The sequence below is a fragment of the Salmo salar genome, chromosome ssa13 (genome assembly GCF_905237065.1).
Source record: "Salmo salar chromosome ssa13, Ssal_v3.1, whole genome shotgun sequence".
NCBI classification, from domain to species: Eukaryota; Metazoa; Chordata; class Actinopteri; order Salmoniformes; family Salmonidae; genus Salmo; species Salmo salar.
The window spans coordinates 54,370,484-54,442,108 of NC_059454.1; the positions used below are offsets into that span (position 1 = coordinate 54,370,484).

Below are 71,625 nucleotides of genomic sequence, written 5' to 3' on the forward strand. Positions count from 1 at the left end.
CTGGTATTGCTGTGTGTGCTAAAGCCCCACTCTGCTAGATGTCTGTGGTGTGCATAGCCCCAGTCGCTGCAGATCAGCTGGGATCAACTGTAACACTATGGTGTTAACTTATGTGTTTGTATAAGGCTGTACCCTGTCTGGGGTGATTGAGGGGGTCTGTATGTGGGAATGGCCCTACAGTGATGGACAGGGTATGATTACTCCTGCATTCTTCACGCATTATTAGTTTGCATGCACTCTTCTAAACAAATACAAATTTGAACAAATTTCATCAAATTATGCAGACCTGGTCAAATGGGAAATGCCTGATACATAACTCTACAGATCATACATGTTTAGGCTTTAATAGTCACATTCTGTTAAAGGTCCCCAAAGCACACACATTAACTGGGTCGCTCCTCTTTTCAGTTCGCTGCAGCTAGCAACTGGAACGAGCTGCAACAAACACTCAAACTGGACAGTTTTATCTCAGTCTCTTCATTCAAAGAATCAATCATGGACACTTACTGACAGTTGTGGCTGCTTTGTGTGATATATTGTTGTCTCTACCTTCTTGCCCTTTGAGCTGTTGTCTGTGCCCAATAATGTTTGTACCATGTTTTGTGCTGCTACCATGTTGTTGTCATGTTGTGTTGCTACCATGCTGTGTTGTCATTTGTTGCCGCCTTGCTATGTTGTTGTCTTAGGTCTCTCTTGTCGTGATTTGTCCTATATTTATGTCTATTTTATTTATTTTTTTATAATCCCAGCCTCCGTCCCAGCAGGACGTATTTTGCCTTTTGGTAGACCGTCATTGTAAATAAGAATTTGTCCTTAACTGACTTGCCTAGTTAAATAAAATATAAATATGGAAACAGACTGTGCAATCATGGAAAATATGTATGTTGTTGCTGTAGAAATCCAAACAAATCATCCCCCCCCCCCATACACACACACACACACACACGAACATTTACTCAGCAATATCATGAAAGTATCTCTCTAAAAACGCGATAAAGTTTGTCCAGGATGATGAAAATGGATCCATGGAAAACATCGATTAGTTCATGTGCCACCTGTTGGTCAAACAGAGAAATGGCATAAGAATCATAATGTGGAATCATAATGAATTATAATACCATTGTCCTACATGCATGGTCTGATTGCACTGACACACTGGTACAGGTTTTGGTGTAATTCCTCTAGTCCACAAAAAATAGGATATAGATTATTATTATTGAAACATATAATAAAATTGTCCAGACGTAGGCCTACGACCTGTACCACCATCATTCAATAGCTTAATGTCTTTTCAAATAGGCTTGATCTCCCCAGACTATAAAACACGAAGTTCAAATCCTGTAACAATGTAGCCTATAAGTATGGATGTTACATAGAATATCCAACCCCGATATTATTTTAGTTGAGGGCGCTTTCTTTACATGCAGAGACCATTCCAGTTGTTCTCCATACTAAGAGGGAGAGCGGCGTGCGGTTAGTTGTCTGACCGAGTTCCATTGAGAGCGAGGATCACATCACAGGGGGCGAATGAAGAGGGGCGTCAATAAAAACAAACATAATTCAACCACAATATCCCGGTCTTTAGGTTTGAGTTCATGGGTTTGTGACGATTAAACTAAGGGTTGGTTATTTTGCTGATAATTTCCTGTTGGGAAACTGTCGGCGAAGGATTTAATCTCAGATTGCGGCTGGTCTGAAACAAAGGGGTCGGGGACTTCGGAGTGTTGCAGTGGTAAAAGCAGGTTGAAAGGTAACGTTTTAATAGATATTAGCCTACAAATCCAGCATATAACTAGTTTTGCACGTTGTAGACTAACCTTTCCAACAGTTACCATTGTACAGTCATGTTGCGTTGAACAATTCTCAGAAATATCCGATTGGTAGTTCATAACTTTCTAGCGGTTAGGTGAATTGCCACGCGTGGTAAATTAAGCCTAGCAACAATTTATGTGAACGAAGCCGACAATTTACATGTATCTTAACATTAGCATACCTTTTGCAATACCGATTGTGAGTGAGGTGCTCGCTTTTTAGATTGGCTAATGTTGTAGGGTAGCTTACATATTCATTTAATTACCCAAGTGTAATAAACTGCAATCCGCTAGAACACCTGGTGGTCTCTGAACTCTTTAACTCGATGACTGCACACGTCCAACATACTACTTATGACAGTTTGAGTGCATTCTTTTTCTGCAAAATCCAAATGATTTGGCTACCACTGAAATAACGCATTAATTCATACAATTTGTCAGTTTTCCTACATTTGCCATGATGATACCAGTGATGTAGAATCGTGTGGACAGGGGTCTAATCAGTTTCTGGGCACTACTTGATGTTTTCCTCAGGGTGGACCGTGGGCAAGATGGAACGGGAGGGGCAGTGGTGGAAGAGCCAGCTCGCTGCAGACATCCACCAGTCTTTACGAATAAAGGTGAACATCTCATTCTTATTCTTTGATGGTTCTTGAAATCTTTTTTCATCCGCAGCAAACATGGTGCTTAGTTGACTTACACAAATACCGTAAAATTTTTACAAAAAAACACTTTCCAGTAGTGAGCTCATCTATTCCTTGCTGTCTTCGATGCTAAAGTGTGAAATGTCACCTCCCCCTGTAACGATTGAGGTGGTTATCCCTGTCTGGTTATCAGAACCTCTACCACAGCATGGGACAGGTCTCATGTTAACGGTACACATAGATGCACTTATCGGACTCATTGTGTTATTCTATTTTGTAGATCAGGATTTCCACCATCCAACAGGGATTGACACTTAATCTGTGAACAATAATCAACTCCAAAACGTCTTGAAATAGAGATTATATTGATCGGTCATCCTAAATGGTAATTTGTCAAATTGACAATGCTTATTTTGAGCAAATGCTGGGCATATGAGCTGATGCCTCCAGCTAAACTAAGAGGAGATCTGTGTTATGTGCAGATGGGTGGAAGAGGTTTGTTCTAGGCAAACGCTGGGTTGTTGTTTGTCTGTGTTGACTGGATTAGGGAGCACAGAGGACCTGACTACTCCACTCTGCTGCTTTTTGACTGTGACACCAGTGTGTTACACTTAAGCAATAAGGCCCGAGGGGGTGTGGTATATGTCCAGTATACCACTGCGAAGGGCTGTTCTTATGCATGATGCAACACGGAGTGCCTGAATACAGCCCTGGTTTATTGGCCATATACCACAAACCCCTGAGGTTCCTTATTGCTATTATAAACTGGTTACCAATGTAATTAGAGCAGTCAAAATAAATGTTTTGTCACACCTGTGGAATACACTTGGGAAATTGTGTTTCCATAGCTAGGGCTGACAGTGAGGACTTTTGAAGTGCAGAATCAACAACCTCAGCATAATTAAAACAGTTTCTTTGTGAGAAGGTGTAACCTCAGTTAGCCAATGTTATGTAAATGCCAGCTGAAAAGTACCAGTGGCCTTGCCTTGGCCCCAATTTAAAGCAGTTCCGCCGGAGCTATGGCTCAGTGAGACACGGGTGCCGGCCCGCGTAGATCCTCAGTGGAAATGTGCCAACGTGGCTCGCTCTGTCTGTTTGTGGTTGTTTAAAGCCCGGCTGTATATCATGCCCACTTCCTGTAGGAACTGCTAAGTGGAAGCTCTTTGGCTGTATGTGGAGCGTTTTGCTTTTATCCTGATTTCAGCTCTCTTGCCAAAGACTCAACATTATTATACTGAACAAAAATATAATCGCAACATGTAAAGTGTTGGTGCCATGTTTCATGAGTTGAAATAAAAGATCCCAGAAAGCTGATCAAACAGCATGATCGTTACACAAGTGCACCTTGATCTGGGGACAATAAAAGGCCACAACACAATGCCACAGATGTCTCAAGTTTTGAAGGAACATGGAGTGTCCACCAGAGCTGTCGCCAGAGAATTGAATGTTCATTTCTCTACTATAAGCTGCCTCCAACGTTGTTTTAGAGAATTTGGCAGTATATCCAAGCAGCCTCACAACCGTGTAACCTTGCCAGTCCAGGACCTCCACATCCGGCTTCTTCACCTCTGAGACCAGCCATCCCGACAGCTGATGAAACTGAGTAGTATTTCTGTCTGTAATAAAGCCCTTTTTGGGGGGAAAAACTCAGTTTGATTGTGGGCCTGGCTCCCAAGTGGGTGGGCCTATGCCCACCCATGGCTGCGCCATTGCTCAGTAATGTGAAATCCATAGATTAGGGCCAAATGAATTTATTTCAATTGACCGATTTCCTCATATGAAGTGTAACTCAGTAAATTCGTTGAAATTGTTGCATGTTGTTTTTATATTTTTGTTCAGTAGAGATATGAAGTCCCTCTCGTCCTGCCTGTTATCCAATAGCTAACCTTAAACACATTGATCTAAAACAGCGACAGATAACGGGGCTGAAGGGATGCATGACTTTATGCTGACGTTCCTTGTTCATCGTGAAGGAATGCAATCTCCAGAGCTTTGATGTTGACACATACACCACCCTAGTTTGAAATAATGTACATGCTGGCCAGATCTGATTTTATCACCAGCTATTCAGAAATAGAATGTGACAGGCGAAACCTCACATAGTATTTTCTTCACTGAATAAATACTTCAGCAAATGGATGCATAAGAGCTAAACCAGGTGATTTTTTTTTTTCTTCACAGGGACAGTGTAAAGTAACGCATTACAACTGCTTTTGTTACTGAAATTGACTCGTTTTTCCGAGTACTTGTACATTTTTGAGGAATTTTGAAAGTCAGTCATTTTACTTGAGTAAAATTGTATATAAATAACAGTACTTCTACTTGAGTAGGATATCTCAGTACTCTTTCCACCCCTTATTTTAATTGCTTTGAATGTTTAAACCCTGTCAAACTGCAGCAACCTCGTACTTGTTCATATGAATTCTATTTTAAAACTAAACTAATTGGGGAGGGGTGGGGTCCTTTTACACGTACAAAGAGACAAGAACTGCGATTGAACAATAGAACTAACAGGTCTGAGCTTGCTTTACGCAGGCTTGCATCTTGTAGGCTTTTGCATCTGTAATTGAAAAGTTACTCACACAGTATGTCATCACTATGGTGTTGATTGATTAATTCCAGTCAACTAGTCCAGTCTAGTTTGGGATTGAAAAGGCCTAGGTAGCCTAGCCACCCAAAGTTTGAATATAAACCAAATTTCATCACATTCACGTTTTCTATTAGCACAAATAAATGGGCCTGTTTTAGGCTATAATTACAGTACATAGCTTAGGCTATAAATACATTACGTTGCTGCTTCGTCTCCCCTGGCCAGAGGGGATCAGATCACATAGGCTTCTCTAGGCTACCTGCAGCTGTGGTTTGTTATCAGTAATCTACAGTTGATCAGACTGAAGCACAGATTAATTGTGCACGAGTTGACAAATCATGAGGAAAATTTGCACAAGACATCGCTCTACTGCTGTATATGTACAATTATAAACTGGCTGGTTCGAGCCCTGAATGCTGATTGGCTGACAGCTGTGTTATATCAGGCCATATATCACGGTTATGACACATTTATTTTTACATTGGAAACCAGTTTATAATAGCAATAAGACACCTTGGGGGTTTGTGGTTTATGGCCAATATACCATGGCTAAGGGCTGTATCCAGGCAGTCCTCGTTGTGTTTTACGTAAGAACAGCCCATGGCCGTAGTATATTGGCCATATACCACACCCCCTCGGGCTTTATTGCTAAGGTATATCAGTCACCAGTGACTTCATCAGCTGCTAGCTCGCTTCGCTGGCAAACACAGGGATCAAATTTTTGCTAGCTATCTGATGTTGGGCGCTGCACTGATAAACAGCGTGTAGCTTCAGCTTGTAACTTATTTACGATAGTTTGACAGCTTGCTGATGAAGTTGTAGACATGTTCCCAGCAGTCAGTCCGTACTTCAGCATGTTTCCAAAGCACCAATCGCTACGTCCTAACGTTGGTCGGCTAAAAGCGCAGCCGCAGACTCGATGGGAGCAGAGCATTTTTCCAACTTAATGACGATGACGTGCAGAGTGCTTATTTATATCCATGGCAAATAATTTTAAAGGTGCACATCTCCTACTAACGTAATAGCATTGTTGCGTAAAGTATTGGTCAAATTTTTATGTTTCCCTTTATTATGATGTTCGAGGCCTGTTGGTGGTAGTTCTGTGATAACTGCACAGTGATTTACATTTTGTGGAAGAAAAAACAACTTTGTTTTTCGGTTAGGGGATTTTTTTTCTAAAAGTGAATGTCCCAATTTTGTTAAAACGTTCACACCCGTAGTCTAAACGATAGTACTTTCTCCCTCTTTTCAATGCTTTTATGTCTATTTTTTATTAAACCAAATCAAGTGCTGGGGCAGAAGCCAGTTCGCCACACGTTTGCCGGCGGCCCTGCTGTGCTGATCTCTGCAACATGGATAGATGGAAATCGCCACACGATTCTACAAATTAAAAAACGTATATGTATGATCTTTTGAGACAGAATCTTGACATTTTTAGATATTACGACATATGGGTAGGATATTTCAATACTCGTTCCACACCTGCACAAGGGCATGGTGTTTTATGAGAGCTTGACGCACAAACCATTCTTTCCCACTGACTGTTGCTATGGAGGCCTTTACCTCTGTCATCTACTCACTGAAGGATGTTCAATGTATTAATAGCACTTCTCTGCAAGAAGACAGTTGTTTTCTGCTGGGTTGTACACTACATGACCAAAAGTATGTGGATACCTGCTCTTCGAACATCTCATGCTAAAATCATGGGCATTAATATGGAGTTGGTCCCCCCCTTTGCTGCTATAACAGCCTCCACTCTTCTGGGAAGGCTTTCCACTAGATGTTCGAACATTGCTGCAGGGACTTGCATTCAGCCACAAGGTGATTCCTCCTCAACCAAGCTTTTCAGTTGGCACCATGCATACTGACAGGTAGCGTTCTCCTGGCATCCGCCACACCCAGAGAACGTGTTTCCACTGCTCCAGAGTCCAATGGCAGCAAGCTTTACACCACTCCAGCAGATGCTTAGCAATGGGCATGGTGAGCTTAGGCTTGTGTGTGTGTGTGTGTGGCTGCTCAGCCATGGAAGCCAATTTCATTTTTTTTATGCGCTACAGCACTTGGCAGTCCTGTTCTGTGAGCTTATGTGGCCTGCCACCTTGCGGTTGATCCGTTGTTGCTCCTAGACTTTTCCACTTCACAATAACAGCATTTGCAGTTAACCAGGGCAGCTCTAGCAGGGCAGAAATTTGACAAACTGACTCTGGGGTAGTGGGTGCTAAGATTCTGATGAGTTTAATAACATCATCATACTTACACAAAATGATTGTTGAATTTGGAATGGAATTTATTAATGAATTGGAAATTCAAAATCACTAACATTATTGTTCCACTTGTGAACTGCATTATCAAAATCAAATCAAATGTATTTATATAGCCCTTCTTACATCAGCTGATATCTCAAAGTGCTGTACAGAAACCCAGCCTAAAACCCCAAACAGCAAGCAATGCAGGTGTAGAAGCACGTGGAATCTGGAGCAGTGGAAACGCGTTCTCTGGAGTGATAAACCATCTGGCAGTCCGGCGGACAAATCTGGGTTTGGTGGATGCCAGGAGAACGCTACCTGCCCCAATGCCAACAGTAAAGTTTGGTGGAGGAGGAATAATGGTCTGGGGCTGTTTTTCATGGTTCGGACTAGGCCCCTTAGTTCCAGTGAAGGGAAATCTTAAAGCTACAGCATACAATGACATACTAGACGATTCTGTGCTTCCATATATGTAGCAACAGTTTGGGGAAGACCCTTTCCTGTTTCAGCTTGACAATGCCCCTGTGCACAAAGCGAGGTCCATACAGAAATGGTTTGTCAAGATCGGTGTGGAAGAGCTTGACTGGCCTGCACAGAGCCCTGACCTCAACCCCGTTGATCACCTTTGGGAGGAATTGGAACGCAGACTGCGAGCCAGGCCTAATTGCCCTACATCAGTGCCCGACCTCACTAATATTCTTGTGGCTGAATGGAAGCAAGTCCCCGCAGCAATGTTCCAACATCTAGTGGAAATCCTTCCCAGAAGAGTGGAGACTGTTATAGCAGCAAAGGGGGGACCATCTCCATATTAATGCCAATGATTTCAGAATGAGATATTTGACGAGCATGTGTCCACATGCCTTTGGTCATGTAGTGTATTTCACAGTGTTTATTGAGCAATATTTTAGGCCCATGGTCAAGAATGGGCTGCAGTTTCTTGGCTGTGATTGACATTTGAAAGTGGAGTCTTTGCACATGCTCTCACATGCCTCCTGACACAGTGCTGTATTTTTTTATGTATACGCAATTCAACTCTGCAGTCTGCAATATCCTTACTCCCTCTCATCCTGTCTCCTCTCCTTACCTCCTTTCCTCAGGAGCTGAAGTTGCCCACCTACAAGTCCCACTCTCCTCAGATCGGGATGCGGCGTTACTTTGCTGACCTGCTGGCTGTCCTCAGTAACCGCTACCAATTGTGCCCAGCGGCTCGCCACCTGGCCGTCTACCTCCTGGATTTGTTCATGGACCACTACGACGTGGCAGTCCGCCAGCTCTACGTCATTGCCCTCTCCTGCCTCCTCCTAGCCAGTAAGTCAGCTACTGAACTGCTAACAACAGATCTGGTAAAGATGGAACAGCAGTAGGAGTACCTCTAGCACGCATCAAATTATAGTGAAAAGTTTCAGATACTTCAGTTATAATGTCCTTCCTTTTTGAGTAGATTCTGGTTGTTTATCCCACTCCTTTACAGAAAGTTACATTTAAATGTTTTCCACTACATGTTTATTTAAAAAAATATATTTTTTGAGGTGAAAAGGAAAGCAGGGAGAGTGAGCAGTGCTACAGCCTGTAGTGGGCTTTAAGTGGCTGTAGCTGCGTGGTTTGTCTGAGACATGTTTGGTGACAGCTGTGTGTTTAAGAGGCCATGCCCTCCCCTGGTCACCCAGACCTCTGTCAGTCACCAAGGGAACTTATCACATGTACAAACCATGAGGCCTGCGTTACCCACAACCCTTGCCGGCATAGTAATTATAGCTGTTGGAGAGAAGAATCAAATCAAATATTATGTCACATGCGCCGAATATGGTAAAATGCTTACTTACAAGCCCTTAACCAAAACTAGGTTTTCTTAAAACTGCATTGAAGAAAATATTTACTAAATAAACTAAAGTAAAAAGTAACTCAATAATGAGGCTATATACAGGAGGTACCAGTACCGAGTCAATGTGTGGGGGTACAGGTTAGTCGAGGTAATTTGTACATGGAGGTAGGGGTAAAGTGACTATGGATAGGTAATATACAGCAAGTAGCAGAAGTGTTAAAACAAAGGGGGGGTCAATGCAAATTGTTAGGGTGGCCATTTTAATAATTGTCCAACAGTCTTATGGCTTGGGGGTAGAAGCTGTTAAGGAGATTTTTGGACCTAGGCTTGGTGCTCCGGTTACCGCTTGAAGTGGGATAGCAGAGTGAACACTGACTTGGGTGACTGAAGTCTTTGACAGTTGTTGGGGCCTTCCTCAGACACCGCCTAGTATATAGGTCCTGGATGGTAGGAAGCTTGGCCCCAGTGATGTCCTGGGCTGTACACACTACCCTCTGTAGCGCCTTAAGGTCGGATGCCGAGCAATTGCCATACCAGGCGGTGATGCAACCGGTCAGGATGCTCTCAATGGTGCAGCTGTAGAACTTTTTGAGGATCTGGGGACCCATGCCAAATCTTTTCAGTCTCCTGAGGGGAAATGGGTGTTGTCGTGCCCTCTTCATGATTTTCTTGGTGTGTTTGGACCATGATAGTTTGTTGGTGATGTGGACACCAAGGAACTTGAAATTCTCGACCCGTTCCAGTATAGCCCCGTCGATGTGAATGGGGGCTGTTCGGCCCTCCTTTTCCTGTAGTCCATGATCATCTCCTTTGTCTTGTTCAGGTTGAGGGAGAGGTTGTTGTCCTGGCACCACACTGCCAGGTCACTGACCTCCCTATCGGATGTCTCATCGTTTTTTGAGGTCAGGCCGTTGTCGTCAACGAACTTAATGATGGTGTTGGAGGCGTGCTTGGCAACGCAGTCGTGAGTGAACACGGAGTATAGGAGGGGACTAAGCATGCACCCCTGACGGGTCCCCGTGTTGAGCATCAGCATGGCAGATGTGTTGTTGCCTACCCTTACCACCTGGGGGCAGCCCGTCGGGAAGTCCAGGATCCAGTTGCAGAGGGAGGTGTTGAGTCCCAGGGTCCTTAGCTTAGTGACGAGCTTTGTGGAGACTTCTAGAGAACAGATGGAGATGTAGACATTATGACTGTCTATATCGGGGAATAATTGCCGTTGCAGTGAAACAACTATTTTTGTTGACCAAGTTATTATTATTTATTTATTTTTTGTTGGGGGTGGTACAGGTACATCTTTTTTTTGAACGTTTATAAAACATGTACCCATGCTGCCACTCAAAAGAAGAAGAAAAAACTGTAAGAAATGCATACAGAGTTGAAGTAATAATACATTCAGTATAAACAGGAAAGGAAAAGAAAACATAAGTGGGCCTCTACCCCCCCCAACCTCCTCCTTCTTCCATTCCCCCAACCCCACCCACCCAACATTTTTCAATCCAACCTCACCCCCCAACCCACCCCCGGAAACCATGTTTCCCACCCCACCTAGCAACTAGGGTTGCTCGTCAGTCACTCCCCAGACCAGCCACCCCCTCCCGGCGACCAGAGAGAACCCTCCCCATACCACCCCTTCCCTGTGGTCCTGAAAGCAAAGAAAGTAAAAAAGATTAAAATAGGCAGTGGGGGAAAAAAGTACCAAATTGTCATACTTATAAAGATACCTTAATAGAAAATGACTCATGCAAAAGTGAAAGTCACCCAGTAAAATGCGACTTGAGTAAAAGTCTAAAAGTATTTGGTTTTAAATATACTTAAGTATCAAAAGTAAAATAATACATCTTTACAAAGTGCTAATATTAAGGAAACCAGACAGCACAATGTTTTTGTTTTTTATGGATAGCCAGGGGCACACTACAACACATAATTTACAAATGAAGCATTTGTGTTTAATGAGTCCGCCAGATCAGAGGGAGTAGGGATGACCAGGGATGTTTTCTTGATAAGTGTGTGAATTGGGTCATTTTCTGTCCTGCTAAGCATTCAAAATGTAAAGAGTACTTTTGAGTGTCAGGGAAAATGTATGGAGTATAAAGTACATTATTTTCTTTAGGAATGTAGTGAAGTAAAAATTGTCAAAAACCCCAGAAAACTACTTAAGTACTTTACACCACTGAAAATAGGTACAGTGGCAAGAAAAATTATGTGAACCCTTTGGAATTACCTGGATTTCTGCATAAATTGGTCATAGAAATTGATCTGATCTTCGTCTAAGTCACAACAATAGACACACACTGTCTGCTTAAACTAATAACGCACAAACAATTAAACATTTTCATGTCTTTATTGAACACACCATGTACACGTTCATAGTACAGGGTGGAAAAAGTATGTGAACCCTTGCATTTAATAACTGCTTCACCCTCCTTTGGCAGCAATAAACTCAACCTAATGTTTTCTGTAGTTGAGGATCAGACCTGCACAACGGTCAGGAGGCATTTTGGATCATTCCTCTTTACAAAACTGTTTCAGTTCCACAATATTCTTAAGCTGTCTGGTGTGAACCACTCTCGGGGTCATGCCACAGCATTTTCAATCGGGTTGAGGTCAGGACTCTGACTGGGCCACTCCAGAAGGTGTATTTTCTTCTGTTGAAGCCATTCTGTTGTTGATTTACTTCTGTGTTTTGGATCATTGTCCTGTTGCATCATCCATCTTCTGTTGAGCTTCAATTGGTGCACAGATAGCCTAACATTCTCCTGCAAAATGTTTTGATAAACTTGGGAATTCATTTTTCCGTCGATGATAGCAAGCTGTCCAGGCACTGAGGCAGCAAAGCAGCCCCAAACCATGATGCTCCCTCTACCATAATTTACAGTTTGGATGAGGTTTTGATGTTGGTGTGCTGTGCCTTTTTTTCTCCACACATAGTGTTGTGTGTTCCTTCCAAACAACTCAACTGTAGTTTCATCTGTCCACAGAATATTTTGCCAGAAGCACTGTGGAACAACCAGGTGCTCTTTTGCTAACTTCAGACGTGCAGCAATGTTTTTTTTGGACAGCAGTGGCTTCTTCCGTGGTGTCCTCCCATGAACACTTGTTTAGTGTTTTGCATATCGTAGACTTGTCAACAGAGATGTTAGCATGTTCCAGAGATTTCTGTAAGGCTTTAGCTGACACTCTAGGATTCTTCTTAACCTCATTGAGCATTCTGCACTGTGCTCGTGCAGTCATCTTTGCAGGACAGCCACTCCTTGGGAGAGTAGCAACAGTTATGACATTTCTCCATTTATAGACAATTTGTCTTACTTTGGACTGATGAACATCAAGGCTTTTAGAGATGCTTTTGTAACCCTTTCCAGATTTATGCAAGTCAACAGTTCTTAATCTTATGTCTTCTGAGATATCTTTTGTTCAAGGCATGGTTCACATTAGGCAATGCTTCTTGTGAATAGCAAACTCAAATTTTGTAAGGTTTTTTTAATAGGGCAAGGCAGCTCTAACCGACATCTCTAATCTTGTCTCATTGATTGGACTACAGGTCAGCTGACTCCTGACTCCAATTAGCTTTTTCATTAGCCTAGGGGCTCACATACTTTTTCCAACCTACACTGGAAATGTTTAAATTATGTATTCAATATAGACAAGAAAAATATAATTTGTGTGTTATTAGTTTAAGCACACTGTGTTCATCTATTGTTGTGACTAAGATGAAGGTCAGATAAAATTTGACTAATTTATGCAGAAATCCAGGTCATTCCAAAAGGTTCACATACTTTTTCTTGCCACTGTATGTATGTGTTGGGCTTTAATAAATGGTTTATTTGTATGTGTTAGGCTTTAGCTGAGATTATTCTTTACAGAGTCAAGTATATTTGTCCAGGCCTCAATTGTTCTTTGACTAGGACCATTCATCCTCGCTGTCGATAATTTGAAAGTTATAACTTCTAATAATAAAGCTGTTTTCACTGGCAAATTGGGATAGAGGGAGGTTATTGGCATCTAAAAGCTCAGACACACCGGTAGGATTGTCAAATGTTTCACTGCCGACAGTCAATCTCTTTTGTGTTCACACAGCTAGCTAGCTAAGGACACTGTGTTAATTTGGTAGGTAACACAGGCAGCTGTTTCTTGGAAACTAGCTAATCCATTGTGATTTAATTATGTCAATACTAGTGGTTAACTAGTTTGGATGAATCATTTAGTGTTGTGTGCATTGTCTGTGCACTTCGCTAGATACCATCCTGTAGCCTACACTAAATAATCATTGTGGAATCGGAAAAGACGCATATCCCGAAAGCATGATGGTGTACTTACTACGTGCACATGCTGAAAGGAAGGAACGAGGTAGGTAGCTAATTGTGTCATTGTAGAAAAGTATTTATAAACAAAAAAATCTGATTTCTTAAGTTTCCTTCATTTTTGTTCTATTATCTTGGCCTTGCATATTCCAACTTTCAAGGAGTTTTCTGTTTTTATTGGGTTATTTTTCCTAAAAACCTTTAAGCCTACCTATAATGGTGTTTACCTCCACTGTAATCACATCCTACAATACCCTTGTCTGTACATTATGCCCTGAATCTATTCTACCACGCCCAGAAATCTGCTCCTTTAATTCTCTGTTCCCAACGCACTAGACAACCAGTTCTTATAGCCTATAACATCAAATCAAAGTTTATTTGTCACGTGCGCCAAATACAACCTTACAGTGAAATGCTTACTTACAGGCTCTAACCAATAGTGCAAAAAAAAAAAGGTGTGTGTGTGTAGGTAAGTAAAGAAATAAAACAACAGTAAAAAGACATTTGAAAATAAGAGTAGCAAGGCTATATACAGACACCGGTTAGACAGGCTTATTGTGGTAGTATGTACATGTGGGTATGGTTAAAGTGACTATGCATATATGATGAACAGAGAGTAGCAGTAGCGTAAAAAGAGGGGTATGAGGTGGTGGGACACAATGCAGACAGCCCGGTTAGCCAATGTGCGGGAGACCTGGTTGGTCGGGCCAATCGAGGTAGTATGTACATGAATGTATAGTTAAAGTGACTATGCATATAAGATAAACAGAGAGTAGTGGGGGGGGGGGGGGTTGGCAGGGGGAGGGCACACAATGCAAATAGTCCAGGTAGCCATTTGGTTACCTGTTCAGGAGTCTTATGGCTTGGGGGTAAAAACTGTTGAAGCCTTTTTGTCCTAGACTTGGCACTCAGGTACCGCTTGCCATGAAGTAGTACAGAGAACAGTCTATGACTGGGGTGGCTGGAGTCTTTGACAATTTTCAGGGCCTTCCTCTGACACCGCCTGGTGTAGAGGTCCTGGATGGCAGGCAGCTTTGCCCCAGTGATATACTGGGCCGTACGCACTACCCTCTGAAGTGCCTTGCGGTCAGAGGCCGAGCAATTGCCGTACCAGGCAGTGATGCATCCGGTCAGGATGCTCTCGATGTTGCAGCTATAGAACCTTTTGAGGATCTCAGGACCCATGCCAAATCTTTTTAGTTTCCTGAGGGGGAATAGGCTTTGTCGTGCCCTCTTCACGACTGTCTTGGTGTGTTTGGACCATTCTAATTTGTTGTTGATGTGGACACCAAGGAATTTGAAGCTCTCAACCTGCTCCACTACAGCCCCGTCAATGAGAATGGGGACGTGCTTGGTGCTCCTTTTCCTGTAGTCCACAATCATCTCCTTAGTCTTGGTTACGTTGAGGGATAGGTTGTTATTCTGGCACCACCCGGTCAGGTCTCTGACTTCCTCCCTATAGGCTGTCTCATCGTTGTCGGTGATCAGGCCTACCACGTTGTGTCGTCAGCAAACTTAATGATGGTGTTGGAGTCGTGCCTGGCCGTGCAGTCATGGGTGAACAGGGAGTTTCACAGCGATCTCAGCGATCACTGCCTCATTGCCTGCATCCGCAATGGGTCTGCTGTCAAACGACCACCCCTCATCACTGTCAAACGCTCCCTAAAACAGTTCAGCAAGCAGGCCTTTCTAATCGACCTGGCCCGGGTATCCTGGAAGGATATTGACCTCATCCCGTCAGTAGAGGATGTCTGGTTATTCTTTAAAAGTGCTTTCCTCACCATCTTAAATAAGCATGCCCCATTCAAAAAATGTAGGTCTAAGGACAGATATACAGTTGAAATCGGAAGTTTACATACACCTTAGCCAAATACATTTAAACTCAGTTTTTGACAATTCCTGACATTTAATCCTAGTACAAATTCCCTGTTTTAGGTCAGTTAGGATCACCTCTTTATTTACATTTACATTACATTTAAGTCATTTAGCAGACGCTCTTATCCAGAGCGACTTACAAATTAGTGCATTCACCTTATGATATCCAGTGGAACAACCACTTTACAATAGTGCATCTAAATCTTTTAAGGGGGGGGGGGGGTTAGAAGGATTACTTTATCCTATCCTAGGTATTCCTTAAAGAGGTGGGGTTTCAGGTGTCTCCGGAAGGTGGTGATTGACTCCGCTGTCCTGGCGTCGTGAGGGAGCTTGTTCCACCATTGGGGTGCCAGAGCAGCGAACAGTTTTGACTGGGCTGAGCAGGAACTGTGCTTCCTCAGAGGTAGGGGGGCCAGCAGGCCAGAGGTGGATGAACGCAGTGCCCTTGTTTGGGTGTAGGGCCTGATCAGAGCCTGAAGGTATGGTATTTTAAGAATATGAAATGTCAGAGTAATAGTAGAGTGATTTATTTCAGCTTTTATTTCTTTCATCACATTCCCAGTGGGTCAGAAGTTTAAATACACTCAATTAGTATTTGGTAGCATTGCCTTTAAATTGTTTAACTTGGGTCAAATGTTTTGGGTAGCCTTCTACAAGCTTCCCACAATAAGTTGGGTGAATTTTGGCCCAATCCTCCTGACAGAGCTGGTGTAACTGAGTCAGGTTTGTAGGCCTCCTTGCTCGCACAGGGTTTTTCAGTTCTGCCCACAAATCTTCTATAGGATTGAGGTCAGGGCTTTGTGATGGCCACTCTAATACCTTGACTTTGTTCTACTTAAGCCATTTTGCCACAACTTTGGAAGTATGCTTGGGGTCATTCTCCATTTGGAAGACCCATTTGCGACCAAGCTTTAACTTCCTGACTGATGTCTTGAGATGTTGCTTCAATATATCCACTTAAATTTTCCTACCTCATGATGCCATCTATTTTGTGAAGTGCACCAGTCCCTCCTGCAGCAAAGCACCCCCACAACATGATGCTGCCACCTCCGTGCTTCACGGTTGGGATGGTGTTCTTCGGCTTGCAAGCCTCCCCTTTTTTCCTCCAAACATAACGATGGTCATTATGGCCAAACAGTTCTATTTTTGTTTCATCAGACCAGAGGACATTTCTCCAAAAGGTACAATCTTTGTCCCCATGTGCAGTTGCAAACCGTAGTCTGGCTTTTTATGGCGGTTTTGGAGCAGTGGCTACTTCCTTGCTGAGCGGCCTTTCAGGTTATGTCGATATGGGACTCGTTTTACTGTGGATATAGATACTTTTGTACCTGTTTCCTCCAGCATCACAAGGTCCTTTACTGTTTTTCTTTGATTTACAATTTCCGCACCAAAGTACGTTCATCTCTAGGAGACAGAACGCGTCTCCTTCCTGAGCGGTATGACAGCTGCGTGGTCCCATAGTGTTTATACTTGCATACTATTGTTTGTACAGATGTACGTGGTACCTTCAGGCGTTTGGAAATTGCTCCCAAGGATGAACCAGACTTGTGGAGGTCTCCACATTTTTTTCTGAGGTAGGTAGGCCTTGAAAAACATCCACAGGTACACCTCCAATTGACTCAAATTTTGTCAATTAGCCTATCAGAAGCTTCTAAAAGCCATGACATAATTTTCTGGATTTTTCCAAGCTGTTTAAAGGCACAGTCAACTTAGTGTATGTAAACTTCTGACCCACTGGAATTGTGATACAGTGAAATAATTTGTCTGTAAATAATTGTTGGAAAAATGACTTGTCATTTACAAAGTAGATGTCCTAACCGACTTGCCCAAACTATAGTTTGTTAACAAGAAATTTGTTGAGTGGTTGAAAAATGAGTTTTAATGCCTCCAACCTAAGTGTATGTAAACTTCCGACTTCAAATGTAGCCCTTGGTTCACTCCAGACTTGACAAAACATCCAGTGGCGTACTGCATTAGCATCGAATATCCCCCGCGATATGCAACTTTTCAGGGAAGTTAGGAGCCAATATACACAGTCAGTTAGGAAAGCAAAGGCTAGCTTTTTCAAACAGAGATTTGCATCCTGTAGCACATTTTCCAAAAGGTTTTGGGACACTAAAGTCAATGGAGAATAACAGCACCTCCTCCCAGCTGCCCACTGCACTGAGGCTAGGAAACACTGTCGCCACCAATAGACTGTTAGCTCACCTTCCAGACTCACATTAAGCATCTCCAACCCAAAATTAAAACTAGAATCTGCTTCCTATTTCGCAACAAAGCCTCCTTCACTCATGCTGCCAAACATACCCTCGTAAAACAGACTATCCTACCGATCCTTGACTTCGGCGATGTCATTTACAAAATAGCCTCCAACACTCTACTCAGCACTCTACTCAGCAAATCACAGTGCCGTCCGTTTTGTCACCAAAGACCCATATACTACTCACAACTGCGACCTGTATGCTCTCGTTGGCTGGCCCTCACTTCATTTTCGTCGCCAAACCCACTGGCTCCAGGTCATCTATAAGTCTTTGCTAGGTAAAGCCCCGCCTTATCTCAGCTCACTGGTCACCATAGCAACACTCTGCCATGGCACGCGCTCCAGCAGGTATATTTTACTGGTCATCCCCAAAGCCAGCTCCTTCTTTGGCCGCCTTTCCTTCCAGTTCTCTGCTGCCAATGACAGGAACGAATTGCAAAAATCACTGAAGCTGGAGACTCATATCTCCCTCTCTAACTTTAACCGTCAGCTGTCAGAGCAGCTTACCGATCACTGCACCTGTACACAGCCCATCTGTAAATAGCCCACCCAACTACCTCATCCCTATATTGTTATTTATTTTTGCTCTTTTGCACCCCAGTATCTCTACTTGCACATCATCATCTGCACATCTATCACTCCAGTGTTTATGCTAAATTGTAATTTTTTTGCCTCTATGGCCTATTTATTGCCTTACCTCCCTAATCTTACTACATTTGCACACACTGTATATAGACTTTTCTATTGTGTTAGTGACGGACATTTGTTTATCCCATGTGTAACTCTGTTGTTTTTGTCGCACTGCTTTGCTTTATTTAGGCCAGGTCACAGTTGCAAATGAGAACTTGTTCTCAACTGGCCTACCTGGTTAAATAAAGGTGAAATGAAATAAATAACAAGTTTAGCATCCCCGGTGGCTCTGCAAGCGCGGAGAGGATATTCTCCGCTGCTGGCCTGCTCTCCAGACACCATCACATGAGCCTGAATTCATTTCTAAAAATGAATTCAAAGGCACCGTAGACGGAGTTTAGTAAGGCATTTTTCATTAATCACAGCCTATATACACAATTTATAGACTAATGATATAATACAACAAAATGTTGTTTAAATGCTGAGCGCTTAATGTCCCTGACTTCCTACCAGCCTAGTGTGTCACACTCGCAAATGCTTCACAATATATTTCTTTGTAGGCTATAGCCTTGAAATAATGTAAATAATGTAGCCTAAATAATTCATTTCCGTTCCTTCTTAGTCTCCCTCTCTGGCTCCTGACCTATTTAGAGTGTTTATATGCTGTTTAATGTGACGTGTAGCCTATTTTAAATGATGAGCGCTTCTTACATTCACCTTCTCATGTTTATTAAAATGATTTTCATTCATATTGTTTGGTTTGAATATTTAAAAACCAAATGGTAGGTCCAGGTAGTTACAAAAATAGATGGTTGTTTGTTAAATTGTGATTTTTAATGAATGGAGCGTCAATATTTCCTCCTGTGAGCGTGGAGCGGTTGAATAGGATGTGGAGCGCCGGCCCACCGCTTGATGAGCAGGATTTCCAAACGCTCAACTGCTCACATAATCTAACGGGGATATTATTCCATCTAATGAGATTGGATTTAATTGATTTGAGCGTTCTGTTAAAGTTTGTGCCAATGTTTTTTTTTCTAAGGGAGGAAATATATCTATCTACTCAAGTATTTAAAATGGGAACAATTGGGATTTCATAAGTAGAGATGGAGTCCTCACTCAGGGTCTTGAAGCAGTAGGGCTGATTTGGTTAGATTCATTTTATAACTTGAGATGAAGCTGAATTTTTCTATGATCATCAATGTGTTTTAGATGTAGTAAAATATTGTCTGCATATAATGAGATGAAGTGATCGGTCGATCTCTTCCCCCAAATTAACCTTTGTGAATGGCTCTGTTAATCATTTCGAGCAATTCCAAATGTTTAAATAGGAGGAATACCAAACCCCATCCCATTTTATTTATGCTAACCAATGCTCTTTTGAGTTCATTGAGAGAGATTTGTGCTCCCAGCGAGGTGGCTTCTGTTGAGAGACGAAGTTCTTAGTCTGGTTTGATGTTGATTTACTATCAGAGGTGTACAGTTCTTTATAGAAGCAGGAGAATCTGATTAATTTGGGTTCTGATAGTAACTCCCCTCTTTCAGATGTAATATTTGCTAAATCAGCTAATTGATCATTACTGTGTAGCTTGTTGGCCAGTAAACGACAAAGACGATTACCATGGAAGTCTAACTCGATGGTCAGAAAATTCTGCTCTCTGTCTTATAAATAAATTAACTTCTGTCTTGACTTTGGAAAGAATAATAGCTACCTGGTCTGAAAAGTGTTTGTTGAAAACAATCTAATGCAGTGAACAACATTTCCAATTCTGACATCTTCTTTAATTGTGATTTATTCCACCCAGATGAAAATGCAGTTGCATTATTTTTAATCAAACCTTTGGTGCCATCCCATAGAATCCGGGGGTCATCGACTGAATTTTTATTGATCATTATGAATTAATTTAGTTTAAATTTCAAATTGATCACAGAATGTATGATTTTGTAGTAATGAAACGTCGAAACACCATATGTCGAATTTCTATTTTCTTGATTAAGGAAAGTAGAGTTGTAGATAATAGTATGAAATCGATTCAGGAGAATGTTTTCTGCTTGTTTGAGTAGAAAGTGTACTCTATTGCTTTCGGATTATGTGCTTGCCAGGCATCAATGAGTTTGTAATCAGAGAGTAGGTTATATGCTGGAGAGCCTTGGTTGCGTGTGGCTTGTTGGTCTTATTAGATTTGTCTTGCATGTCCAAAATGGCATTCATGTCTGTCTCAAAAAAACGATGGAATTCAGTTCATTTTAACAATATGCTGTTCAGTGAATCAAAAAAGCGTACATATTAATAAAGGAAATTTCCCTTCCATTATGGATACATTTAAGGAAAGTGATTCTGCCTTCTTGGTCTTCGCCTTCACCCAAGTTAGTGGTTTTGAGTCTCTCTTGTATCATTATGAGTTCACCTTTTTAGTTTTGTTTGGGGCTGATGAAAAATAAGCCACTTTTTGTTCACATGGTTCTATGTGCCTCCTTATAGAGCAGGTGTGTTTCATGGAGCATTGCTACATCAATATGGTTTCTTGCTAGGATATCAAGACAGGTGGAATGTTTGATAGGACAATTTATGCTTTTCAAATTCCAAGAGAGAATAGCTAGCATTGCCAATGTTTTTCAGAAAGGAATGTTTCAGAAAGTATTCACACCCCTTGACCTTTTCCACATTTTGTTGTGTTACAGCCTGAATAATAATAATAATAATAATAATAATAATAATAATAATAAAAAAATGAAAATCTGAAATGTCTACAGTCAATAAGGTTCAACCCCTTTGTTATGGGAAGCCTAAATAAATGAATGAGTGAAAATGTGCTTAACAAGTCACATAATAAATTCTATTGACTCACTCTGTGTTCAATAATAGTGTTTAACATGATTTTTGAATGACTACCTCATCCCTGTACCCCACACATACAGATAATTGTAAGGTCCCTCAGTTGAGCAGTGAATTTTAAACAGATTCAACCAAAAAGACCAGGGAGGTTTTCCAATGCCTCGCAAATAAGGCACCTATTGGTAGAAGGGTAAAAATATAAAAATGCAGACATTGAAAATCCCTTTGAGCATGGTGACGTTATTAATTACGTTTTGGGTGGTTTATCAATAAACACAGTAACTACAAAGATACAAGTGTTCTTCCTAACTCAGTTGCCGGAGAGGATGGAAACCGCTCAGGGATTTCACCATGAGGCCAATGGTGACTTTTTAAAACAGTTACAGAGTTTAATGGTTGTGATAACTGAGGATGGATCAACGACATTGTAGTAACTCCACAATACTAACCTAATTGACAGAGTGGAGAGAAGGAAGCCTGTACAGAATAAAAATGTTCCAAACCCTGTTTGCAAAAAGGCACGGAAGTAATACTGCAAAGAAATTAACTTTATGTCCTGAAAACAAAGTGTTATGTTTGTGGCAAATGCAACACATCACTGAGTACCACTCTTTATATTTTCAAGCATTGTGGTGGGTGCATCATGTTATGGGTATGCTTTTCATCAGCAAGGACTAGGGAGGTTTTTTGGGGGGGATAAAAATAAATGGAATAGAGCTGAGCACTGCCTAAATCTTAGAGGAAAACCTGGTTCAGTCTGCTTTCCAACAGACACTGGGAGACAAATTCACCTTTCAGCAGGACAATAACCTTAAACACAAGGCCAAATATACACTGGAGTTGCTAAACAAGATGACATTGAATGTTTCTGAGTGGCCGAGTTACAGTTTTGACTTAAATCAATCTTAAATTTATGGCAAGACTTGAAAATGGCTGTCTAGTAATGATCAACAACCAACTTGACAGAGCTTGAAGAATATATATTTTTTATTGGGAGCTTTGCACAATCCAGGTGTGCAAAGCTCCCAGAAAGACTCACAGCTGCAATCACTGCCAAATGAGATTCTAACATGTGTAGACTCAATGGTGTGAATACTTATGTAAATGAAATATTTCTGTATATAATTTGCAATAGATGTCTAAAAACATATGTTCACTTTGTCATTATGGGGTATTGTGTGTAGTGAGGAAGAAAAAATAGAAGATTTAATCCATTATGAATTGAGGCTGCAACACAACAAAAATGTGGAATAAGTCAAGGGGTATGAATACTTTCTGAAGGTACTGATAAGCCCATTGATGTGTAACAAAAAGCAGGACCCACAGGGAAACTCATCCATTGGTCGTTCCCTACCCAGAAGACCCTACTTGTAAACCATTCCCCCCCCTCCCTAGCTCCCAGACCCCTCCCTGGTTCCCCCGCCCTGTACTGTCATTACAGAGTTGCAGCATAATGGCGAATGGCAGCCTTACACATTGAGTCTCTAAGCAGCATATTTTTTAGGTCTCAAGGTATTCAAAAATAAATCAAGTAAAACACAGGGGGTCGGTTGAAATACTCCGTAAGGTTCCTGATATTTAGTTTAGCGAGACAGAAATCCCCTTGAGGTTTGTTGATGTTCTGAAGGAATTAATATGCCCACAGATCATTTTCAAAATGATGTGTACATTGGGGATTTGTGACAACTCTGCAATTTAGGATTTATTGAAATGTTACACAAGTCCCAGTTTGAGATGTTCCAAATGTTAGAGCGTTAGAAAGACCCCTCTTGTAAAAAAGACAAATAAAGAAAGGACGTACTGTTGGGCCTTTTCAGTGAATGTTTCTGGGTTGAAATATTTGCATTACAATGGAGTGTTTAATGACTAAATAAGGAAAAGTGGGGCAATTTATTTTACCCCTTTTTGAAAACACACACACACACACACACACACCCTCCACTGATCTGAGGAGGGGGCCGCCTCTGCCTGAGTGCCCAGGACTGATCTCCAGAGGTCAGGGGCCAGGGGTTCTGCATTGTTGGAGCATCTGGCTCCAGGGGGAGATGCATGAGGATTTAGCTGTGACCAGTTTCACACCCAGTGAAAGGGAAATGTTATATATATATATATATATATATATATATAACATTTTTAATCAAGTAAGTTGACTGAGAACATATTCTCATTTACAGCAACGACCTGGGGAATAGTGGCAAGGGAGAGGGGGATGAATGAGACAATTGTAAACTGGGGATGATTAGGTGGCCATGATGGTATGAGGGCCAGATTGGGAATTTAGCCAGGACATCCGTTTAACATCCCATCCAAAAGACGGCGCCCTACACAGGGCAATGTCCCCAATCACTGCCTTGGAGCATTGGGATATTTATTTTAGACCAGAGGAAAGGGTGCCTCCTACTGGTCCTCCAACACCATTTCCAGCAGCATCTGGTCTCCATCCAGGGACCAACCAGGACCAACCCTGCTTAGCTTCAGAAGCAAACCAGCAGTGGGATGCAGGGTGGTATGCTGCTGAAGTAGAGTCCTCAGTTGTTAATTACATATTTTTTTGCATCATGATTCCTGTAATAAAGGTGTCTTTCCTGACGCTTTACCTGACTTTTTCTTTTGCTAGGCCGGGCTGATGTAATGAGCGTGCCTTTTACTCTCTCCCCCCTTGTGTCCCCCTCATGTATAATATTTCAAAATGCAATTGCGGGGAAAAAACTACTTTGGAAGCAACTCGTTTTCCATATTAAAGAGAAGAGGTCTCAGCTTAGGTATAATTTGTATTTCTCAATTATTATTTTTATTGAGTTCAAAGCACACTGTTTTACAATGAAGGTATATGATATGGCTTTGAAATACGGAGTGCGCGAAATTGCGCATTAGCCATCGCAAGTGCCCAGGCCTGATCTCCAGAGGTCAGGAGCCAGGGGTCCTGCATTGTTGGAGCATCTGACTCCAGAGGGAGATGCTTGAGGATTTAGCTGTGACCAGTTTCACACCAAGTGAAGGGGGGAGTAGAATCATCAGTTGTTAATTGCATCTCTTTAAGGATAATTTGTCGCTAGACCATATAGGAATGTCTTGTTTGCACATATACAAAATGTACAAATCGTTTTAAAAAAGAAATAAATAAATATTTCACCTTTTATTTAACCAGGTAGGCCAGTTGAGGACAAGTTCGCATTTACAACTGCAACCTGGCCAAGATAAAGCAAAGCATTGCGACCAACAACAACAAGACAGAGTTGCACATAAACAAACGTACAGTCAATAAGACAAAAGAAAAATCTATGTACAGTGTGTGCAAATGTAGGGAGGTAAGGCAATAAATAGGTCTAGAGGCGAAATAATTACAATTGAACATTTACACTGGCGTGATAGATGTACAGATGATGATATGCGAGTAGAGATACTGGGGTGCAAAAGAGCAAGAGGATAAATATGTGGATGAGGTAGTTGGGTGTGCTATTTACAGATTGGCTGTGTACAGGTACAGTGATCGATAAGCTGCTCTGACAGCTGATGCTTAAATTTAGAGGGAGATATAAGACTCCAGCTAAAGTGATTTTTGCAATTCGTTCCAGTCATTGGCAGCAGAGAACTGGAAGGAAAGGCAGCCAAAGGAAGTGTTGGCTTTGGGGGTGACCAGTCAAATATACCTGTGCATGCTATGGGTGGGTGTTGCTATGGTGACCAGTGAGCCGAGATAAGGCGGGGCTTTACCTAGCAAAGACTTATAGTTGACCTGGAGCCAGTGGGTTTGGCGACTAATATGTAGCGAGGGCCAGCCAACGAGAGCATACAGGTCGCAGTAGTGGGTGGTATATGGGGCTTTGGTGACAAAATGGATGGCACTGTGATAGACTACATCCAGTTTGCTGAGTAGAGTGTTGGAGGCTATTTTGTAAATGACATCACCGAAGTCAAGGATTGGTAGGATAGTCCGTTTTACGAGGGTATGTTTGGCAGCATGAGTGAAGGAGGCTTTGTTGCGAAATAGGAAGCCGATTCTAGATTTAATTTTGGATTGGAGATGCTTAATGTGAGTCGGGAAGGAGAGTTTACAGTCTAACCAGACACCTAGGTATTTGTAGTTGTCCACATATTCTAAGTCAACCGTCCAGAGTAGTGATGCTAGTCAGGCAGGCGGGTGCAGGCAACAATCGGTTGAAGAGCATGCATTTCGTTTTATTAGCATTTAAAAGCAGTTGGAGGCCACCGAAGGAGTGTTGTATGGCATTGAAGCTCGTTTGGAGGTTTGTTAACAGTGTCCAAAGAAGGTCCAGATGTATACAGAATGGTGTCGTCTGCGTAGAGGTGTTTCAGAGAATCACCAGCAGCAAGAGCGACATCATTGATATATATACAGAGAAAAGAGTCGGCCCGAGAATTGAACCCTGTGGCACCCCCATAGAGACTGCCAGAGGTTCCGGACAACAGGCCCTCCGATTTAACATACTGAACTCTATCTGAGAAGTAGTTGGTGAACCAGGCGAGGCAGTCATTTGAGAAACTAAGGCTATTGAGTCTGCGGATAAGAATGTGGTGATTGACAGAGTCGAAAGCCTTGGCCAGGTCGATGAAGACGGCTGCACAGTACTGTCTTTTATCGATGGCGCTTATGATATCGTTTTGGACCTTGAGCGTGGCTGAGGTGCACCCATGACCAGCTCAGAAACCAGATTGCATAGTGGAGATGGTACGGTGGGATTCGAAATGGTCGGTGATCTGTTTGTTAACTTGGCTTTCGAAGATTTTAGAAAGGCAGGGCAGGATGGATATAGGTCTATAACAGTTTGGGTCTAGAGTGTCTCCCCCTTTGAAGAGGGGGATGACCGCGGCAGCTTTCCAATCTTTGGTGATCTCAGACGATACGAAAGAGAGGTTTAACAGGCTAGTAATAGGGGTTGCAACAATTTCGGTGGATAATTTTAGAAAGAGAGGGTCCAGATTGTCTAGCCCAGCTGATTTGTAGGAATCCAGATTTTGCAGCTCTTTCTTCACCGAAATCCAGCTGTCTGGATTTCGGTGAAGGAGAAGCGGGGGGGGCTTGGGCAAGTTGCTGCAGGGGGTCCTGAGCTGTTGGCCGGGGTAGGGGTAGCCAGGTGGAAAGCATGGCCTGCCGTAGAAAAATGCTTATTGAAATGATCGATTATCATAGATTTATCGGTGGAGACAGTGTTTCCTAGCCTCAGTGCAGTGGGCAGCTGGGAGGAGGTGCTCTTATTCTCCATGGACTTTAGTGTCTCAACTCTTTGGAATTAGTGCTACAGGATGCACATTTCTGTTTGAAAAAGCTAGTCTTAGCTTTCATAACTGACTGAGTATATTGGTTACTGACTTCCCTGAAAAGTTGCATATCGCGGGAGCTATTCGATGCTAATGCAGAACGCCACAGGATGTTTTTGTGCTGGTCAAGGGTAGTCAAGTCTGGAGTGAACCATGGCTATATCTGTTCTTAGTTCTTAATTTTTTGAATGGGGCATGCTTATTTTGTTTGCGAATAGAATGTGTGTTATTTAAGCAATAAGGCTCAAGGGGGATGTGGTATATGTCCAATATACCACGGCTAAGGGCTGTTCTTATGTACGACGCAACGCAGAGTGCCTGGATACAGCCCTTAGCCGGTGTATGTTGACAATATACCGCAAATCCCGGAGGTGCCTTATTGCTATTGTAAACTGGTTACCAATGTAGTTAGAGCAGTAAAAATACCCATGGTATACGGTCTGATTATACTACGGCTTTCAGCCAATCAACATTCAGGCCTCGAAAAACCCAGTTTATATCTATAAGCACTCTTAACAAACAAAATCACACCATCTACAAAATGTGTTCAATTTTCACTCACCGTAACATCATCTCCCCTCCAGGTAAGTTTGAAGAGAAGGAGGACTGTGTCCCAAAGCTGGAGCAGCTAAACTCTCTGGGCTTCATGTGCAGCCTGAACCTGTCACTGAGCAGGAAGGACCTGGTAAAGATGGAGCTGCTCCTCTTAGAGACGTTTGGCTGGAACCTGTGTATGCCCACACCAGCACACTTCATAGACTACTACCTCCATGCGGCTGTACAGGAGGGAGAACTGCACAACGGCTGGCCCCTCTCCTCCCTCAATAAGACCAAAGCCTTCATGGACAAGTATACACACTACTTCCTGGAAGTCTCACTGCAAGGTGAGGATGAGATTGGGAGTAGGGCTGTGGCAGTCATGACATTTTGTCAGCTGGTTATTGTCATGCAAAAGACTGCCGGTCTCACGGTTATTGACCGTTAATTAACAAACACGTTTAGCATTGTATAATGGCACAATCATTATTTTAATTCTGTTTTTTTGTTCGGGCTTGGGCTCATGTATAGGCCTATGCATAAGCTTTAATATGCAAGTGGCTCGGAGCATCAGCGTAGCCTAGTGGTTAGAGTGTTGGACTAGTAACCGAAAGGTTGCAAGTTGAAATCCCTGAGCTGTCGTTCTGCCCCTGAACAAGGCAGTTAACCCACTGTTCCTAGGCCGTCATTGAAAATAAGAATTTGTTCTTAACTGACTTGCCTAGTTAAATAAAGGTAAAATAAATAAATAAAAAATATACATCTGGGTGTTTGAATGAATCATCACCTTAGAAAGCGCTGTCCATTTCATTGTGTTAGGCTTTGAAACAACATCCACATCGACCATGTTTTTCCACTCAGTTTCAACCTGTTGTTGAACTTCATTCTTCAAATTGATCATCACAATACGGTCACTGCAACAGCCCTGATTAGGAGTGCCCAAGAATGGAAGTCCATAAAGTGACTGCAGTGGGTGGTCTAATGGGCAAGACAATTGCTCTCTCTGGTGGGGCCATTCGTTATTGAGTAAATGAGTGAGACTGATGATCTCTGTGTTTGTGTGTCTCAGACCATGCCTTCCTGGGCTTCCGACCATCCCAGGTGGCAGCAGCCTGCATTGCGGCGTCCCGCATCTGTCTCCAGATCACCCCAAGCTGGACCACCGTTCTCCACCTGCTCACCGGATACTCCTGGGAACCCCTCACCCCGTGCATCGAGCTCATGCTGCTGTAAGACTCCACTACTGCTTTACATAATGTGCTGTACACACACATTAATCTGGTCATTAGTCGGATTCCGACTCATCTGTTTTGAGTTTACACTTCATCAGGTAGTGAAAAAGCACCAATTGAATTAGGGCTATGTATAATATTTGTGCACATAAAGAGGAAGGCCAATTCATCTCTATTAAACAAAACAATCTGAAAGTTCTGGAGCCCTATTTTGACATGCTATATGTCATCTATTGTGAATGACTTTATAATGACTTTATATGATGATAACTCAAATATATTCTGTTGTGTGACGCTGCTCAAACTTTTTGTTGTTGGGTGCCACCAAATCATGAGCTTGTGCCACCAACTGCAGAAGTTGGGAAAATGTTAGTCTGGAGGCCTGAACAGACAAAACATTTTGCTACGGAATCTGACTAATGAATACACCCCATGTTTACTGACATCTGCTTACACTTAGTTTATCCTCTGCCATTTCTAAACTGTGTAGTTGTATGCTTCCCATGTATGCACTTTTCCTCCATTTTAATGCAATTTGAGGCTTGAGGTTCTACAGCTTTTTCATATTGTCAATACCATTGACCCTTAGTTATTACTAAGTATGTATGTTGATGTTTATGTCCATCAGCTAAACGTCATTAAGTAATGATTTTCACTGTTTTTCTCCCTCTAGTGCCCATGACAACGATGTGAAACAAGCCAACAAATCCAAGTCCAACTCTCCGTCTGTCCAGAGTCCTCTCCAACCCCAGGCCCTTCCCTCAACCTCCACAGTCTCTGTCTCCACCATGAAACAACCCTTGTCTACCTCTCAGCAGCTGCTCTTCCAGACAGGTGGATACCAGCAGCAGCTCACCCAGCACTCTACTCCCATTTCCCAGCTGCACATGCTAGGTGAGTCCCAGACTCTGGGCCCTGTCGGGTCTCGCGACTACCTCCAGGCCCACCAGAGAGGGCTCCTCTCAGGGTCGGTTTCTCAGGGAGTCTTCCCCTCCTACCCCAGCTTAGCCTCAGGGCTGCGCTCCTCCCTGCCCCTGCAGGGACCCATCTCCATGCAAGTGGCTCTTGCTGCAGAGCCCCGTCACTGCCTCCCCCTTTCATACGGGGGAGGCTACCTGGGCTCCCATCACACCTACACAGCAGGCTGCTTCGACAGGTGACGCCAGGAGAGGGAGGACAAACAGAACCTGGGGCAGTCAGTGTCCTCCTCCATCCATTCTGACCTCATCCACTGGGGACAAAGGAAACCAAAACAAAGAAGCAATGTCAATGCAGATGTTGCTGAGGTCATAGTATTGACCTAACAAAAGCCCTACCTATTTGAAATGAGAGACTATTTGTGATGAGCTGATTACATACAGTACATACTGTTCCCTTCACGTGACTGCTTGCTCTATACTGAGACTGAGAGGCTGGTTTAGCCACTGTGATTCTGCTATCAACTGTGTTTGTGTGGAGCCCCTGCTTCCAAATCAGTTCTCTCAATGTGGGACTGCTGTTTTTTTATACTATTATCTTTCAATGCTGCTGCTTTAAACAAAATTATGACTTTATGATCAGTGGAAAGTGGTCTGTCCTTGGTATTATTTACATGAACTATACCATTTCAGGGGTTGAAGTATTACTTTAAAGAATATGTATTTAAACAGCTGTGTAAATGAATTCCTTTTTTGATGTTGTGTTTTTAATTTCTACTGGGTAAAAACAGTGTGTATTGTAATGTAGGAGATGCCTTGCTAGGATTTCTGGTCCATCTTTGGCCTTGGCTGGTGTAGAGTAGTCTCAATCTTGTTTTGCCTTTCTGGTGCCCCTGGAAGCAGATGGAGCCATGGTTCCCAGGGGAACAGCCACATCCATCCTCTCAGCACATCAAACCACAGGGGAAGAAGTGATGCTTTACTAGCTAGTCCCCAGGGGGGCAAAGCCACGCTTTCTGCTCAGTTAATGTAAATTCTCCTGACTGGTACCATTTCATCTGTATGTCTGACTGAAACCCAGGAAAGTCACACAACCCTCACTGGCACAGCTACTGTTGCTGTCCTTGTCACAAGGACCTTGAGCAGTTAATGACACCATGATCACGTTCGGAAGGCTTTCTGCACAGGATAGCTTGTAGTTCAGTACCGCTGACATTCTCATCTGGTTATACTACTACTGATGTCCTACCTCACTCTCCAGGGGAGTTGCAATTTGTGTAGTTTTACTGTAATTTACTGTACCTGTAAAATGGACCATGCTTGATCAGATGGAAAGAGTGTCACCAAACATATATCCTATAAAATTAGCAACAGTATAGTTGAACTTTAATGCTGGAATCCTTAAGGATGAAACTGCCACGTCTGTTTTGTGAAATTACAACAAAGTTACTGCAAACAACCCCCCCCCACCGACACCATTGCACGCGCGATAAAACAGCAGCATAAAGTGCATTCGGAAAGTATTCACACCCCTTGACTTTGTCCACATTTTGTTACGTTGTGGTCTTATTCTAAAATGTATTGAAAAGAAATCGATTTACACACAATACCCCATAATGACAAAGCAAAACCAAAATCAAATAAAAAGCTGAAATACTTTATTTGCACAAGTATTCGTACCCTTTCCTATGAGACTCGAAATTGAGCTCAGGTGCATCCTGTTTCCATTGATCATCCTTGATGTTTCTACAACTTGATTGGACATGATTTGGTAAGGCACACATCTGGCACACATCTGGCACACATCTTTGCCATGCAAATGAACTGAATCCCCAAAAAACATTTCAATTTCCAACATTGCCTTTCAGCCCTGCCACAAAAGGACCAGCTGACATGTCAGTGATTCTCTCGTTAACACAGGTGTGAGTGTTGACGAGGACAAGGCTGGAGATCACTCTGTCATGCTGATTGAGTTCGAATAACAGACTGGAAGGTTCAAAAGGAGGGTGGTGCCTGGGATCATTGTTCTTCCTCTGTCAATCATGGTTACCTGCAAGGAAACACGTGCCGTCATCATTGCTTTGCACAAAAAGGGCTTCACAGGCAAGGATATTGCTGCCAGTAAGATTGCACCTAAATCAACCGTTTATCAGATCATCAAGAACTTCAAGGAGAGCGGTTCAATTGTTGTGAAGAAGGCTTCAGGGCACCCAAGAAAGTCCAGCAAGCGCCAGGACCGTCTCCCAAAGTTGATTCAGCTGCGGGATCGGGGCACTACCAGTAGAGAGCTTGCTCAGGAATGGCAGCAGGCAGGTGTGAGTGCATCTGCACACACAGTGAGGCGAAGACTTTTGGAGGATGGCCTGGTGTCAAGAAGGGCAGCAAAGAAGCCACTTCTCTCCAGGAAAAACATCAGGGACAGACTGATATTCTGCAAAAGGTACAGGGATTGGACTGCTGAGGACGGGGGTAAAGTCATTTTCTCTGAATCCCCTTTCCGATTGTTTGGGGCACCCGGAAAAACGCTTGTCCGGAGAAGACAAGGTGAGCGCTACCAACAGCCCTGTGTCATGCCAACAGTAAAGCATCCTGAGACCATTCATGTGTGGGGTTGCTTCTCAGCCAAGGGAGTGGGCTCACTCAGAATTTTGCAGAAGAACACAGCCATGAATAAAGAATGGTACCAACACATCCTCCGAGAGCAACTTCTCCCAACCATCCATGAACAGTTTGGTGACGAACAATGCCTTTTCCAGCATGATGGAGCACCTTGCCATAAGGCAAAAGTGATAACTAAGTGGCTTGGGGAACAAAACATCGATATTTTGGGTCCATGGCCAGGAAACTCCCCAGACCTTAATCCCATTAAGAACTTGTGGTCAATCTTCAAGAGGAGGGTGGACAAACAAAAACCCACAAATTCTGACAAACTCCAAGCATTTATTATGCAAGAATGGGCTGCCATCAGTCAGGATGTGGCCCAGAAGTTAATTGACAGCATGCCAGGGCAGATTGCAGAGGTCTTGAAAAAGAAGGGTCAACACTGCAAATATTGACTCTGCATCAACTTCATGTAATTGTCAATAAAAGCCTTTGACACGTATGAAATGCTTGTAATTATACTTCAGTATTCCATAGTAACATCTGACAAAAATATCTAAAGACACTGAAGCAGCAAACTTTGTGAATATTAATATTTGTGTCATTCTCAAAACTTTTGGCCACGACTGTATGACTCGGGCTTATATGGAATGTGAGCTTGATGTCTGTCATGAGTCATGATGCTGCCTTGACGTCTAAATCCAGGCTGGCCAGACATGCTGTTATCGATGGCCAAGTACATGTGGGTCCAGTACCCGGAATAGCTCAGGTTTGATGGAGTAATTAAATATTTTCCACTGATCACATCCTAACCACGATGTCTGTCTGCTTCCCCTACTGCTGACAGATGGCATGAAGAGGCCATGGCCCTATAGTCTACTGGGTCTCCGATAACAAAACCATCCTCTTGCTTACCTTAACTTTTACCTACCTCAATATGTAGTGATACCTATGTTTATTATTTGCAACTTTTTTCATTATATCAAATGTATGTACATTTAGTTGACTTTATATTTGATGTACATTTTTTTTCTTCCCCCGAACTTTTTTTTCTTCCCCCCTCACAGTATCTGCACATGTGCACGGGTTTGCTTCACACTGTTACAGCGTGGTAGCTACGGGACCAAAACAGCAGAGAAGTTGAGCCTTGCGCTTCAATGCTCTTAGTAGTTGCGGAAATGTATCCACTATGCTGTTTACGTCATATCACTGACTCTACCTGTAACTTTTTTTTGTTTTATGTTGGAATATATGAAGAGCTCAATCCACCATCAAAGACCAATCTAACTTGTGTGATATGTAGGCTAATGATTGGTCACTTTAGTTAAGACTACTTTCAATCACACCGCCATCTTATTGTGTTGTTTTAAAGCACACTTTCTTTTTTTTGCAAATGCTTTGTAGGTCTTGTGTTAACTGCTTGGAAAGGCAGTGGATTTCTTTACCTGAATGAAAATGTTGCACATTGCAACCACCTAGAAGCATCAACTCTTGAAATCCAAATGGACCAACTATATCTACCCTGATGGATCAATAACAGCTATGTACATTTGTGCAGGAGAAGCACATATTGGGGAAGGGGAATCAGTGTTAACTATGTCAAATGAGTTGCAAATAAAACAGTTTACAAAAGCCAGACTGACATTATCGTTTCTCCACCCTTTGTTTTTCATGTTTGTAGAGAATATCCTGTAGATGAGTATGGCAAGCCTTTGAAGTCGATTAGCATACCCCAGGGGGAATAGTTTAATATGAATGTCTCAATTCATTGCACATGAAAAGCTATTCAACGGGGGAAGAGGAGCTCCACTCTCTACCACTAACCCCCTCCCCAGCCTCCCCTGATGCTCCCTTCCTCTACAGACCTCAGGACAATGGAGGAGATCCCTATCCCTCATTTCTACCCTCCCTTTGCCACTAAACAAATAGTTAAGAAACTGGAGACTATTGATACTGTAGGCCTTACAAAGTGTAAAGAAACTGTAAATAATCATTGCAAATGAAAAATGTAAAACATTTTAGTCTCTCCAAAATACAAGCCACGGCTGAGAGACAAAATAAGGAAGTACAAGCAATGCGTAGTAAAAAAGATAACATTTGCCTTTAGAAAACTAACACTCACACTTGACCCCCCTCCTTTTCTTTTTCAGAAATTGACATCTTAATTTTCAGAGGATTTCTGAGATGTAACATCCTTTGTGTCCTGTGTTCATTCACTTCACAGATCATAAAGTTGTGCAACATTTGTCATTAGTGAAAAACTGGGAGAGGAAAATATATTTATAATCCAAGTTGATTACCAATGATAGGAAAGGGAGGTTATAGTAGCCCCTCCTTATTTGGACGGATTGGTAGGGGGTACTGAAGGCAGTCGTGGGAAGTGGGGACTCTGGCGTAGGCAAGGGGGGGGTTGGGTAATGGATCATTCTCGCTAGCTTTGTTTACAAAGCAGAGAGGGGAGGGGCTGGCTGGTTACACAGAGAGGGGTGCACTCATTCACCCCGAGACATCCCCCTCATCTGTCTATTGTTTTGTAACTATCCCAGAGAGCTTAATTGCTCTTAACTCAGTATGCATGCACATCCTAAGAGAGTGTGGCACAAACCTGTTGTTTCCTTGTTAATGTTTAATACTAAAACCTAACAATGTACATCTATCATGGTGGAAATGGAAAATCCAACTGGTTTCTAGATTCTATTCTACACACTGCTTAATATTGATGTTATAGGGTATGAATCTTTCTAGCAAACTCTTGAAAACTATTCTTTCAACCTTTTATTAAAGTTGCTACTGAATTGTATTGTGTTTAAAGATAGATTGCCCCCCCAATGGTTGTCCCATAATAAATGTAGTGACATTTGTCAAGAGGTTTTACTTTACCATTATGTGGCAAATGTCATCAAGCATAGGAGAGACACAAAGACCAAGGCAGCAGGTTGGCTAAGCAGTCTTTATTTACTCATTATTCTGTTCGTTCTTTTTTGCTAATAGCACGGTCACAATGTGTTTAGATCTTCTTGCTGGTTCTTTTCAGCATGACTGAGCCTGCGATTGAGGTCTAAACAGGGGAAAAAATACATAAAACATTACTTGAACTGCCTAAATGTCTTTTTTCTTCTCCCCTCTAATATACACCATCTTCTGCAAAGTGCCACTTTTACTTACCTCAATCAGCTTTCCTCCGCTGATTTCAGATGTGTGGCGGTAGTTGGGGAATTTCGTGCTCAGCTTGCCCCCCTCCATTGTAACTGTGGCCTGAAATGGATGGACACAAATGCTATTTATTCATACTATAATTTGTTAAACCAACAATCTGTTCATTTCATCTAGATTACAATACATGCATCTGAGTTCCCCTATTTTAAATTTTAGTTGAACCTATATTTAACCAGGTAGGCAAGTTGAGAACAAGTTCTCATTTACAATTGCGACCTGGCCCAAGATAAAGCAAAGCAGTTTGACACATACAACAACACAGAGTTACACATGGAGTAAAACAAACATGCAGTCAATAATACTGTAGAAAAATAAGTCTATATACAATGTGAGCAAATGAGGTGAGATAAGCGAGGTAAAGGCAAAAAAGGCCATGGTGGCAAAGTAAATACAATATAGCAAGTAAAACACTGGAATGGTAGATTTGCAGTGGAAGAAAGTGCAAAGTAGAAATAGAAATAATGGGGTGCAAAGGAGCAAAATAAATACAGTAGGGGAAGAGGTAGTTGTTTGGGCTAAATTATAGATGGGCTATGTACAGGTGCAGTGATCTGTGAGCTGCTCTGACAGCTGGTGCTTAAAGCTAGTGAGGGAGATAAGTGTTTCCAGTTTCAGAGATTTTTGTAGTTCGTTCCAGTCATTGGCAGCAGAGAAATGGAAGGAGAGACGGCCAAAGGAGGAATTGGCTGATTGGCTGAGATGCAGTGCCTTAGACCACTGCGCCACTCGGGTGCCCCCTAGACAATTTTTTACTATAGTGACTATATGAGACTTTTGTCTGAAATACTATATTACAGAAGCTTACACAACAGACACCAGGATAAAAAAAAGAAGGAATTCCTGATCTAAACTGACTGAAAGTTGTATGACACATCATAGAGATTCTTACCTTGAACTTTTTTCCTCCGATAGTCTCCATGTCACATTCCTGGTCAATGACAAACTTGTTGCTGATGGTCTTGTTTGTGGGATAGAGCTGGGACCATGAGAACTCATTGCCGTTCTGCACCACCTCAGTAATGAGCTTGTAGTCACGACCCTTCTCAATGATATCATCAGGGATGCCTTGGATTACAAGAGAATATGTAGTTAGACTAGGGGTAATGAGGCAATTTTTAATCATATTCTCATGTCTGAGCACAGTTTGAGCACCATAGTTTTTCTATAGTAATACTGCTAATCCCCATTGAATGTGCAGTGATGTGAATACATCCATTTCAATATATTGCATAAACCAATTGAATTCAAGATGTCAAGACAAAGACTAAGGCTTTCATAGGTTTACTATTACTTTATACAGGTGGTTATTAAACTTGAATAAATGTCTTACCAAGGAGCTTGCAGAATTCATCGTATCCTTCCTGGGACTCAGTTTCCCACTTTCCAGCGAAGGCCATGGTGTACAGAAAGCAAGGGAGAGGTAAAGGAGAGGGAGAAGCAGTTCCAAGACCAGCAGGGAAGAATCAGGTACTGAGTGACAACCTGTCCCTCTTTAAATAGACACGGCAACCATCTCCACCCTTCTTTCATTACAATGGGTACATCACTACGCCATAAACGTTTATGGTGCCATCGGGTATTATGGCGAGTCAGAGAGTTGTGACAATGGGGTCACTCACCTTTTGCACATAATCTACTACTGTATATGGGGGAAAAAACACCTGATTATTAACAGTATTTCAATACTACATCAATGGCAACATAGAGGTCCAAAATGCCTTCAGAACAGAGGACATGATTGGACCATACAACCCCTCCTTTAATGTGTTAGTCAACAGTGAATTACATGGTGAGTTTACAGTCTGCCTCAGTCTGGGACCTAAGGCTGCCATACATGACACAGGTTCTGAATCAACAACAGCTTCTCCTTGTCTGTTTAGTTATCCATTAGGAGTGTTGTCATGATCTCTATGACAGCTACAGAACATTACTCTACATTTTCCACCCTTGACCAAAGATCCTATGATGAGACCAGACATAGAACTTGGCAGCACACAATATCAGCTCATGGAGGACAGTAAGCTCGTTACACCACCGCCAAAACACCAGGGATAATTGTCAGGTCTGTTCGAGCACATCGGAAACACACATACACACAACTAGCCTCTGAGACCTTTCCAAAAAATGCACGCCCACAAATTCAGTGTTCCACTTGTACATCAAACTTCCTACGACTCCTATTTTTAGATGCTACTCAGTGCAAGTCTCAGCACTTGCCAAAAACTATGCAGAAATACACACAACACATTTTTATATCAGTGCGTTTTGAAATTCAAAAGGCGTTGGTGAGGAAGCAACACATGCAGGTCAATACCCTTAAAGCCATAAGGGTAAAACCCCACTGCTCGTCCAAGAACCTCTACTAAAGAGTATGCCTTTTCAAAATGCAAGCCACATGTCTGAATACATCTCACACTTTCGCATTTCTTGTAGCTCCAAATCTCGATGTGATTAACTATGAAATTACACTGTGTGTACAAAACATTATGAACACCTGTTCTTTCCATGACAGACTGACCAGGTGATTGCTATGATCCCTTATTGATGTCACTTGTTAAATCCACTTCAATCAGTGTAGAAGAAGGGAAGGATATAGGTTAAATAAGGATTGAGACAATTGAGATATGGATTGTGTACGTGTGCCATTCAGAGGTTGAATGGGAAAGACAAAATATTGAAGTGCCTTTGAACATGGTATGGTAGTAGGTACCAGGCACACTGGTTTGTGTCAAGAACTGCAACGCTGATGGGTTTTTCACAGTCAACAGTTTCCACGTGTATCAAGAATGGTCCACCACCCAAAGGACATCCAGCCAACTTGACACAAATCTGGGAAGCATTGGAGTCAACGTGGGTGCAACTCAATAGCGTCCAACTAAATATTAGGAAGGTGTTCTTAATGTTTTGTACACTCAGTGTATTTTCAGCTAAATTATACAATCCAGTGGATGAGCTATGCAGTGCTTATGGCATGGGCAGAAAGTCACAGTAAATATTGTAGACATGCTTGATGAGATGGTGCCATACTTGAATAACTTAAAGTTGAAGTTGGAAGTTTACATACATCTTAGCCAAATACATTTAAACTCAGTTTTTCACAATTCCTGACATTTAATCATAGTAAAGATTTGCTGTCTTAGGTCAGCTAGGATCACCACTTTATTTTAAGAATGTGAAATGTCATAATAATAGTAGAGATAATTATTTATTTCAGCCATCACATTCCCAGTGGGTCAGAAGTTTACATACACTCAATTAGTATTTGCTAGCATTGCCTTTAAATTGTTTAACTTGAGTCAAACATTTTGTGTAGCCTTTCACAAGCTTCCCATAACAAGTTGGGTGAAGTTTGGCCCATTCCTCCTGACAGAGATGGTGTAACTGAGTCAGGTTTGTAGGCCTCCTTGCTCGCACACACTTTTTCAGTTCTGCCCACAAATGTTCGATAGGATTGAGGTCAGGGCTTTGTGATGGCCACTCCAATACCTTGACTTTGTTGTCCTGAAGCCGTTTTGCCACAACTTTGGAAGTATGCTTGGGGTCATTGTCCATTTGGAAGACCCATTTGCGACCAAGCTTTAACTTCCTGACTGATGTCTTGAGATGTTGCTTCAATATATCCACTTAAATTTTCCTACCTCTCATGATGCCATCTATTTTGTGAAGTGCACCAGTCCCTCCTGCAGCAAAGCACCCCCACAACATGATGCTGCCACCCCCGTGCTTCACGGTTGGGATGGTGTTCTTCGGCTTGCAAGCAGCCCCCTTTTTCCTCCAAACATAACGATGGTCATTATGGCCAAACAGTTCTATTTTTGTTTCAACAGACCAGAGGACATTTCTCCAAAAAGTATGATCTTTGTCCCCATGTGCAGTTGCAAACCGTAGTCTGGCTTTTTACGGCGGTTTTGGAGCGGTGGCTTCTTCCTTGATGAGCAGCCTTTCAGGTTATGTCGACATAGGACTCATTTTACTGTGGATATAGATACTTTTGTACCCGTTTCCTCCAGCATCTTCACAAGGTCCTTTGCTGTTGTTCTGGGATTGATTTGCACTTTTTGCACCAAAGTACATTCATCTCTAGGAGACAGAACGCCTCTTCTTCTTGAGCGGTATGACGGCTGCGTGGTCCCATGGTGTTTATACTTGCATACTATTGTTTGTACAGATTAACATGGTACCTTCAGGCATATGGAAATTGCTCCCAAGGATGAACCAGACTTGTGGAGGTCTACAGTTTTTTTTCTGAGGTCTTGGCTGATTTCTTTTGATTTTCCCATGATGTCAAGCAAAGAGGCACTGAGTTTGAAGGTAGGCCTTGAAATACATCCACAGGTACACCTCCAATTGACTCAAATGATGTCAATTAGCCTATCAGAAGCTTCTAAAGCCATGACATAATTTTATGGAATTTTCCAAGCTGTTTAAAGGCACAGTCAACTTAGTGTATGTAAACTTTTGTCCCACTGGAATTGTGATACAGTAAATTAAACGAAATAATCTGTCTAAACAATTGTTGGAAAAATGACTTGTGTCATGCACAAAGTAGATGTCCTAACCGACTTGCCCAAACTATAGTTTGTTAACAAGAAATTTGTGGAATGGTTGAAAAACGAGTTATAATGACTCCAACCTAAGTGTATGTAAACTTCCGACTTCAACTGTATGTAATAAGATCCACATTTCTATATCTAGCCTACAGTAGGCTACTATTTTTGATAGTTCATTGAATTACGTAGTGCTCATCTAAATGTAAGAAAATGCTCATTTGAAATTCTTAAGAAATTGAAATGAATAAGTAAGTAAGTAAGTTTATTCAGGTATTGGTTACTCATTGACTGATACTGTATTACCTTTGATTTCATCACTTGAGTCGTTGATGTACTATGCCAAGAGTACACATAAAACTCTTTCATGATTATTTGCTCAACAGTGTCCTTCAGCACATAGCTAAATCATTTTATTCTCCCCGAGGGTGGAATCAGTTTGAAGAGTGTAAAACACACTGAAACATCAACTTTTATAGTGCACCATACTACTTAAGTACCCCTTACCAATGACAAATGGCATACAATCTTTCTCTGTCAGAAGTCATTTTTGTAAGGTGGTACTCTCAAAAGGGGTACTACGGTATCTCTTATGGATAATCTCTAATTCACACAAAGGACACACCTGTAACACAAATGCTCTTCCTCAACTGAAAATGTGTTTCAGCTGCCTTGTCAAGTAATACTATTATCTTCCATCCACCCCCATATAATATCCAACGGTATTTCATGCTGAGATGCTTTGACAGTGCTTTTCAGAGGAACCACCCTAAACTCAGGTCAAAAGTTCGCTATGAACACATTAGGCCTAGGAGTGTATGCTATAGGCCAAGATCTATATCAGGGGTGTATTTCAGACACTGCTGGTACTGCTATAAAAATCCTGTAAAATATTCATTGAATAATATGGATAAGGGATATATAGCAATGCATTATATTTATAGAATTTATCCATTCAGATACACTTTTTATGCAGACGTAAATGGTAGAACTGATATGACCCCTCGTTTTTGGATCCTATCTTTAGAAACTGTGGTATACATATACCTACTGGTAAGCTTGGTTTCTAAAGGAGACAAATATAATGTGAGAATGAAATAGCAATGTGCAATTGTGGCCTAAGACTTAAAGCCTTATAAAGCCTTGCACCAGACCAGTCAGCAATCGTGAAGCTGAAGGCTATGGCAAGGACCTAAGCAATTCATTCTGCTTGTTGTTGTTTTCGTCGTCATTTGGACTGCTACTTAGATAGATAGAGCTACAACCAGACGTTACTTTTTCGTAGCAGGTTAGGAGAATTTAAGCAGCAGGTTAAGATAATTAACCTTATATGCATTTACTCTATAATGTGTTCTCTTGCCTCATATGAGACATAATGACACAGTTATACATAGTTTATACTAGTGAGTCACCACCTGACGAATTTGAAGTGACTGATAAGTGTTAAATGCAATGCATTGAGTGTTGCCCAGACAACATGTTTGAAGGATAGGGATAGAACTAGGACCAAAGACAAAAGGTCCAAAATCAATATAGGCCTACTTTACATTTTTTAACATCTCTGCTTGAACCTCGCTGATTCTTGAAATACAATACAATATCGCCCCTTGTGGAAAAGGTTCACAAAAGTTTTATTTTTTGCCTGCTACGTTAGGTTAAGGTTAGACAAAGAGAGCCAATTACAAAAGTGTTTCCAGGGTTTCCTTTGAATGACGTGGACATTGACAACTCAACTACAACTTTATAGTTCGCTGGCCTATCAAGTGTTCTTGGCTTTCAAGTGGGCGGGCTCTAGTGCTATCACAGGGAGAGGACGGGACCTGGCCGTAGAAGCAAAGCGGAAAGAAAATGGCGGCCGTGGCTGCGGAGCCAGGAGCTGTTGCGGTATCAACAACAACAGCGGGGGACTGTGGTGAGCACGAACCGGTGCCAGCTGTGCCGGGGGCCAAACTCGACTCCGATGCAACGCAGCAGTACGCGCCAGTAATAGACCTTGTTCACCAACTCAAGGATGGGGATGCAGTTCAGGAATGCGGCCAGGTCCAAATGGAGCTAGTGAGCAGGCCAGACCAAGAAGCCGCGGGAAAAGTCCTCGCTGCTTGTGCAGAGGATGAACACATCGATACAGGATGTCTCATGGTCGGCGTAGAAAATACCGATAACCATTCTCGCGAGGGCTATGGTTCGAAATACACAATGTCGAGGGCAGAACGTTTGAAACAATTTTTTTCGCCTAATGTTGATCCTGCAAACGAGCTCAGTAAGCACGAGCCCTACGCCTGCCATCAGAATAGCTCCATCTCCGATTCACAGCCATCGGTGGTCTTTTTGCATTCGTTCCCTGCGCATCCTGTGACTACGGAGGCTGGGCTGTCGTTGGCAGAACCAGCAGAGCCCATGATCAATTACTATCAAAACACAGAATTAACCCAACCTACTATTATCGAGTGTGACTATAGAGCTTTAATCAAACCGTCCCACGAGGCAGAACTGGAGCCCGAATCAGCAGATGATGCTCCTTCTGGTACCGAGTACAAGGCCGAGTCTTCGGAAGATGCCTCTCTTGAACACCCCCAGTCCATAGAACACGTCGACTCTCCGCCAGTTCTAGAGACGGAGAGACTCCTTGGAACACCCATGGAGACTGGATACATTTATGACTTTTCGAGCATCACAAACCAGAACTCTCCGAGTCCCGAGCTTCCTGTAATGGCAGTGGGTCAGGTTCCCTCCTCGGCAGAACTTGGGGACTCGTGCTCACGACAGCGGAGTTTGGAAACGAACTTCCACGAGAGCGAGACCGTAATGAAACCCCCTCACCCCATGCCCGTTGCTGAAACTGAGGAGGTACAGTCCGAGTCAGTGGACAATCTGATACCTGGTTCCGAAGTTCGAGTATCTCTGGATCACATCATCGACGACGCACTGGTGGTGTCCTTTCGGTTAGGCGAGAAGATCTTCTCTGGGGTTCTGATGGACCTCTCTAAAAGGTATAGTATAATCCTTCTCGGAAATGTCTCTTATATTTTAGTTTTATACCACATTTGTTTTTCTATGTAACTTCCTAAGACTTTTCTGTCCATTAGTTTACTTCTGGAAACACACCACATCTTTTTGTTTACCACTGACATCCACTGCACATTATGCACATACAAAATTATACAACAATTCACACCTGAAAGATGTGGTGTGTTCTCATTCCGACTTGTCAGCTGTCAGTAAAGGACCTTGTGCTTTGCAAACCCCTGCCTCCTGACCTAAACAGATAGTTTTCTACATTTGCCAGGGGTCGAGGGGTCAAGCTACCATGGTGATCTCTAGTTTGACAACATATCACAAAAATACAGAGGAACTGCTCTTATCCCCAATTATGTGGGCAGTGCTTTCGGATTGTCATTTCAGTTTACAAAGCTAAACTTGATGTTTCTATTTACAAAGTCCAGGTATATCAGAGGTCAGCTGGAGAGGATGATCACATGCTCAGTCTAGTGTAAGGTCATACTTAGGAGAATGCTGCAGTTGGTAGAGTAGTCATGTAGCATTATGCCACTATCAACAACCCCTCTCGGATTCTATCTAATATCCTTCTTGTAATTTGTCACCCGTCTCATCAACACCTTTCCTCCAACCCTCCCTTTATCATCTGCAGGTCTAGATTTTGGGTCATAATTAAACTTGCTGACATGCCTGGTGACTATGTTGACTATCTTCATTATGTTTAGCAAAGATGACATCTGTACACACGATCAACACCTTGTTGTGTTTAGTTTCCCCTCACAAACTGCTTACTGCTCATTGTGTAGTTGCTCTTCAGGACTTCATATCGTTTCAAGGTATCCCTCTGGTGTTATACCATATACGCTATTAATATAGGTTATCAATACATGGTAGAATATGCTATAACTTGGAAGCCACGTTAGTGTAAGTTGCTTTGATAAGAGCCTGAGCAGCAGTGATCCCCAGAACAATGGCCGGTTCATTATAATGACAAGATGGAGGCCACTCAAACCTTACTGCGACATTTTCTACAGTACTGTAGATAATCAACACCATCCCCTCTCTACAAACAAAATACTCCATTTTTAGATCCTCATTGTTGAGTCTAAGGGATCGGTTTATGGCTTTTGTTTTCCAACAGTCCCCTGAGTGCAGGCCTTGTGCCTGTGATTTGCCAGAGTGTGTTCCATAGCATAGGTCATATGGAATCATTGTTTTTCCTATTGGATGTGTGCTCAAGATGAGAGATGAGTCGCTGTCTTCGGTTCAGACTAACTCGCCGCTAGACATCGACCTGGTCCTAAAATATCTACTCTACCCGTCCCCTACTTAGGTGTATGCATCTGGAAAGATGGGTGTTAGGATAGATGGGTGGAATTTCCACCATATTGTTGCTATCAGTGGAAAAGTTGGAGCTGCTACCATATTGTATACTTATCAAATTATTTCAAATCTATGAAGTGCCAAGGGGAAGAGGCCAGCTGATGTTTCTGGACCAGGCCAACCTTTTGCCTAGCTGACAGTCACCTGGTGTTGATTAGGAAGTAAAAGATGGTGGTTGTGTGTTAATGAAAGGTGTTGGTTGATAAGGAGGCTGCTATGAGAAGCTGTGACGCAAAGGAAAGACAGTGGTGAGGAAAGGCATGTTCCCCTCTTTCTCTTGGCTGTTTCATTCATTGTGATCAGAGTGAGACACTCGCTAATCCTTAACTCTCCAGTGCAATTTTACAGTTGGTTTTGGCTGTCAGAGGAATCTGCATCTTTCTACGGTTTCAAGGATGTTTATAAGTAGCAATGGAGGGGCTCATGGCCATATTAATGCAGGTACAGATGTAGGCTACTTGCTTATGCGCATTTCCATCGAAAAGATTCATAGGAGCATGTCAAATGAAAGTTAAGTCTATATTTTTGGGAAATGAAGGCATGGATACATTTTTCAAAAATGTTTAAATCTTAAATTAGACATAAGTAAAGGCACATGGAAAAGGAGTCTTGGAAAACAACTACCTACCCGAAAAAGTCTTAAGGTATCGAAAATACATCAAAACAAAATGTTATTGTAAAAACCCTGACAATATCAACACTTATATTTAGTTTTGGAGAAATGGTTTACCTTCTGCAAGTTTAAGAAATATTGCCTTGTAATTCCATTACCAAAAATGCACATTTAAGATATTTTGTAATTTCGGATAATGAAAGTTCACAGAAGTAACAAGTAATGGTAAACCTACCAATTTAGTATTTTACTGATATCGATTTTGTTTATGAATTAAGTCATTAAAATTGGTAACGTATTTACCAAAAAATATGTAACGTAATTACTGCAACTGAATTGGCTACGATAGGAAATCATAATAGTCACAAACCACAGTTGGGTCACCTGCTACTGTCCTCTCTTCCACTGGCATTATAACGGTTTTCTTTCTCCTTCTGTCGTCTGGTGGTCAAACCAAGAGTGTTACAACAGTGAGTCTGGACAACCCCTGCCTCTCTCCCGTTTTCCTCGCTTTCTGCCCTTCTCTCTTACTCTCCAGTTAATGTCACCTCTCCCAGCTCTTACTGACACCTACCCATGACCCCCCTGTAACCAGCATCCTAACCCACCTAGCACCGACCAACACCGGATGTCCATGGAAGTTGAAAAGTAGTTCAAATTTGGTCAGTCCACCCTGACCTTGATGGTAATGTCCACAGACTGACTGGACCAATCATAGACATATGTTTCACAAGTTTGGAAAGTACAGTGAGTAGAGATCACAATACAGCACAGTAGAATACAGTCCAATACAGTAAAGTATAGTATTGTACTCTACTGAACTTTATTGCACTCTACTGAACCCTACTCTGCTCTTTTGTACTGCAATGTACTCTACTGTGCTCTGCTGAGCTGTGATGTCCAAACTTATTAAACATGAGAATCAGGGGTCACGTTAATAGTTCAGAAATCTGCATTTTGAAAATGCAGCCCATCAAAAAAAATCTGCGTTTTAAATCATATCACCTGCGTTTTATATTGACAGTCAAGTGTTTTACTTCAATAGAGTAATCAGGGATGTGCAACTATAGTTTTCCTTCACAGAAAATACATTTGTGCAGAAAATAGCTTCATTTTCATCAGGTGACAAAAGAAGTGCAAAGCTATTTGGCTAACAGTCACAAGTAAATGAGCGTACAATGAAAAAGCAAGTCATTTTTTGGCAAAAAAACGATGCATGGCCATTTCTAATGTTTATCATAGAAAGAATGTAGCCAGCTACATTTCCTAATGTTTTGCTTGATGTTAATTTTGCATTTTACCAGAGAAAAGTAGGCTACACAGAGAAAAGTACCAGAGAAAAGTAGCTACACATTGGTCAGCGCTGTCTGCTGATAGAATGCCCATTTGTGGATTCTCTTCCGAGTGGAGAAGTGCAACTGAAGCAGAGGTGGAGAAGTGCAACTGAAGCACAAAATGAGTCTGATGCCAAGCAGAAATTACAATATGAAGCATTTTAGATCAGCGTTTACAAAACGCAGCAAAATAACGTATTAAGAAATAGGCCTATCTTTTTTAGTGCGACCCCTGAGAATAACATTCATATCCATAATTATGCATTTCTGGCTATTACAGATCAGGGACCCATGATGTGTTCCTTTACCGGGTGTAAATCCACTTCACTTACAGACATCTTTGAAACGGGTTTGCATAAAATCCTGATTGAGATTTTACCTAAATTCCGTTACCAAAGTTTGCATCGGCATCTATCCACTAAATTCGTTTTTGTAATATTTTCAGTGGAAATTGTTAAGGAGTCCTTGTGCATAGACTTATGGTTCATTAAACTTTGAAATCAATGGTTTTTGTTTGGCATACATTTTAAAGTGGTAAAAAATGGAATCAAAGCATAATTCCATTAACGTGGAATTGCCCTTATGTAACTGCCAGAGAAACAATACATTTTGAACCGCACACATCCCCTCCCATTTAAAGAGATTGAAAGTTTGAATGTACGCAGTAATTGAGTACAAGCATCCCAAACCTCGACTTTTAATATTATGCCCTCCAAAAGGCCGTAGCCTGACACATTGTCCAGTTTTACTTTTAGCTCTGGACAGTACAAATACTACGTGGCCTGCGTTTTCAGTTTCTATAATTTTATAAAGCCAGACACATTTAACAGTTAGGCTATTGATTACAGTGCATTCGGGAAAGTATTCAGACCCCTTCACCTTTTCCACATTTTATTACATTGTAGCCTTATTCTAAAATGGATGAAATAAAAACACTCAAGCTACGCACAATACCCCATAATGACAAAGCAAAAACAGGTTTAGAAATGTGCAAAATTATTAAAAATAATAAGAATTCAGACCGTTTGCTATGAGACTCAATTGAGCTCAGGTGCATCCTGTTTCCATTGATCATCCTTGATGTTTCTACAACTTGATTGGAGTCCACCTGTGGTAAATTCAATTGATTGGACATGATTTGGAAAGGCACACACCTGTCTATATAAGGTCCCACAGTTGACAATGTATGTCAGAGCAAAAACCAAGCCATGAGGTCGAAGGAATTGTCCATAGAGCTCCGAGACAGGAATGTGTCGAAGGCACAGCTCTGGGGAAGGGTACAAAAAAAAAACCTGCAGCATTGAAGGTTCCCAAGAACACAGTGGCCTCCATCATTCTTAAATGGAAGAAGTTTGGAACCACCAAGACTTTTCCTAGAGCTGGCCGCCCGGCCAAACTGAGCAATCGGGGGAGAAGGGCCTTGGTCAGGGAGGTGGCTAAGAACCCGATGGTCACTGACAGAGCTCCAGAGTTCCTCTGTGTAAATGGGAGGACCTTCCAGAAGGATAACCATCTCTGAAGAACTCCACCAAATCAGGCCTTTATAGTAGAGTGGCAAGACAGAAGCCACTCCTCAGTATAAGGCACATGACAGCCCGCTTGGAGTTTGCCAAAACGCACCTAAAGTACTCTGACCATGAGAAACAAGATTCTCTGGTCTGATGAAACCAAGATTGAATTCTTTGGCCTGAATGCCAAGCGTCTCGTCTGGAGGAAACTCGGCACCATCCTGTGGGTGTGGGGATGTTTTTCAGCAGCAGCGACTGAGAGACTAGTCAGGAGACTAGTCAGTTCATTGTTAGAACCTTCATAAGAGCACCTTTACATTTCAGAGCTGTTTCCCAAAACATCTTTATTGACGTTGCACTTGCTTGACAAATACAAATATTCTTGCTCTTATCCATAAGAATCTCATCATGTAGACTAGCCTACCCGCACTGTGTATGCGAGCTGTTGGATAGAGAGCACATGCGAAGACCAGAGTAGGCACATTTGCTATTTAACGCAACAGTTTGTTAGAAAACTATTGGTCGAGTTGAAAATGGGATGTAAACACACTGAACTTTAGATTTTTATTCGGTACATGAAAACTTAAGCAAAAAAAATACATTTTTTGTTCTCTACGTCATCACGCACTGATGTTTGGCTGAAAAACCACTGGTGGGTAAATGCTCATATTTTCTAATGTCGCCAGTTGGATGGTAACCTAGCTATTGATCCATTGTTTTGTTCTCCAAAGGGGAGGAAGGGTGGTCCAGTAGAGTTAGCATTTGGTCCAGTAGAGTTAGCATTTGGTCCAGTAGAGTTAGCATTTGGTCCAGTAGAGTTAGCATTTGGTCCAGTAGAGTTAGCATGATAAATCTTGTCCTGTATTTGCGCTTGATGCACTCACTAATGCAGCATAGGGACACATTTACCCAAGGCCATCTATCTCTGTATAGCTCTGTCATCTCTCTGTAACATGGGGATTGTTTTAGGAGGTGCTCTGGTAGGAAACATATTGTACTGCATATTATATCTCAGCCTAGAAACTAGCTCAACTAGGCCTATGTAGTGGTAGTTGAACCACTTGACCTATAGTATCTGGATAATGTTCAGTAGGGCCGGCAGTTTTAAGATTTTGATTGAGCTGAAGTTGTCAAGGTGTATTGGGGTTCTTCTGGGATAAAAAAGTAAACAAATAATATATATATATATATATATATATTTCTGCCATGGTAATAGCCACCGCTGAAACTTTTTGTAGGCTTATTCAGATTTGTTTGTTTTTGGTTCATGGTAGCGTTGAATTTAGGCTAGGCCTGCTTCATGGAAAGTAAATTATCATATACGCTATGTCTGGTTTGCTTTGCATGGCCCACATTTCTACACCTCCTGGAATTTCATTTTGAGGAACACTCAGTCAAATAGAGAAAACAAGACAGGCAGCGCAATTCAGATTTTTCTTCCCTAATTGGTCTGTTGACCGATCAGATCAGGTCTGAAAAATATCTGATGTGAAAAGATCTGTGATTGGTCAAAAGACCAATTAGTGTAAAAAATAAAAATAAAAATCTGAATTGCTCTTCCTGTATCAACACAGCCCAATAGATGTTGAAATGTGTGGCAGTTTCAACCCAAGAGTTACTTCTGATCCCAAATTCATAAGGTAGGGTTTGACAAACACAGTCATGGACTTTCTGCTGCCACCTTCACTTGTATCTGCCGTATTAAAACATTAGTGAGTAAAGCTGGAGGGTGAGCATTAATATTGTAAACAAGGATTGTTTTTTTTCCTTTGTTTGTAGGGCCTTGTGCACTCTAGTTAGCTATGGTGATGTTGTGTTTTAGGCAGTGGGAGCTTCTTTGATCTTTTGCAACACTAATTTAATATTTCCTCTTTGAATGTTCAGGATTTAATTGATTTAGATTGTACATTTAGGAAATCAGTGTAGGCCTAAATGAGAAACATCTTGAATTAGCATGAAATCTTTGACGAATACAAGACAAAAAACAAGTTTAGAGTTTTTATAGTTATCCACAGTTTCTAAATCCTCTAAATTCTCTCTTCTCAGGTTTGGACCCTATGGAATTCCAATCACTGTGTTCCCAAAGAGAGAATACAAGGATAAACCTGAATCTATGCAGCTAAAGACAGAACCATTCCAGCCAGAGAAGGTGGAAAAGCCAGTCCAGGAAAACCCTGACAGCCAAGTTGTCGCAATCCCCGAACCAAACCCTGACCCCCAGCCTAAGCTTAACCCATGGACTTCAAAACCTCCGCCACTGTTTCAGGAGGGAGCCCCTTACCCTCCACCATTGTTCATCAGGGACACCTACAACCAGTCGTTACCTCAGCCGCCCCCCCGCAAGATCAAGCGGCCCAAGCGCAGGCTGTATCGCGAGGAGCCCACCTCTATCATGAACGCCATCAAGTTGCGGCCCCGCCAGGTGCTCTGTGACAAGTGCAAGGGGACTGTCATGACCGTGGACAAGAGGGAGCCACGTAGAGGCCCTGTGTCGGACTCTAGGGGCGAGGACGCCAAGCGGAGACGCAACGACAGTGCAGCTACTGTCAGCAAGCGGCCGCGTAATGACCCTCGCTCTGAGGAGAAGCGCCATGCTGCTGAGGTGTCCAAACGACAGGCCTCAGGGATACGAGTCTCCTCTTCCTCTTCTCTGGGCCAGGTGAAGGGCGGAGCTGGAGGGAACAGGGTTCTGAGGACAACATCCACCACAACAACATCACCGGTCAACAGCAGCTCCAGAGTCCAGCTCAATGCCAAGAAAGTGCTGCAGAGCAAAAATGTTGATCACTCCAAGGCACGGGAGGTGCTGAAATTGGCCAAGGCGCAGAAGAGGCAGAGGGAGACTACAGTGGTCACTGGTAGCAGTGGCAACGCCAAGACGATGACGAGGGCCGCTGCCCTGCAGGAGGCCCACGCCCACCAGAAGGTCCACTTCACCCGACGGCTGCAGCAGATCAGCGGGGTGGGACCAAGCAACGCCACCCCTCTCCCACCCAGGATGCGCATCAAGCCTCAAAGGTACCGTAATGAAGAGAATGACTCTTCTACATGTAAGCCGCCTTGCCTCGAGAAAGTGCCGGGAAGTGGCCGTTTGTCCCCTCCAAAGCCAGGCGCGCCCCGCTGCACCTCCACGCGCTCCTCCTCCTCCTCCTGCTCCACAGGCGAGGCCACTGCTGCTGAAAACCAGGGTCCAGATAAAGGGCCAGAACCTGAGCTCAGTCCTCAGACTCAATCCCAGCCCCAAGTGGAACCCCTCACAGCCACGGAGCACAGCGACCCCAAGGTGGAGCCAGAGGAGCAGGGGGGGCGGGAGGAGAGGCGGGAGACGCGCGGCAGCAAGGCTGGCAACCTTGTGGTGTACATGACCCTTAACCCCAGCCAGCCTGACTCCTCTAATACCTCCATGTGCAGCATTGATAGTGCAGATGACTTAAAGTCTTCAAACTCAGAGTGTAGCTCCACCGAGACCTTTGACTTTCCCCCTCCCGGTGATTTGCACTCGCCCCCCGCCCCTGGCACGTCCTCAGCAGTCACTGACCCCTCGCCTGCACCTACGGAAGAGAAAACCCCTCGTAAATCTCAGAAAGTGTTTTCCAAAAATGTGTCTAAGTGTGTCTCTCTGGACGGCAGGAGCATTTGCGTAGGGGACATCGTTTGGGCCAAAATATATGGTTTCCCTTGGTGGCCAGCCCGTGTCTTAGGCATCCAGATCAGCCGCAAAGATAATGGGCTCTTAGTCAGGCAGGAGGCCCGTGTCGCCTGGTTCGGTTCACCCACCACCTCCTTCTTGGCACTTGCACAGGTCGCCCCCTTTCTAGAAAGCTTCCAGTCACGCTTCGACAAGAAGAGAAAGGGCTTGTACCGTAAAGCCATCACAGAGGCAGCCAAGGCTGCCAAGCAGCTCACTCCTGAGGTTCGCGCCTTGCTTACGCAATTCGAGACGTGAGGTGGTGTGCTTTGGGGAAAAGGAAAGGTAGGCAAACATGCCCCCCCTCCCCCCTTCCCCTCCCCTGCTAGTCACCTACCATGTCCCTTCACCTTCCTGGCAGAAAGAAACTAAATATTTCAGGCCAGACAACCAGGACACCTCTTTTTTTTTCTATTTATCAAAAAGGGACTGAATGGGTTGGGGTTATACACATTACTGCATATATAAAAATGGCAGTGTGTTTTTATTTTATCATCCTTATCAAATTTCACTTATTTATCCAAATTGGTGGAAATCTGGTCGTTTTATTTTTAACTTTTCTTTACAGAATGGTTGGCGATTGAAATATTCTCCTTATCTTGAGGCCTTTAAGTTTCACTCTATTTGCAAAGAAGCTTATGTTATGTTCTAACACCATGGTTCATAGGTCTGCTTGATTGGCTGCCAATTGTCAAAATCTTAAGAGACAAAAAGTGTATTTCTTTTAGTCTATGCAACAAACGGTTCAGTCTCAGATACTGTGAACGGAAAGTTACAGGATCTAAGCAGCAGTAAATATGATGTATCTGTGCTGGTGGAAGACATGTACTGTAGCTGTGATGTGACGAGGAAGTGGACCCTGGTGGATTTGAAGAGCGAGCAGTCATAGGGGCTTAGGTACCTGCTGTATCTCAGACACAGTCAGAGCTGACTGGCTGTGGGAGCTGGCTGCCGGGCCGGTAAGCTCTTGATCACCGTGTGGCACACTGCCAGCTAGGGCTTTCCAGACAGTTGAGCTGGGGTTGTGAGGATGTGCCTGTAAGCCAAAGTCACCTCAAGTGCCGGTGAGAGGAGGATGGTGCCCTGTTTCTAATCCTCTCTGAAAACAGAGATGGTTGCAGGGCAGTAAATACAGTACTGAGAGTGTGCCCGCTCAACCGGGCAGTGGGCACATCCACCCCCCTCATACCTGTCCAGTGCTACATCATTTGGTCCCCTTGGGCCACCTCACCTCTCCCCCTTTCTCTCTCCTCATCTGACTCTGTCCTGTCTGTAGTCTCTATACCTTATGCTCCTCAGTTAACCAAGACTGTTTTATTACTCTCTGGTCTTCCTATCTAGCTCCTTGATTTTGCATGCTGTTATACATAGAATGATGCCCAATTTGTTTTAAAATCACTGATTTGAATTGTCTGCATCGGGACATTTTAAACAAAGATGTTAGTTGATGGAGCGCTGGCTTACTATGAAAATGATAGAATCAACTAGCATTGACAGAGGGAAGCCATTTTAGTTACTCCTCTCATATACGTGTGGTATGGCACGTTACAGGGATGAACAATTTTTTCTCAGTTATTTTGTAAAACTTTTACTATGGGTTTGCCATGTCTTGTTGACTTGTACTAAGTAGTTCAGTGATTTCTCAGAGTTCTCAGTGTTCAGCTGTTACTCAACCCTATTTGAGTTGGAATGTGTTTGACTTTATTTGGTGCTTCTGAACTCGATCTTCTATCACTTCACTGCTTGGCTGATCTCATACGACTGCAAATCTTGATTTTATATATTATGTACAGTACAATCTGTATCAAATTATTTTTAGTGGATTTTTCTGATGAATAATGGAAAAAGGTTTTTTTGTTTGGCTGAAGTTGGGGGAGGGTGGTGAGGAAAGGTTACCTCACCTGTTGTGTAATTATATGGGTTCAGAACAGATTTGACCATTTCATTACCAATGACAAATTACATTTCCTAAAGATGTTTGTTCATTTACCTACCTACATACCTATCCACTCTGACTAAATATTAAGGGACAGACAGTAAGACCAACATCGCCTCACCTTTGCCCTTTTGGCCCGAACAGGTAGAGATCAGAGGCTTATTGCTTGGTAGAGTACACTGACCTGACCATTGTTACAAGCAGAGACAAAGTGTATTATGATGGTTGGCTCTGTTTCTTCTATTTTGGACATCATCTGTTTGCAGATCAGAGAAGGCTGTATAGGTGGGAAAAAACTGTTGGAAAAAGTAACAGTTGAAGAATACTTGTGTAAATGTTTTCTGATGTTTTTAAAAAGTATTATAAATAAAATGTCAACTTCAAGAATCTTACCTAGTTGTCTTCATTTTAGTGCTCCTACTTCCATTAACACCTACAAATCCAATGCCATTTATAAGGCTTCAGTTTCACCTTGAAACAAGCTGGAATAAAAACATTGGTCATTTGGAATTTGGGATATTTCTATTGTCCCCCTCGTACTAAAATGGGGGCATTTTAAGTTGACTATGACCATGCCTTTTAAATTGTGGCTTGTGGTCTTTATAATAGCTGCCATTAACTGCAAATGTTTGTGGGGCTTTTATGAAATAGCAGACCTGTAGAAAACTACTTGCCAGTCAAGCCCCTGTTTACCACTTGAGGCTATTGGTACATTAACAATGAGAGGAAAGGGCTGAATGTGGAGAATTTTTTGGGGGGAGTAAAATCATTCCTTTTATTGAACAGATTTTCTTACCTGCAAACAGATCTAGGACATTGACGTCATATGCTAATAGAAGCCATTGTTCAATGGCTGTCAGTCAGTGTATCTGAAGCAATGCATCTTTGAATGGCATTGTGGAATTTAACGTTTAGGGGGAGTTTGATGGTTCTGTCCTCCTAATTGTTTGTAAATGAAATAGTACTGAGAAGTAATGTTTTGGTTTGAAATACAAATGAAAAGGCTACTTACCTTCCTAATATTGAGTTGCACCCCTGTTTGCCCTAAGATCAGCCTCAATTTGTCAGGGAATGGACTACAAGGTGTTGAAAGCATTCCACAAGGATGCTGGCCCATGTTGATGCCAATGATTCCCACAGTTGTCAAGTTGGCTGGATATCCTTTGGTTGGTAGACCATTTTTGATACACGCAAACCGGTGCGCCCGGCATCTACTATCGTACCCCATTCAAAGGCACTTAAATATTTTGTCTTTCCTATTCACCCTCTGAATGGCACAAATCCATATTTAACCTGTCTCCTCTCCTTTATCTACAGTGATTGAAGTGGATTAAAGGGGTAACATCAATAAGAGATAGTTGCGTTCACCTGGTCAGTCTGGCATGGAAAGAGCAGGTGTTCCTAATGTTTTGTTCACTCAGTGTATATGTCCATGTTCGGTAGCAGCATACACATAACATTACGTAAATAAAGGAGACGATCCACACAGCAGCAGCATTTCAAGGTTAACTACGTTAAATCTCAAAGACATTTGAATAATCAGTAGAGTAAATGCATGGCAGACCAGCAAACTGCTGAAAACGTTATCACAGATTACAATGACTCATTTGTGATGTCTATCTTGGTTTTACCACTGTCAATCAGAAACCTGCTAGGCTGAGGCATCCGTGCAGCAGAACTCAGGTATAGATCCCTCATTGAGACGCACAGGACCCGTCCCAGAATGCCTTAGAGGTGTCCTTGAGCCCAGAAATGGCGCCATTGCAACATGAACAATGCACCGTAAGGTTCATTCCTGATTTCACTCAAGATCACTGGAGGCCCCTCAAAAATGTTGTGTTGTTGGCTAACTAATGTGCGCTGACCTACAGCCTTTATTCAATGAACATTTTAGTATTTGTAGGAGTGCACTTCCTGTCATGTACCATAGCGTTGCCGTTTTCGATGTCTCAGTGCTTTGATAAAAAAAAGCTTTTTTTAATGGCATGCACTAAAACCTATTGAATCTGCTTTGTTGAGGCCAAATAACAGAAAGAACATGCCCTCTGATTTGGATGAAAAGGTCCCTGATGTGTTCATGTCTCTCTCTGTCTTCTCTTCCAGTGCTACAACGCTGAAGGGCTGCTGATGGGTCCTTTACACTGCCATTGGTTGAGAGACTGTCGGACGGAAGGACATGTCCAGAATTGGAGACGTCATCGATATAATTATTTTTATTTAAGTATCGGAAGAAGGAACATTTATATATTTATAATAAATTGCAGACCTACTCCATCTCTGGGCCTGTCCATCATGCTGAATACCATTTGATTTCTTTGAGCAGGCGTCCATGTCCACAAGCATGTGACCTTAGTTTGAGTGAGGACATCTGCAGAGTAGACGAGCACTCTGACCATTATAGATATCTATTACATTTGTATTACATACATGTTGACAGGACACAGGATTTTGCAGGGTTTTTAGTATGTTGATCAGTGATCTTGAAATGCAAAGACAAAAAAATGAATAAAAACAATACTATGTAAAACATTTATATTAATGCAATAAAGATTGCATGTGCTATGCTATTACAGTGCATTTGCAGAAGGCTGTGCTTTGTTGTGTTGAAGCAGTCTTGAAAAAGAATACTGGTGTCTCAAGCCCCGTTTATACCTGGTGCTAACATGCGGTCTGTGTCCTGATCCTGTCCACATTCTGATTGTGTCCGCATTTGAAGTGAAGTGATTGTGATCAGATCTTCCTGACCACCTTAGGAGGTAGTCAAGGACACGTTGTATCTAGATATCTTAGAAGTGTAAACAGATCTGGATTATCAAACCTTTTAAATATTCCCTCTCGACTCAAGGCAATATTTGTTTTATTTATCCCTTTTTCTCCCCAATTTTGTGGTATCCAATTGGTAGGTACAGTCTTGTCCCATCGCTGCAACTCCCGTACGGATTTGGAAGAGGCAAACCAGGATCTCTACTGGCACAGCTAGCACTGCGATGCAGTGCCTTAGTCCACAGCGCCACTCGGGAGACCCAGCAATATTTGTCTTAAAATAAAATAAAAATTTGCATTAATATGCTGAATTATACCTTTTTTGAGAAAGGTGATTGGGAGGATTAGAACCTGTGACCTTCTGGTCCCTTGCAAAGTCCATTGCACCAGCAGGGGGGATGGTACTAGCCCAGTCTTGTCACATATTTAAAGCTGTTCAGCCAGAAAGTTAGTAGATTAGAAATGTGATAAATTCAAAATGTTGGTTAAAGTTTAAAAAAGAAGTTGCAACCAATCTCTCACACTCACACACATGACTGAGGGGTGTGCTGTTTTGAAGCAACCGTGCCTCCATGTTGGCACTCCAAAGCTATAGAACAACAAATGTATTTTTCTTAATGTCTACATTTGTTTTATCCTATTACAGACACCTTAATGTTTACTTTCAAATTATATGTGAGCTGAACATACATTAAATGTTTAGATTTTTTTTTATTTGTATCATTTTTTTTAAGTACTTACATCCCCACTACAACAACAAAATACTTAAATCAATGTAATTTTGTCCTTGAAAACAATAATAAGTCATTGAAATACCGTAGATTTAAATTAATTCCTATTGAGGATTGCTTCTTCTGAGTCCCAATATGACCAACCGGTGGGTTCTAAGCCTCTCATCGACCAATACATAGCATCAGCAATCTAAGGTTGAAATACATCATTTGTTGCAACCCACATTTAACGCCCTCCATCCACCACCTCCAACCTGCCTCCCTAAGGGCCTTTTTTGTTGTTGCTCTCACCTGTAACTCCAACCACTTACATTCTAAGCTTTGCCCACTGAGCATTAGGCCTAGATTAAAACAGATGAAGCGCTAACCAGCGATAGCTGACACCTGCATAGCTGATGTTTTGGCGGTGTCGGAGGTGTAACTGCGTTGGAGCAGTCAAATCGGTGAGCAGCTGCTCTTAATCGTTGTCACGAAACCACACCCGTTCCACTCGCATTAGAATTTCAGAACGAGAAACGAGGCTATTTACAGTGCATTCGGAAAGTATTCAGACCACACTTTATGTTACATCCTTATTCTAAAATGGATTAAATAAAAATAAATCTCAATCTATACACAATATCCCATAATGACAAAGCAAAAACAGGTTTTTAGATATTTTAGCACATTTATTTACATAAGTATTCAGACCCTTTGCTATGAGACTCAAAATTGAGCTCAGGTGCATCCTGTTTCCATTGATCATCCTTGAGATGTTTCTACAACTTGATTGAAGTCCACCTGTGGTAAATTAAATTGGACATGATTTGGAAAGGCACACACCTGTCTGTATAAGGTCCCACAGTTGGCAGTGCATGTCAGAGCAAAAACCAAGCCATGAGGTCCAAGGAAATAAGCTGAGACAGGATTGTGTCGAGGCACAGATCTGGGGAAGGGTACCAAAAAATGTCTGCACCATTGAAGGGCCCAAAGAACTACGTGGCCTCCACCATTCTTAAATGGAAGAAGTTTGGAACCACCGAGACTCTTCCTAGAGCTGTCCGGCCGGCCCACACTGAGCAATTGGGTTTGAAGGGCCTTGGTCAGGGAGTTGACCAATAACCCGATGGCCACTCTCAAAGAGCTCCAGAGTTCCTCTGTGGAGGTAGGAGAACCTTCCAGAAGGACAACTATCTCTGCAGCACTCCACCAATCAGGCCTTTATGGTAGAGTGGCCAGACAGAAGCCACTCCTCAGTAAAAGGCACATGATAGCCCGCTTGGAGTTTGCCAAAAGGCACCTAAAGGACTCTCAGACCATGAGAAACAAGATTCTTTGGTCTGATGAAACTCCCGATCGAACATCTCTGGAGAGACCTGAAAACAGCTGTGCAGCGACACTCCCCATCCATCCTGGCAGAGCTTGAGAGGATCTGTAGAGAAGAATGGGAGAAACTCCCCAAATATAGCTGTGCCAAGCTTGTAGCGTCATAGCCACGAAGACTCAAGGCTGTAATTGCTGACAAAGGTGCTTCAACAAAGTACTGAGTAAAGGGTCTGAATACTTAAGTAAATGTGATAGCAAACATTTCTAAAAACCTGTTTTTACTTTGTCATTATGGTGTATTGTGTGAAGATTGATGAGAACAATTTTAGAATAAGGCTGTAACGTAACGAAATGTGGAAAAAGTCGAGAGGTCAGAATACTTTCCAATTGCACTGTAGAAATGACACTCAAATTGAAAATCATTAAACAAAATAATGAGGATTTCTATCAGCCTAATCAAGGTGTAGATTACATCTCACAGTCCAGTGTTAGAATTTGTAAACAAGGCTGGATGGGATTTCTCTTAATGTGACTCCATAGCCAATGGCAATGTCCACTTTAAGTATAATGCTGGGAGCTGCTTGTGGACTTAACTCAGTTTCACCTCTGACACCGTCAAAAGATCAGCTATGTGGATGTGGGAGGATCACCATCAGTTATTTTGATCGTCTACACCGGTCTAAAAATGTGGGCCCAATCAGAATGTGGACTACATCAGCGCCAGGTATAAACGGAGCTTCAGTCTGCCCCAACCTTATACCATCTCCTGTTATCCCACAGTACGCTACCCGCTGAGCTACAAGCAGCCTTAAAAGAACAGGAGTTAGCTGAACAACTCCAAATGTCTAGACTGTTCTTGGGGAGATGCATTACTTAAAGTGTGTAATCTACAATTGACTGGCAGATACAGAAAATCAAAGATATCACACTCCCCCACTTAGTGTCCTGTAGGGCTCTATTCAATCAGTTTCGCTGAAGCGTAAGAAATGTAAAGGTAAATTCCTTATGAGCCGACGTATGCAGCGTTTAACGTGAATGCAGTCTCCACTAACGCGGGAACATTGCCTTTAAATTTCAATCACACTAACGCTGAAGTCCCCCTCATCCAGCACATAGATTTTTTTGATGACATGACATTTTATGTGCAAATTTAAGCGTACATGTCATTTTCCTTGCCAGATGTCACTCTTTAGGGTTAAAACCACAATCTTCCTCCCTGACTTTCCTCCTCACTTCAAGACAAGCAGAGCCAGTTGACTGGACTGATTGTGAGGTCACAGGCTGGATTGGGGATTCCCAAAGGGAAACAAACACATGGTCAAGTCAGTCAGGAGCAGCTGAAGAGAGCCACAGTGACTGAATCAGCTGTTGCTCATCTCTCGCTATCTCGTGTACATGTATGCGTTTTGATACAATCTAATAATGTCTTGACTTAACAGACTGGTGGGTGTGGGAAATCCTGTTTTGTAATTACTGTATATCTCCTAAAATCAGTAAATCTGCTTTTTGCCTTTGTACTTGGTGTTTTTCTATATTGTACTGTAATTCACCATTTGACACCAATATGCATATCCTCTGAATATTTAAGCAAATGAAAAAGGCCTACAGAGTAGTTCATCTTTTCAACACAATTTAACAACTACACTCTGGCCCTGTACACACTGAGGTTGTACACATTTGACATATTTGACATAAAGGTGTGACACCACAGACATTCTTCAGAAGTTGTCAAATGTGTTGTACATCAGTATAACCTGAGTGTTTATGGGGCCAATGACTTTCAATCCTTACATCCTGACATCAAAGAAGTGGCAAAGGAAATAGCTTCATATAAAAACAAGGACAACGCTGCAAAGTAACAGTCATTGATCATTTAATGGCTACACCCTTAGGAAACACAGTTGACTTTTCAGACTGTTAGACAGTACACTCTCACACACACACTATCACATCTTATTTAACCATGAAAGACTCATTTGTCGTGTGGATTTCAAACGGATTCCACTCAGACCTCTGACACACCAGTGGAGGGTCCTGGGTGTCAGTCTCTTAGCTCTGGGGATGGAAGGCCAGCCAGGTGTGACGGCTCTCAGACTGGCTTGTCATGCTGTTATCTGTTGTTGTTATTTGGACTCTGAACAAAGTTGACGGAGTAGGATCCAGTGCCTGTATCCTGGTTCACCTGGAAGTTTGAGGTGGACAGACCAAAAGGCCGTAGGAACATATTGCCCAGGTCCTTCAGCTTGCCTATGGACAAACAGACAGGGTAAAGGCAAAATACATGAAGGCTAAATTATGACAAAAATTGTGATGAAAACAATAAAATGACCAATAACACATGAAAACATTTCCATTTAGGTCCGTATTATTAAACAACCTTTCTCTTTCCTACCTACACACTGCTTTCTGGTTTACCACTCCTAGCCTAGTGAGTAACAGCTGGAGCCACACAACATTATAGGTGACCATGATGGAACAGAACCACCCTAAATCTGCAATGGCATGTTGCGGCCACCCTCACTTGCTAACAATCTTATTTAACATATCACAGTGCACCATTCAGTGTTCAGTGTTTCTTGCTGATCAGTGAATGTACTTTAGTCTCTAGCCTTTTGAAACGTTCCCCTGGGGGAGCAATCTACGCAAAGCAAGAGAAAAGCAGTAGGTGAAAAATATAAAAAAGGTCTCATACCCATCATCTCTTCCTTCAGCTTCTCATTTCGCTCGTGGATCTGTTGTGGAAGCCGCTGTATGGAGGAGAGAGAAAGAGAGTCAGTTAGTCAAGGTGGCTGGTTACTATTCTGTGGCCCCAACATTTCACACACACACAACAGTGCATATCAGATTTGATTCAGCTCCATCTGATCTCACAACCTTAATTTGTTTGGAATAGAACTTCAAGGACATGGTGTTACTACTTTACCCCCTGGTTGTCTTGACAACGTCACTGTGGTGGGACTATTGCATTACACTTGTCCTTAACCCCTGGACAGACGTAGTGGGAAAGGGGGATACCTAGTCAGTTGTACAACTGAACGCCTTCAACTGAAATGTGTCTTCCGCATTTAACCAGAGGGTGCGGGGGGGGCTGCCTTAATCGATATCCACGTCTTCGGCGCCCGGGGAACAGTGGGTTAACTGCCTTGCTCAGGGGCAGAACGACAGATTTGACCTTGTCAGCTCGGGGATTCGATCCAGCAACCTTTCGGTTACTGGCCCAACGCTCTAACCACTAGGCCACCCCACAGGTTTTTTCCCCTCAATCCATCACAGTAATATGTCATTATCCACCTCAGGTCAGAAGGACTCCTTTTCTCTGCTTTATAATTATTGGCATATTATATCTAGGCATGCCTCCAAGGACATACAGTGCCTTCAGAAAGTATTCACGGCCCTTAACTTTTTCTAAAAAAAATTGTGTTTGAATCTGAATTTTAAATGGATTAAATTGAGATTTCTCCTCACTGGCCTACAGTGCATTCGGAAAGTATTCATACCCCTTGACTATTTCCACATTTTGTTACGTTACAGCCTTATTCTAAAATGGATGAAATTGCTTTTTCCCTCCTCAATCTACACACAACATCCCCTAACAACAAACCAAAAACAGGTTGAGACATTTTTGCAAATACAAAACTGAAATATCACATTTTCATAAGTATTCAGACCTTTTACTCAGTACTTTGTTGAAGCACCTTCGGCAGTGATCACAGCCTCGAGTCTTCTTGGGTATGACGCTATAAGCTTGGCACACCTGGATTTGGGGACTTTCTCCCATTCTTCTCTGCAGATCCTCTCAAGCTCTGTCAGGTTGAATGGGGAGCATCGCTGCACAGCTATTTTCAGGTCTCTCCAGAAAAGTTCGATCGGGACCTAGTCCGGGCTCTGGCTGGGCTACTCGAGGACATTCAGAGACTTGTCCCTAAGCCACTCCTGCGTTGTCTTAGCTGTGTGCTTAGGGTCGTTATTCTGTTGGAAGGAGAACCTTCGCCCCAGTCTGAGGTCCTGAGAGCTCTGGAGCAGGTTTTTAATCAAGTAACTCTCTGTACCTTGTTCCGTTCATCTTTCCCTCGATCCTGACTAGTCTCCCAGTCCTTGCCGCTGAAAAACATCCCCACAGCATGATGCTGCCACCATCATGCCTCACCGTAGGGAAGGTGCCAAGTTTCCTCCAGACGAGACGCTTGGCATTCAGGCCAAAGAGTTCGATCTTGGTTTCATCAGACCAGAGAATCTTGTTTCTCATGGTCTGAGTCCTTTAGGTGCCTTTTGGAAAACTCCAAGCGGGCTGCCATGTGCCTTTTACTGAGAAGTGGCTTCCGTCTGGTCAATCTACCATAAATTCCTGATTGGTGGAGTGCTGCAGAGATGGTTGTCCTTCTAGAAGATTCACCCATTTCCACAGAAGAACTCCGGAGCTCTGTCAGAGTGACCATCGGGTTCTTGGTCACCTCCCTGACCAAGGCCCTTCTCCCCCGATTGCTCAGTTTGGCCGGGCGGCAGGCTCTAGGAAAAGTCTTGGTGGCTCCAACCTCCTTCCATTTAAGAATGATGGAGGTCACTGTGTTCTTGGGGACCTTTAAAAAGGTGCAGAAATGTTTTTGTACCCTTCCCCAGATCTGTGCCTTCGACACATTCCTGTCTCAGAGCGCTACGGACAATTCCTTCGACGGCAAGGCTTGGTTTTTGATCTGAGATGCACTGTCTACTGTGGGACCTTGTATAGACAGATGTGTGCCTTTCCAAATCATGTCCAGTTGAATTTACCACAGATGGACTCCAATCAATTTGTAGAAACATCTAAAGGATGATCGATGGAAACAGGATGCACCTAAGCTCAATTTCGAGTATCATAGCAAAGCGTCTGAATACTTACGTAAATAAGGTATTTCTGTTAATTTGTTATGTATTTGCAAACATTTCTAAAAATATGCTTTCTCTTTGTCATTATGGGGTATTGTGTGTAGATTGATGAGGAAATGTAATCAATTTTAGAATAAGGCTGTAACGTAATAAAATGTGGAAAAAGTAAAGGGGTCTGAATACTTTCCGAATTCACTGTACACACACAATACCCCATAATGTCAAAGTGGAATTATGTTCTTTTAATTTTTTTTTTTACAAATGAATTAATAATGAAAAGAAAATGTCTAGAGTCAATAAGTATTCAACCCATTTGTTATGGCAAGCCTAAATAAGTTCAGGAGTAAAAATGTGGTTAACAAGTCACATAATAAATTGCATGGACTCACTCTGTGTGCAACAAGTGATAAACATGATTTTTGAATGACTACCTCATCGCTGTACCCCACCCATACAATTATCTGTAAGGTTCCTCAGTTGAGCAGTACATTTCAAATACAGATTCAACCACAAATACCAGAGAGGCTTTTCAATGACTTGCAAAGAAGGGCACCTAATGGTAGATCACAAAAAATAAATAAAGAAGCAGACATTGAATATCTATTTGAGTATGGTGAAGTTATTTACACCTTGGATGTTCTATCAATACACCCAGTCACTACAAAGATACAGGCGTCCTTCCAAACTCAGTTGCCGGAGAAGAAGGAAACCGCTCAGGGATTTCACCATGGTGACTTTAAAACAGTTACAGAGTTTAAAGGCTGTGCTGTGCAAGGAGAAAACCGAGGATGGATCAACAACACTGTAGTTACTCCACAATACTAACCTGATTGACAGAGTGACAAGCCACTAAAGTAATACTGCAAAAATATTTGGCAAAGCAATTCACTTTCTTCCTGAATACAAAGTGTTATTGGATTTTCCCAAAACATAGCACATTACTGAGTACCACTCTCCATATTTCAAGTATAGTGGTGGCAGCAGCATCATGTTATTGGTATGCTTGTAATTGTTAAGGACTGGGGAGTTTAAGATAAAAAAAATAAATGGAATGGAGCTAAGCACAGGCAAAATCCTAGAGGAAAACCTGGTTCAGTCTGCTTTCCACCAGACACAGGAAGATGCATTCACCTTTCAGCAGGACAATAATCTAACACACAAGGACAAATCTACACTTACCAAAAATACAGTGAATGTTCCTGAGTGGCCGAGTTACAGTTTTGACTTAAATCTACTTGAAAATCTATGGCAAGACTTAAATGGTTGTCTAGCAATGACCAACAACCAATTTGACAGATCTGTGTGTAAAACTCTTAGAGACTCACAGCTGTAATCACTGCTGAAGGTGCTTCTACAAAGTATTGACTCAGGGTTGTGAATACTTATGTAAATGAGATATTTCTGTATTTCATTTAATCAATCAATTTGAAAATGTCTCAAAAATGTCTAAAAACAATTCACTGTCTTTATGGGGTATTGTGTGTAGATTGGCAGATAATAAATATATATTTAATTCATGCAGTAACAACAAAAATGTGGAATAAGTCAAACGGTATGAATACTTTCTGAAGGTTCTGTTACTGCTCTCATCTCACATTATCCATTCTAGACCAAACAAAGGAAGTGTGGAGCTTTTGGGAGGAGTGGAGTTGATTCTTGGGTACGCGTGTGTGTGTCAGGGCCGGAGGAGATACATTAGACAGAGTATTTTGAGACCATTTAGTGTCTGCCGGTGTAGTTTCATATGAAAGTAATTGCACTATACTCCTTCCTCTATCTGTCTTTTCCTTGCCTCGGTCTACTCTTCTGTTTCAGGCCAGGCCAAGATGGGCCGACCGCGTTCCAAATGGTTCCTAATCCTCTATAAAGTGCACTAGTTGTGCGCACTCGTAGGGCGGCACACAATTGGCCCAGCGTCGTCCGGGTTAGCCCGTTATTGTATGATAAGAATTTGTTCTTAACTGACTTGCCTAGTTAAATAAAGGTTACATTTTTATTTTTTTTAAGAACTGGGCAATATGGACAGAAATCCATATTGCGATAAATTGCCTGAATTAATGCGATAATGATAAATAGAACGATACGTTTATAACATTAATGTCGAGCACCAATTATTATTATTATATTTTAAACTACTACTACTACTGGTTTGATGGTTGTAGCCAACAATTGTTCCATTAACAACCCATATTAGCAAACTTATTTCATTTCAAACTTCACATTTCTCTAGTATAGGCGACTTATCGTAATTAACGATATCAGCAAAATGCCTGCGATAAGCGGTCGGTGTCGATCATTTTGGGTTTATCATCCCTGCTCTGCTACTTAGTGCACTATATATGTAATAGGGTGCCATTTGAGATGCAGGCGCTGTGAGCTTGTGTTGTGTAAGCCGCCTCCTCATGGCTACATTAGTAAGAGCTGCTGCTTGGCTCCTGTTGCTATGCATGGCCTCATTCAGAAAAAAAAAAAAGTTCTCTACCCTTGACACAGATACAGCCAACTCCAACTACAGCACAGACAGCCTCATTGAATGGAAAGATGAAAAACACTTTGTCCAAGCCATTTCACTTTGCCTCACATCAATATTGCAAGTTAAACAGTGATGATTCATTCAAACCCTAGCTATTGAACGAGCAAGATCAATGAAATTATCAAATAAGTGGGCCTCATATCAAAATCTTGATTATGGATTAATAATGACTCATCCAAGGCAACTCTAACAACATGTAAAACCCAACCCTTATACAGTAGTCTCCAAGTGTTAAAAGGGAACTATGTGCATCTACTGAATAGTGACCGTTAAGTGCAAGCTTTCTCTGTTCCGCTAAATCGTTACTTTGAGTTAAATGTCAGTTTTTGCCACTAACCATGCAGGCCTCTCTGGCTACAGGCAGGTTTGGGTCTTTCTCCAGAGCAGCCTTGTAGTCTTCCAAAGCCTCATCCAGCTTGTCTGTTTTCTCATAGAGCTCTGCCCTCCGCAGGATCGCCCGCATGTAGTTTGGGTTCAACTCTATAGCTGGAGGTGAAAAAAACAAGGAAACAAATGTTCAGAGTGCTAGTTATGTAGCAATGGGTATGAATAAATGTAATTCACCCAAATCTGCACCTGGTGTTGGTGATTTTGATATTAGCAACTGCAGTTTACCGGATACACCTGGTTTGGGTGAACAGAAAATATGTAGAAACATGGGGGGGGGTTCTGGAGCGGGCAGTGTGTTCGCTACACACCATACACTGGTAAAGTAGGACACCAGGTCCCAGGCAGTTTAATCATCTGACATGGTTGAATTACAATACATACAGATTTAACAGTCTCACCTTTTGTGCAGTCAGCAATGGCTTTCTCATTCTTATCCTGTTGGCGGGGGAAAAAGGTTTGATTGAAACTCAGTCTGCATTTTGTTGTGTATTTGTCTAGGTGTTGTACATTTGTTTGGGTGGAAAAGTTATGAGATGACATCATCAACTCCAAATGACCTGTTGATGTCTTGACACACAGGACTCGAATGAATCAGGCAAGAGCATAGTTCCCATTCAAACCTATAGCTACAGTGGAGTACCACTAGGTGTCACAAGAGCTCTGCGTCTTTTTGCCCCACCACTAAACAGGGCACATGACTTCACAATAGTAGAAGATAGTTTACTTGATACAATTGTGCCATAAAAGGTACACTTTAGCCATATGTTATAATTTATATAGGTAGCCGTCTGAGAAGGTATTTTGACAAAACAAACAGAAATGTAGAAAACCTCAGGAGGGTAATAACAATCAACTAGATAAACTCAGATAGGTCCTCAGAATTCCCCACTTGGTTAAGTTTATTGTTACTATCAGTCTTACCAGGTGCAGGCGGGCAGCAGCACGGTTAGAGAAGAGAATAGCCCTCTCCTTGCTGTAACACACAGGGCACACTCCCAAAGCTGCCGTGTAAGACTCCTCTGCCTCAGTGTGCGCTAGGAAGATAAAGGGTCAGACAATTCCTATTTAACACGTTTCCTCTAACAGCCGTCCTACAGCAGTTTAGCCTACAGCAGCTTACCTCCACTCTTGAACTGACTGTTCCCCTTGTCCTTTAGTGTCATGCTCTCCTCTCTGCGGCTCTATGGCACAAAGGAAACAAAACATTAAACACGAAAGATGGGGAGCTTTTGCAATGTCAACTTACTAAGCACCAAGTGATGGTTGTAGAGTTTCAAGTTGGAAAAAAAGCATCTTGCATTTTGGTGAGTTATTATTATAACAGAAACACGTAAACTAATGTTTAGACTAGGATACAATTCACCTCCTTTTCTTCCTCTGTCAGGACTTTCTCCACTTCTCTCAGATACTCCTCGTCAAACTCAGGAGCTGGGTTCTCTTCTCCTTTCAGTTCAGTATCAGAATCTCCCCCTTCAACTGCCAAACTCATGTCTTCTTCAGTGCACTCATCCCAACTCTCTTTCTCCTCCTCCATTCCTTCACCTCTCTCCCCCTCTTTATCTTCCAATATTGTCGTTCTCACCCCTGACAACTCTGCATTGATGTGTTCTTCCTTTGTGTTTTGTGAGTTGTTCAATCTGACTGTCTCTTTACTGTCTCCCTCTGCTCCCTGGCATAACGGTGGGGCTTCTGAACAGTCAGTCTTCCTTTCCTTGTCACCCATGGAGCCGTCTGCTCCATCCAGAGACTCCTCACAGTCAAAGAAGGCATCGTCCTCCTGCTCAGCACCCCTGTGGGCTGCTGTGCTTTGGCTGTCTGGACATTCATGCTGTTCGGATACTCTCATAGCATTGGTTAGAGAGTTGGTCATCTTGTCAAGGAGTGCCTCGGACTCCTTTTCTGCTGTGGAATCCATACAATTTTCTCCCTGTACAAAACTTCACATAAGAAGGCGTTGTAGTCAGTTGTACATTCTGTCAATTTAACCTGCATCTCAGTTTAACCTAAGGATAGACTATGTCACAGTGCACTGAGATACCAGTGACCAGAGATAATATAATTCACATAGCTAGCCAGAGCAGTGGTCTCGAGCTCTCAAATCTCAGCTAGCAGGGGGATTCTCATTAAAACAGTTTTAAAATGTCTGTAGCAAATTGAGTTACAAAACCATGATGCATCTGAAAAAAATCAACTATCATTCTGAGGACTAAGATGTGTAGTTTTTAGGAAAGTGTCTTATTTTAAATAAATTAACATTTAACAATTTTTTAAACATTTTCACCCCAAAGTCTCATTACCGAAATGCGTCTGGATTAATTTCTCGGGTCATTTTATGAAATGTTTTATTTGAATAAAACAAAATACAAAGTGTAAAAGCATTAGAAACACCTGCTCTTTCCATGACATAGCTTTCACCAAGTGTTGGATTCTAGCTTGAAATATGTTCAGAACCTAACAAAGGGGAGGAGACAGGTTAAAGACTTTTAAGCCTGGAGACAACTGAGACACGGATTGTGTATGTGTGCCATTCAGAGGCTGAATGGGCAAGAAAATATTTAAGTGCATTTGAACAGGGTATGGTAGTAGGTGCCAGGTGCACCGGTTTGAGTCAAGAACTGCAACGCTGATGGGTTTTTCACATTCAACATGGGCCAGCATCAGTGTGGAATAACTTCTAGAGTCCATAAACTGACAAATTGAGGCTGTTCTGAGGGGAAAAGGGGGTGCAACTCAAAAATAGGAGTGGAGGCTAACATACAGTGCCTTGCCAAAGTATTCGGCCCCCTTGAACTTTGACCTTTTGCCACATTTCAGGCTTCAAACATAAAGATATAAAACTGTATTTTTTTGTGAAGAATCAACAACAAGTGGGACACAATCATGAAGTGGAACGAAATTTATTGGATATTTCAAACTTTTTTAACAAATAAAAAAACTGAAAAATTGGGCGTGCAAAATTATTCAGGCCCCTTAAGTTAATACTTTGTAGCGCCACCTTTTGCTGCAATTACAGCTGTAAGTCGCTTGGGGTATGTCTCTATCAGTTTTGCACATCGAGAGACTGACATTTTTGCCCATTCCTCCTTGCAAAACAGCTCGAGCTCAGTGAGGTTGGATGGAGAGCGTTTGTGAACAGCAGTTTTCAGTTCTTTCCACAGATTCTCGATTGGATTCAGGTCTGGACTTTGACTTGGCCATTCTAACACCTGGATATGTTTATTTGTGAACCATTCCATTGTTGATTTTGCTTTATGTTTTGGATCATTGTCTTGTTGGAAGACAAATCTCTGTCCCAGTCTCAGGTCTTTTGCAGACTCCATCAGGTTCTTCCAGAATGGTCCTGTATTTGGCTCCATCCATCTTCCCATCAATTTTAACCATCTTCCCTGCACCTGCTGAAGAAAAGCAGGCCCAAACCATGATGCTGGCACCACCATGTTTGACAGTGGGGATGGTGTGTTCAGGGTGATGAGCTGTGTTGCTTTTACGCCAAACATAACGTTTTGCATTGTTGCCAAAAAGTTCGATTTTGGTCTGACCAGAGCACCTTCTTCCACATGTTTGGTGTGTCTCCCAGGTGGCTAGTGGCAAACTGTAAATGACACTTTTTATGGATATCTTTAAGAAATGGCTTTCTTCTTGCCACTTCCATAAAGGCCAGATTTGTGCAGTATACGACTGATTGTTGTCCTATGGACAGAGTCTCCCACCTCAGCTGTAGATCTCTGCAGTTCATCCAGAGTGATCATGGGCCTCTTGGCTGCATCTCTGATCAGTCTTCTCCTTGTATGAGCTGAAAGGTTAGAGGGACGGCCGGGTCTTCGTAGATTTGCAGTGGTCTGATACTCCTTCCATTTCAATATTATCGCTTGCACAGTGCTCCTTGGGATGTTTAAAGCTTGGGAAATCTTTTTGTATCCAAATCCGGCTTTAAACTTCTCCACAACAGTATCTCGGACCTGCCTGGTGTGTTCCTTGTTCTTCATGATGCTCTCTGCGCTTTAAACGGACCTCTGAGACAATCACAGAGCAGGTGCATTTATACGGAGACTTGATTACACACAGGTGGATTCTATTTATCATCATTAGTCATTTAGGTCAACATTGGATCATTCAGAGATCCTCACTGAACTTCTGGAGAGAGTTTGCTGCACTGAAAGTAAAGGGGCTGAATAATTTTGCACGGCCAATTTTTCAGTTTTTTATTTGTTAAAAAAGTTTGACATATCCAATAAATTTCGTTACACTTCATAATTGTGTCCCACTTGTGGTTGATTCTTCACAAAAAATTACAGTTTTATATCTTTATGTTTGAAGCCTGAAATGTGGCAAAAGGTCGAAAAGTTCAAGGGGGCCGAATACTTTCGCAAGGCACTGTAGCAGCAAAGGGGGGGACCAACTCCATATTAATGCCCATGATTTTGGAATGAGATGTTTGACAAGCAGGTGTCCACATACTTTTGGTCATGTAGTGTATTTCTTTTCAAGGACCATCAATTTGTAATAGTTCTTATTTTGCAATTGTTTCTAGTCGCCACCAGATGGCAGGATATCGCCACAAACTGATATGTGGACACCTGCTCATGGAACATCTCATTCCAAAATCATGGGTATTAATATGGAGTTGGTCGCCCCTTTGTTGCTATTACAGCTTCCACTCTTCTGGGAAGGCTTTCCACTAGATGTTTGAACATTACTGTGGGGACTTGCTTCCATTCAGCCACAAGTGCATTAGTGAGGTCGGGCACCGATGTTGGGCGATTAGGCCTGCCTCGCAGTCGGCATTCCAATTCATCCCAAAGGTGTTCGATGGGGGTGAGGTCAGGGCTCTGTGCAGGCCAGTCAAGTTCTTCCACACCGATCAACAATTCATATCTGTATGGACCTCGTTTTGTTCACGGGGGCAATGTCATGCTGAAATAGGAAAGGGCCTTCCACAAACGGTTGCTACAAAGTTGGAAGCACAGAATCATCTAGAATGTCATTGTATGCTGTAGCGTTAAGATATCCCTTCACTGAAACTAAGGGTCCCCGAACCATGAAAAACAGCCCCAGAACATTAGTCCTCCTGCACCAAACGTTACAGTTGGCACTATGCATTGGGGCAGGAACGTTCTCCAGGCATCCGCCAAACCCAGAGTTGACCGTCGGACTGCCAGATGCGCCACGTTGAAAGTCACTGATCTCTTCAGTAAGGCCATTCTACTGCCAATGTTTGTCTATGGAGATTGCATGGCTGTGTGCTCGATTTTAAACATCTGTTAGCAAAGGGTGTGGCTGAAATAGCCGAATCCCATTCATATTCCTAAACAATTCCAGCTTAATGATAGTATTGTACACTGAACAAAAATATGAAATGCAACATGTAAAGTGTTGGTCCCATGTTTCATGAGCTGAAATAAAAGATCCCAGAAACTTTCCATATGCACAAAAATTCACAAATTTGTTTACATCCCTGTTAGTGAGTATTTTTTCCTTTGCCAAGATAATCCATCCACCTGACAGATATGGCATATCAAGAAGCTGATTAAACCGCATGATCATTACACACAAAAGGCCACTCTAAAATGTCACAACACAATGCCACAGATGTCTCAAGTTTTGAGGGAGCATACAATTGGCATGCTGACTGCAGGAATGTCTGGCAGAACTGTTGACAGATCATTTAATGTTAATTTCTCTACCGTAAGCCACCTCCAACGTTGTTTTAGAGAATTTGGCAGTACGTCCAACAGGGCTCACAACCACGGACCACATGTATGGCGTTGTGTGGGCGAGCGATTTGCTGTCAACACTGTGAACACAGTGCCCCATGGTGGCGGTGGGGTTATGATATGGGCAGGCATAAGCTACGGACAATGAACACAATTACATTTTATCAATGGCAATTTGAATGCACAGAGATACTGTGGCGAGATCCTGAGGCCCATTGTAATGCCATTCATCCTCCGCCATCACCTCAAAGTTTCAGCATGATAATGCACAGCCCCATGTCACAAGGATCTGCACACAATTCCTGGAAATTGAAAATGTCCCAGTTCTTCTATGGCCTGCATAATCACCAGATATGTCACCCTTTTACCATGTTTGGGATGCTCTGGATCGACATGTACAACAGCGTGTTCCAGTTCTCTTAATATCCAGAAACTTCACACACCCATCGAAGAGAAGTGGGACAACATTCCACAGGCCACAATCAACAGCCTAATCAACTCTATGCGAAGGAGACGCGAAGAAGA

At 42.4% G+C, this 71,625-nt stretch overlaps 4 protein-coding genes across 5 annotated transcripts in view; 2 read left to right on the forward strand and 2 right to left on the reverse strand.

Moving 5' to 3' along the window:
* Window positions 1–1,451: 1,451 nt before the first annotated feature.
* On the forward strand, window positions 1,452–29,623 carry LOC106567423 (cyclin-J-like). Its single transcript, XM_014136657.2, has 6 exons — window positions 1,452–1,750; window positions 2,346–2,431; window positions 8,389–8,599; window positions 26,877–27,176; window positions 27,899–28,058; window positions 28,735–29,623. Exons 2-6 carry the CDS (start codon window positions 2,363–2,365, stop codon window positions 29,219–29,221), a joined length of 1,227 nt encoding a protein of 408 aa, XP_013992132.1. The 5' UTR covers window positions 1,452–1,750; window positions 2,346–2,362; the 3' UTR covers window positions 29,222–29,623.
* Window positions 29,624–34,515: 4,892 nt separating this feature from the next.
* Window positions 34,516–36,323, reverse strand: LOC106567475 (gastrotropin). Its single transcript, XM_014136746.2, has 4 exons — window positions 36,126–36,323; window positions 35,685–35,860; window positions 34,745–34,834; window positions 34,516–34,637 (listed from the first exon to the last, which is right to left on the reverse strand). The coding sequence occupies exons 1-4, from the start codon at window positions 36,190–36,192 to the stop codon at window positions 34,587–34,589; spliced, it is 384 nt and encodes a 127-aa protein (XP_013992221.1). The 5' UTR covers window positions 36,193–36,323; the 3' UTR covers window positions 34,516–34,586.
* A 4,832-nt stretch (window positions 36,324–41,155) lies between these two features.
* On the forward strand, window positions 41,156–55,378 carry LOC106567424 (PWWP domain-containing protein 2A). Of its 2 annotated transcripts, none has more exons than XR_006758596.1 (3): window positions 41,156–42,332; window positions 49,224–54,583; window positions 54,905–55,378. XR_006758596.1 is itself a non-coding variant. In XM_014136658.2 (3 exons), exons 1-2 carry the CDS (start codon window positions 41,191–41,193, stop codon window positions 51,121–51,123), a joined length of 3,042 nt encoding a protein of 1,013 aa, XP_013992133.1. In that variant the 5' UTR covers window positions 41,156–41,190; the 3' UTR covers window positions 51,124–51,150; window positions 54,905–55,378. The 2 variants fall into 2 exon arrangements, 1 of the variants encoding a protein (XP_013992133.1); XM_014136658.2 differs by having other exon boundaries at window positions 49,224–51,150.
* A 4,073-nt stretch (window positions 55,379–59,451) lies between these two features.
* ttc1 (tetratricopeptide repeat domain 1) overlaps window positions 59,452–71,625 on the reverse strand; it is a 20,185-nt gene continuing 8,011 nt past the window's right edge. The window contains exons 2-8 of the mRNA XM_014136661.1: window positions 66,750–67,323; window positions 66,507–66,567; window positions 66,308–66,420; window positions 65,785–65,821; window positions 65,334–65,482; window positions 60,293–60,347; window positions 59,452–59,847 (exon numbers count right to left, since the gene is read on the reverse strand). Coding sequence (XP_013992136.1) covers window positions 59,711–59,847; window positions 60,293–60,347; window positions 65,334–65,482; window positions 65,785–65,821; window positions 66,308–66,420; window positions 66,507–66,567; window positions 66,750–67,301 — 1,104 coding nt within the window. The 5' untranslated portion in view covers window positions 67,302–67,323 and the 3' untranslated portion in view covers window positions 59,452–59,710. The remainder of the gene's footprint in view (window positions 59,848–60,292; window positions 60,348–65,333; window positions 65,483–65,784; window positions 65,822–66,307; window positions 66,421–66,506; window positions 66,568–66,749; window positions 67,324–71,625) is intronic.

Bases quoted from the DNA above. Each gene is read 5' to 3' on its own strand.
- LOC106567423 (XM_014136657.2), top strand. From the start codon at position 2,363: ATGGAACGGGAGGGGCAGTGGTGGAAGAGCCAGCTCGCTGCAGACATC. The intron at 2,432-8,388 runs GTGAACATCTCA...TCCTTTCCTCAG, and splicing joins ACCAGTCTTTACGAATAAAG to GAGCTGAAGTTGCCCACCTA. The intron at 8,600-26,876 runs GTAAGTCAGCTA...TCTCCCCTCCAG, and splicing joins CTCCTGCCTCCTCCTAGCCA to GTAAGTTTGAAGAGAAGGAG.
- LOC106567475 (XM_014136746.2), bottom strand. From the start codon at position 36,192: ATGGCCTTCGCTGGAAAGTGGGAAACTGAGTCCCAGGAAGGATACGAT. The intron at 35,861-36,125 runs GTAAGACATTTA...TTGTAATCCAAG, and splicing joins TGAATTCTGCAAGCTCCTTG to GCATCCCTGATGATATCATT. The intron at 34,638-34,744 runs GTAAGTAAAAGT...TCCCCTGTTTAG, and splicing joins GCGGAGGAAAGCTGATTGAG to ACCTCAATCGCAGGCTCAGT.
- LOC106567424 (XM_014136658.2), top strand. From the start codon at position 41,191: ATGGCGGCCGTGGCTGCGGAGCCAGGAGCTGTTGCGGTATCAACAACA. The intron at 42,333-49,223 runs GTATAGTATAAT...CTCTCTTCTCAG, and splicing joins CTGATGGACCTCTCTAAAAG to GTTTGGACCCTATGGAATTC.